A 72,089-nucleotide genomic window follows, 5' to 3' on the forward strand; every position below is an offset into this window, starting at 1 on the left:
ACACTAGGAAGCCAAGCATGATGAAGAGAAAGGTGATTGAGTGTCAAGAAAAGGAAGAATTCAAAACAAGAGTTCGAGAATTCCAGTTATAAAGCAGTTTTTAGCCTTTATTGATGCGTTGCACTTCTACTATATTTTTTCTATTTTTGATAAATGTTAGCAACACATTATAACAAAAATTTCAAAACTATAAAATAATGAGTGGAACTCATTAAATAAGATATGAGACCTACACAAATTTTGTGATTTTTAATAAATTTTAATTAATAAAAAGTTATATATTTAAAATAGTGTGTTTATAGCTCTCCACTTTATCTTTAACTGTTTGTAAAGAATTCTGAAATTAACTTGAAAGATGTTAAATAGTTTGTCTCACAAATTATGATGGTGAGTGTTTATTTGATCAATTCATCTGAATGTTTCTCTGAAGCTGGCTTTCAAGCATTAAATTGACAAAGCTCTTTGGATCACGGTGTTCAGTTAGAGTTTTCAAAAGATCTAGTGTAGTGGATGCGTTATTGGGGACAATCAATACACCTTTCTTTAATCCTATCTATATGTATATTCGAAGGTGCTTCTTTTTGCTGTTTAATTTTCAGCAAAGAAGGAAGGAATAGTCAGCCATATTATTGGAGGGTGATCAAGCAATCAGACTGGTCTTTAACTTTTGGTTACACATTTTCTTAGAAGATGCCTTCACATCAATTATTTATCTTTTGAGATTTTGCAATATTGTATAATAATCATATAAAACCCTTCCATGTACATGACTGCTTATTTTGAGTGTGTGTGGTAAAACACTCCGAAGCTTGTAAGCTCTCTTGACTAGTTATAAACTAGCTTGACCAAATTTATCAGATTCTTTTAAGCAAAGTGATCGCTTGAGATTTTCTATCTTAAAAACGAGTTTGTTCTTCCTGCTATTTCAATTTAATTCACATCAGATACACCACAGGTGGACCAGACTATTATCAGATGTTGCAAAGCAAGGAATATCAAATTGGTTAGTTCTAAATTGTATTTTATAAATTTAGTGCAGCTTAGTTTTCCAGATAAATAAAGCAAGATCGTCAATTAATTGACTTTAGTCTAAATCAATTCTACATGTTTTACCAAGGGAGCTTTAGAGTATGTTTGGAAAACGTTGAGATACATTTAAAATATCCATTCAATACCAATGACACGAAGTTTTCCTTCTCCGTTTGATGCTTTGAAACGTGTGAACGTCCATTTGCAGCATTTCACGACTTTGAAGGTTTTTTCACTTGATGTTGTTGTAAAGTATTGTTAGGCAAAAGGATTTTGTCTTTCAAGAATGAAGTTAAGAAACTGATACCTGACTGACTCTCCAGTAGTAGTGGTAACCTTGTGCCTTTGGATGCTGTTATTTATTCTTCTTCCCTAAACTTTGGTTGCTGCATATATGGCACTTGGAAGGGTTGTAATGGGGCCAACTATAAAGCACTCTGTTGTCATATTCCTCAGAAATCAGAATATTATGAAATTCGGGTCATATATTTTGAGATGCTGACATTAATTCATCTTGATTCTTAAATTTTGTCTTCAATCTTGAATGTTAAGATTAATAGTACCTTACATGCAATGCAATTGGTGGAACTTTATACGAATGTTAAACAGGAACAACTTCTTGTTTTCTGATAATAGTTTCCTCTATCTCTCTAATTTCATTGAATCAGCGTCTAGTTTCTGCATATACATGGAGTGCTATGCATTCCTAACCTTTATTTTTAAAAAATCAGCATGTAAGATATAGTGCTGCTTAGTTCTATAATTTTTTTTAGATTCAATTTTGTTTTTAGTTTCTAAACTAGTTAACTGGTCTGGTCTCCGAACTAATTTTCCTTTTGATTTTTGGTCCTAAGTTTTTTGTTAAATGATGCTGTGAGAGTGATTTGTGGAAAAAATTCTGGCGACTTATAACCGCCATAACTTGCCTGGTGGAAACATTAAAATGACAGAAGCTGCTTTGCTTTTGATTTCAAGCACACCCTCCTTAAACTCCAATTCGAAATCACAATATTTTACTTCATCAGACAAAACCATATCAGCATCAGAATAAAAACCAATATATGAATAAAAAAGAAAATTTGTTTGTAGAAAATGGAGAGATGAAAAAAGGAGGAACAACCGGACAACGTAGAGAAAAAGAGATCGTTGTTCTTCACACTCTTACATTTTGTAGATCAGATTCAAACATTCCGAATTCCTAGATCTATTCCCGCATTCCAATTTTTTATTTGCTATTTAAATTTCGAGTTTCCAAAGATTGATTGGCGCCGCCATCCTCTCTGAAGGTGGGTTTTGTGAGTTTGGTCCTAATTTAGGGTATGCATAATTACCCTAAATTTGAAGTTAGTCGGCGATATCAACACAGAGCAGCATGAATTGAAATAGTGAGAAATATAAACAGAGAGACAAGGCTGGGTAGTAGGTACTGATATGATTAGAGTTGTTGGGTATGTTTGATATGGGGCATGGGGAGAACAATGAAGATGGGAACTTGGACGATGTTGAAGAAGAAGGAATTGGTGGAGCGGAAACAGGAACAGAACGATTCCCAAAATGTTGCAGGCAAAACGATGTCGTAGATAACAAAAAACCGCAATGCCAAGAACAACATGCGCAGAGCTAAAAAGAGAAATAGGAGGAAGGGTTCAGGAACAATCGGTGCCGTCGACACAAGTTTTAACTTTTAAACCCTCTTCCTTATTTCAAAGCATTTTTTCTTTTCTTTTGTTTTGTTTTTTTTTTTATTTATTGTTTATCGTCTGGGCCTAGGGAGATAGAATAAAGGTTACATTATGTTCACGAGACTTCAACTACTCCTGTGAAATGAATGCGACATATGTTCAAATTGCAAGACGACATATGGCCATATGGGTAAATTTTAAAAAATAAGGTTGAGATATGACCATACGGGTACAATGATGTAAAATTTTAAAAAATAAGGTTAAATTATTTATTTGATGATTATAATTTTATGATTTTTTATGTTTTCAGTTTTTATAGTTTGAAAGTAATTTTTTTAATTTTTATTATTAAAATATGAATAATATTATCAATTATAATTATCTATAAAAATATTAACAAATGATTCATAGTTAATCTATCGTACAATAATTTGTAATAAAAAAATAATTGATCATTTATAATCAATTTATAATTAATTATTTTTATATTTTTTATAGTAAAGATTAAAAGGTAATTAAAATATAAATTATAAAAATTAAAAATATCATTTTCAAACTATAAAAATTAAAAGAGAATTAAAATACAAATTATAAGAATTAAAAAGATAAGAATACAAGGACCAAATTATTTAACCCAAATAGTTCAGTGCATTTTAATGTTTTCACCTAGCAATTTATGACTGTTACAGGCAGTCAGAATTGTTTTTCCACAAATTATCCTTTAACAGAAAAACTTAACCACAGGGATCAAAAGCCAAACGAAAAAATAATTTGGGGACCAAGACAGCGAGCTTTTTGTGGGTAAGGTGATGGATGAGCTTTTTTAATTTGGGCCTTCGTACAGCTTTGCAAAGGCAATTGATTCATGCACCTCCCAAGAGATTTGAACAAACACAAATACCCCTACCTCTCCCAAGCAAGTCCCAATCATGGAAAGCAAGGTACAAAACCTGACCCTATCATGAAAAGGTCATTTTAGATTACACTATTTTTTAACACTTCCGAAAAGGTTTTTCTAAAAATATATCTGTTTACTTCCAAACCAACCTTTTCGGAAGTAAAATATATCTAGAAAGGTTTTCCTATAATATTTTTTTTTTTACATTTTTGGAAAGATCTTTCCAAAAATAAAAAAACTACTTCTAGAACTTTTCTAGAAATATAAAAATATACTTTTAAAAAGATATTTATGGAATATACTCTTTTCTTTAACTTCTAGAAAGACTTTTCAAGTATAAAAATATACTCATGGAAAGATTTTTCTGGAATACATTATTTTTTTTTTGCATTTTCTGGAAAGGTTGTTCTGCAAAGATGTCTAAAAAAAATAAATGCTCAACCTCCTCCTTGCACGTTGCTTAGGACCTCACAGCAAACCCATCCTTGGCGCCGCATTGCAAGACTTTTCTTGACCTTGTGGAGGAGACAACATCATATGTGCTACGCTGCACTACTAGTCATCTGCAACGCGCCGCACTACCACTCATCATCTGCATTGCACTGCCCCCCTATCATTCGCGTTGCACCGTACTGCCACCCATCATAATAAGTGAAGAGAGCGAATCGACTTGCATGCTTCTGCGTGTAGATCTCCTCAGTGTGCTGCACCACCACCTTTTATGTTGTGGATGGTTTCTTTGTGTTAAATTTTTGTATGTCGATGACGGTGGTTTCACCGCGGACAAAGGCTTCATCGGAGGGAGTGTGTCAGTGGAGGGGGTTGGTGCAAGGGGGGAATTCTGGTGAGGGTATATATATATACATATATACATCGAGTCGATTTATGAGATGAACTATATATATTAATGAACTCAATTTTTAGTATAAATTGAGTTTTAAATTATTTTCAAGTTCGTTTGATTTATTGCTCATTCTTGTTCATTTATATCATTACATTAAAAAAATTGAAGGTGCTAATCTTATGTACAAACACTAATATATAAGTAATTTTTAAAAAAATTCATGTCTCCCCCTACTTCAAGTATGTTTCGTCACTATTTAAATATGTTTTTAATTTCTTTGAGTTGTTGTTTCTTTTATAGTTCTTTAAATTTGTAATTATTTTTTTAGTTCCTTAAAATCAAGTGTGTTTGGACACAGAATTTTAACTGAGGAAAGTAATTTATCAGAAAATTTGAATTTTTGTAATTTAGAATTTATTGTTTGAATGTTTTTTATGAAGAATTTAAAATTTTAGAATTTTAAAACAGAATTTTAAATAACTAAAAATCTGAAATTTCAATTTTCTTTTAAAATGTGAGAAATTAAAATTCTCTTTTTACAGTCTTTTTCAAGAAATACCGTCTTAGCTCCATAAATATCGATCGAGTGTGAGCATACAGAAACAAATATAACTAACACACCAACCATATCTTCTCTTTTTCTCATCTTGATAATTTTAATTTTTTTTATTCAAACACAAAATTTTGAAAATAAAAGAATTTCAATTGAAATATTTCAAATGCTTAGAATTTAAAATTTCTCAGAATTTAAAATTTCTTCATCCAAACACACTCAATGTTATTTTTAGTCATTCTACATATGGAGTCAAATATGAAATAAGATATTCGTAATTTGAGATAATTTTTTATTGTTAGAATTTGACTTTTTATTTTATAGTTTGAAGTACAATTTTTTTGACAGTTTAAAATTGTCATAATCAAATCAATAAAAAATTAAAATGATATTTAAAGTAGTTAATAAGTTTTTTTTTACTTAGTTGATTTGGTTAGTTTGTATTTTATTTTTATATATAATTACTTAATCAGGTCGGATCAAGTTTTGTTTTGGTTGAAACTCATAAACTTGTTATTTAATCCAATTAATAATTAAATTCTAAAAAAAAAAGTCAACTTAATGCAATGATCTAACCTAGCTTGTTGAAATGTAGTTGGATTGGGCGGAAAGGATTCACATGTTAATTTTGACTTGTTTATATCCTTACTCAAACTTATAATCAATTCCATGATGAATCCAATGGATTGAAGTTGGTGGTGATATTTCATGACCCCTTTAGAAAATCAAATGTGTTAATAACAATGTTACAAAACAAATTTAAATAAATGTTGTATTGTGTATTAAAATTAATTTATATTTTTTAAAAAAAAATTAATTTAAAAAGAGTTTATACTATGTATCCACCACATGCTCCGGGTGTTTAAGTAAGACTTGAATTTGAAACAATTGGTTAAATTAGAACAATCAATACTAATTAATTCACACACTTAATAATTAATTTGTAATTAAATTATAAAAAATATTTACATTATATCACCATTAAACTATTAATTTGTTAATGGTTGAAATCTAAAAGTCGTTTGATCGTCTGATTCTGTATATTCATCAATCATATCCACCACATGCTCCAGGTGTTTAAGTAAGACTTGAATTTGAAACAATTGGTTAAATTAGAACAATCAATACTAATTAATTCACACACTTAATAATTAATTTATAATTAAATTATAAAAAATATTTTACATTATACCACCATTAAACTCTTAATTTGTTAATGGTTGAAATCTAAAAATCGTTTGATCGTCTGATTCTGTATATTCATCAATCATATCCACCACATGCTCCAGATGTTTGAGTAAGACTTGAATTTGAAACAATTGGTTAAATTAGAACAATCAATACTAATTAATTCACACACTTAATAATTAATTTGTAATTAAATTATAAAAAATATTTTACATTATATCACCATTGAAATCTAAAAGTCGTTTGATGGTCATTCTGTATATTCATCAATCATACGTGTGTAAATGGTTGATTCAGTGGCAATTTGAATCGGTCATGTGAACACAGGAAACATCTCCGAGGATTCCACCTTGGTTCAACTTTCATTACATTTCATTTATATTTCCAGGTAGAAAAAGTCTACCGTTGAACTTTGACTTTGACCAGGAAAATATATTCAAGGAACAAGAGAAAAGTTATGAAAGCATAAATAAGATCAAATTAAAACTATATATGTGTAGTACGATAAAAATAAATTTAAATAATATTTTTTTATCTACTTGCATTGTTCATATGAAAGTGTTAAATTTATATATGTGCTTGAATTAATACACGAAAATATTATGATAATGAAATATGAATTCATACAATTTTTCAACTTTAAATAAGCTTATTTATATTTATATTTTGTATTTAAAAACTTTAAATGAAATATAAATTTTCAAATGACCATTACTAATCACAAGGTAAAGTGAGTTGTTATTGAGTAAAGCTAAAGAAAGAAGTTATCTTTTGTTATTTTTTCAAAGAAACATAAAAGGGGATAAAAAACTTGTTTTAAAACTTAAAATATGCTTAAAATTATATAATAAAAAATTTAATTAAAATATACTAATAAAATTAAAAATATTATTTTTTTAGTGTATAATAATAATAATGAAATTTGAACATGAGATTTCATACAAATTATCTCAACATTTCTCAACTAAATCGATCTTAATAGGTTAAATTCTTATTTAGCTATAAATTATTATATAATTCAAAGAATTTAATTGAAATGTATTAAATGTATGAGGGGTTTTTTATACTATTGTTTAGTTATCAATTGTAGTAAATTTATTATCTTTTGAAATAATTAATTACAAATTTATATTTAGAATAATTTTTAATTAATTGGTTATGTAAACTTTTTTATCTTAACAATAAATAAAAATTTAAATTTAATTAATAATAATTAAATAATATAATAGTAATTTTAAAAATCACATTTAAAGTAATTTTAAATTACTTGATAATATAAAAATCTTTGCAATAATAATATTAATATATTAAAATTAAAGTCTAATAAAAACACTAATTTAGTCAAACTCACATGATATTCTTTTCAGTCAATTTTATACTCAATATTTTGAAAAATAGTAATGAATTCATTATTCTGCACCCAAAAAAGAAAACCAATATATTAAAAAAGAGGAAGTATTAAAAACAAAAATACCCATATTCATAATTTTATCTTCAATTGTCCCCCAAAAACACTTCTGCCACACAACACAACACTGCATAAGATTCAAAGACCATGCCGTTTCATTCTGGATTTCCTTCCTCCTTCCCTTGTTTGCTTTGACTTTCTCCATCAAAGTTTGCAACTTTGCAAGCCACTGAAGCAACCTTGGTTCTCAATCCAAGACACAATCTTCACATCTAAATAGCACTTCTTCCTCTTCAAAATCAAAGCTTGAGTTGAAGCAATAAGTTTCTGAAGAGTATCACAATTTTTCCTCAATTGGGCATCAGTCTCTATTTCTGCTCTTGGGGGAAGGAATCAGAATGAGTGGCACCAACTTAGTCTTAAACTTCAGCTGAATCTCAGGTAACCAACCATAAAAATTGCAACTTTCATTTGGGTGTTCATAGTTTGTAGTCAATTCAACTGGATCTAACCTAAGTCAACGCATCTTTTTTTCTCATTCCTCTAGCTATCCATGAATCCAGTTGAGCACAATCTTGTTAAATTCTGAAATTTACTAATTTTGGGCACAGTTGCTGAGGCTTAGGACTAATTGTGATTGATTGGTGTGAAAAGGAGGAAAGGAAAGAGTGACTTTTTTTTTAATATTTTGGATCCTAAATTTTAGAAGCTGCATTTGATCTTTGTATTTCGGAGCTATCAAGATGGGAGGGCAATCCAGCAAGATGTTTAGTGTTGAATCCCCAACACCAATTAAAATGGGTACTCATTCTCTGTATGCTGCTGACTTGAGCTCCTATGAAGCTGCATGTGTTAAAGATCCAAACTTGCAATCCTTTGATGTGAGCATTCAGGAGCATACCAATAGGGTGATTAGTTCCCTAGCTCATGGGGTTGAGGTTAGATCCTTATCTTTTGATTCACTGAGAGAAATGACTGATAGTCTTCTTGAGATGAACCAGGAAGTAGTCAAAGTTATTTTGGATTGCAAGAAAGATATATGGGGCAACTCAGAATTGTTCTCCTTGGTGAATGATTACTTTAATAATAGCCTCCAAACATTGGAGTTCTGTAACTCACTTGAGAAATGCTTGAGGAGGGCACGCGAAAACCAGATGATAGTCAAGTCAGTGGTTACCTACTTTGAGGAAGAGGGGCAAAATGGGGCTGACGGGGTGACTTATGTGAAGACATTGCAAGAGCTTAAGAAGTTTAAGGATGCCAGGGACCCCTTTACTGAAGAGTTTTATTTGTTGTTTCAATCAGTTTACGCGCAGCAGGCATCAATGTTGCAGAAATTGCAAATCAGGAAGAGAAAGCTCGATAAGAAATTGAAATCCCTCAAGACATGGAAGAGAGTGTCAAATGTCATTTTTGTGGCTGCTTTTGTTTCTGTGTTGATTTTCTCAGTTGTGGCGGCTTCTGTTGCGGCGCCACCGGTTGTGACAGCCTTGGCTGCTGCATTGGCTGTTCCTATAGGGTCAGTAGGAAAATGGTGCAACTCTCTCTTCAAGCGCTATGAGAAAGCTCTAAAGGGACAGCGGGAAGTGATCAGCTCAATGCAGATTGGTACTTTCATTTCATTGAAGGACTTAGACAACATTCGAGTGCTTGTCAACAAATTGGAGGGAGTTCTAGAATCATTATTGCAGAATGCTGATTTTGCCATTAAAAATGAGGATGTTATGAAGTTTGCAATCGACGAGATTAAGAAAAAAATAGAAGCATTTTCAGAGACTATGGAGAATTTAAGTACTCATGCGGATAAATGCTGTCGACAGATAAGGAGAGCAAGGACTGTGGTTATACAAAATATAATTAAAAAACCTGAGTGAGATCCCTTTGGAATGTTTCATTGATTACTTACACTTTCTCTTGCTGGCATCTTCCTTTGCTTCAAATAGGTAGAATACTTCAGTAAGCTGCTTGCTTATAAAGATAAATGAATATAGAACTTGGGCAGAACATTGCTGTACTTTCTATGTATAGATATTTGGATTACAGATGATTACAAATATGTCTGTTGCTTAGTTGTTTCTGCTTACTCTTTTGCCTGATGCAATTGAACATCATTGGCTAAATAATAATAAAATCATGGCAAGCTCACAGAACAAAGTATAGGACTGTTGATTATGAACGAAGTGTAAGTGCAGCCTTACTTTAAGGTTGGGATAAATCTAACGGAGCAGCTTCATGATTAGGAGATGGATAAGCTGTGAAGTGCGAACACCTCTCTTGTTTGAAGTGTCGTTGTATTGGACATGTTTTTAATACCGACACTTATTCAACACTGCTTATTATATGTTTGTTTTAAAAATTATTTTTTACTAGATTAAACACTTAAGTTATCACCTTGACACAATTAATACACTTAAAAATACACAAAAGGTTGATTTAAAAATATGAATATACTATCAATTTAAATATTTTGTTATATGTTTCTGATATTTCATTTAATCATAATATATTTGTTTGTGTATATGTGGTGTTTCTATGTTCTATATTTTAAACATTAGTCGTGTCTATCTGATGTTCGTGTCAGAATCTATGCTTTATAGTGGACAAGTATCAATTTCAAAAAGTTAGAGTATGAGATGAGAACAAAATGAAAATTTACCCCATAATTTGTTGATATATAGCAAACTAGTTTTGATTGTTTGATATCTACATTATCAAGTGTAGCTGTGCAACATGTAAATACTGTTTAGAGCAACCATTTGATTTTCAGTTTCTATTTCGGAATACGGATGTGGAATAACTGCTTGCTTGTATGATTATGATATATACAATTCTAGGGGTAAACTCTTGCATTAAGAGGATAGTTGTTATGGCTGACGGTTGTCAACACCAAAATTTGTATCATTATATTAGAAAAAGCTTAACTATTAATTTGATCTCTAAATTATTTTAAATTCATTAATTTGGTTCTCATATTTTTAAAGCTCCAATTTGGTGTTTCAATTCTTAAAAGTGCATCAATTTAGTCCTTTTTTCATTCAATTCTGTTGACGTTGTCAGGATTGCAAAAGGAAGCACTATTCACCATCATCGGACTGTCACTCCTTCCTCCTTAAACATCACCATAGCTGCCAACACCACCATACCCACCCAGATTTGGCAAACCACTATTCACCATCACCACGCACGGCTCTAACATTTTTGGGCTTGGTGGAGGTGGATTTGGTCGTTGTAATGGTGTTTGGCTCGTTAATGGTGGATTTTGTGATGGCGGAGGGTGGAGACATTGCGACAACTCATAGTTCTAGTGGTGCCATGGTTGCATGCATGTAGGTGAGGGAGATAGAGCGACGAGCAACATGGGTGTTTGGAGTGGAGGTGGTGCGTGGTGCAGAGCTGGTGGCTTGGGGTGTGCGGTTGAGGCTTAATGAGGTCGGTGGCATGCCGGATCTAGGATTAAATTTTAAAAATTGGAGAATTAAATTAAACCTTTTAAAAATCTGAGAACTAAATTAACACATTTAAAATGATTAGGGAACAAAATTAATAATTAACTCTTAAAATAAAATAAAAATGAACAAAACGGAAAATAAAAAAACTGTAACAAAAATATACTTCAATAAAAGCCCCAAATTTGAAATCCACTATCAAGTTAGACCAATTTCTTTTTTAAATCCTTTCGAACCTAAAATCCAACATTCATTTTTTCTCGTCACCCTACTTCACCTTCGATCAAAGCTTCTTCTAGTTTCCCTCCTTTTTTAGAGATTTTCGTCGTGCCACCACATGAAGAAATATCGCTTTCTATAACAGGGCAGTGGCCAGAAACTTTGGAATCGAATAAAATTATTAAAATATTTAATAAACGAGAAGGATGAGAGACAAAAAGAATGACAGTACTAGAAACTTTTGAAGAGAAAATATTGAAAGTTGAAGTTTAATGAAATTATATATAAAAAAATGAACTGTTATCATACTATGCTTCCTTTGCAATTATGTCTTGTTAATTACTTATGTTAACTTTTTATTTATTTCTTTTTCGATGTGAGGGAAATAATAGACACCACGAAGAAAGAAAACAAACTACTCTCAAATGAACAACACCTATAGCATCTACAAAAACTAGTGGTGATAACTGAACCTCCCATTGCCAATTCTTATAGGATTGAATCTTCCTAATGAGAAGAGCATGAGGATGAAATGCATTGTCATTATGCTGTATGAGCTGCAAAGCCATTTTAGAGTCGGACTCACAAATCAAACTTCTAATGCCTTTGTCCTCAGCAACCTTTAACCCATGATAAAGTGCAAATTGTTCAGCAATCTGTATGAATTTGGTTTATAGTAAACCAAGATGTCCAAGGTTTATCATTAAGATGAGCCATGGGATCCGGTTTCCACTATTCCAACCAGGAACTTGGAGTTTAAACTTGGATGTTTGTGTAGCCGATGACATGTTAATAGAGAAGAGGTGGAAAAAGATTGCCACATCACCCATGGAGGTCCAAACCAATCAAAATTAGTTTTCATCTTAACTCCACCAGAGCCACCAGACTCAACCCAGAATGCAAGGGCATTAGGTCATTTCCAACTAAGCTACAATGGGCGCAATTGGACAAGACTTGAGGAAGTGTGTCATTTCAGTGTACAATTTCAGTTTTCAAATTTCAACCTTGAGCACAAGATTGATTTTTAGAAGGGGTGTATTGTTAGGATACAAGGAGAAGAAAAAATTAGTTAAGATGGTTAGACTATTAATGAGCTAGTAAGTTAGTTAAAGGGTTGATTATATATATGTGTGTGTGTGCGTGTATATGTATATATATGTAAGGGAAGAAGGATATGACAGAGGCAGATTTGTATAAATTAAGCATTAATTCTTTGTGAAGGGAGAAATTATTTGTGAAGAAATTCTTTTACAATCAAGAAATTTCATCTTTCTTCTTTTCTTCTATTTTCTAATTTGGGTTCCTAATAGGAGGTGTGATTTCAACTAGCTATTTGTCCTTAACCCATTTACCAGTAACACATTAGAAAAATATGTGCATATAAGTTTTTGTTCAAATTAATGGTAAATTGGTCACCAGGGATATTATGCAGTGTAGTTATGGTTGTTAGCTTTAGCTATTTTTTACTTTGTGTTATAAGTTGGTAGCAGTTAGTTTTCTATTGATTAGATTCTGTTGGAGTCAATTATGCAGCAACTATGTAGCAGATAATGTGTATAAATAGATGACAATATGATTCACACAATAAGAGAAAATTTATTTTTCAGTCTTCACATATTCTGGTTTGTTAGAAGGGTCATGAGGAAATAATGATTGAATGTCTATCATCATTATAAAATGCTAATATTGTACTGTCGAATTCAATTGCTAAGTTTAAGGGCTGTTATCTGAAACCTCAAATAAAGCATAGACATAAAGCTTTTTGCTAGACTTATTACTTGGCCTTAACTGTCCAACTCTGTTCATCGATAGAAGATTTCTTCTTAAAGTATACATTAGTCGTTGATGTACCAGATGTATTTTTTACTTTATTCTTAGTTAGTGATAGTTAGTCACTAGTCTATTCAGACTAACTTTAAGGTAGACTTAGTTAATCAGTGTAGTAACTATGGTTAGGTGCTACTGTGTAACTATGAAGTGTGAACACCTCTCTTATTTGAAGTGTTGCCGTATCAGACACATTTTTGATACTGACACTAACATTGCCACTCAAGATTATTAGAATTGAGATCCAATACAAAAATATCCATATTCACAGGTTTCGAGTTTCATGTACATTAACCCCTGTAATTGCAAGTGCACAAGCACTAAAATCAAAGTGTGAAGGTTCAAAACCACTCCAACAGCCAGTTTCCTCCAAGCTGCTGCTTGAAGAGTAGTTAACTCTCTTGCCAGCCGACCTTATCCAAGTGTACTTGCACCACACACAATCTCTACAAATAGAACCAATTGATGCAATATCTCTTGGAGTGAAGCACACAAGTATCTTGAGAGACAATACCTCATCAGTTAATTGCAACATCTTAGGAATATTATATTACATTTACCAGTGGAAGAAGCTATGCAGGTTGCAAGAGAGAAAAGCCATATGAAAAGGAACATCTTCAATATTTTGTTGGAACTTATTTAGGATTTACAAATAGAATATTTTTAATTATGTATTTGGATATTATGTTGTCATATAAATATGGAAAAGGGAGAATCAGAATACTAGTTTTCAAAATCATTTGCACAATTTTTGCCAAACATACCTTGTAACCTTTCAAATTCCTTAAACTTTTTTACTGATATGATTGTAAACTTTAGGATGCTTATACATAAATAACTATTTTTGTATTACATGTATCAATGACCTTGCTATTATTAAAAAGGAAATGAAAAAAAAAATCAATTTTGTATTTAGAGGTTCATCGTATATATTTTCAATTAAAATTAAGATGGTCATATGCTTTACTATTTTATTAGAGATACAAAATATATGGTTATCTTTGGATTTCAACATGGTTAATTCAATAATCGCTTTTGGTGAAATTCCTTACTATTCTCCCAATGAAAAACTACTATTATTGTTTGTCTTAAGTATATAAAAGTGAAATCACTACTACAAAAAAACCTTCAACATCGGTTCTCGAGGATGTAACAATCCGCCTTGTCTCTACGATATCACCACTTTAAACCATGAAAAATTTCAAGTTTTAAAAGAAAACTCCATTAATTTGCTCATAAAAAAATGAAAGTAAGTTTTCCTTCTTTCCTCGATATACATCCGTTAAACATCGCACAAATACTCAAGTAAATACATATATATTAGTATAGTAACTCAGTACACAACATTCGTATAATGAAAATTAAACTTGTTCATACATATAATTCAAATATGTGATTTACATCTTTAATTCAACAAAAGAATCATGGAACCAACTATGGAGGAGTTGATTAACAAAACACAACTCTCTCCCAAAATAATCCCAACGTCATCACATCGGTTTGGCGACTGCTCAACAGAATCTCACTTCCTGCACCCTACTGCTGTCATTCTGCTCACACGAGCAAGGTTCGCGATCATCACAGGTATCAACCACACAATACAAAATTGCAAGAGTGAGTTCATTATAAAAGAACCAATGCTAAAACCAAATAATCACATTTAGCAAGAAAACATAAGCAAACATCATGAGCTTACACAACATTCATTATTCAACACTCACATTCAACAATTATTCATTAGACACATTCAACAATTATTCATTATCCATCCATGGATCCAATCAAGACTGCTTAGAATGATGCATGCACCTGACCTCAACTCTCAGATACAATGCGGTACGTACCGTATCCAATACCAAGGAAATAACCCTAAGCGTGTCTACACGACACCTCACTTAGGAAACCATGCAGTATTTGTCGAGGCCACCCAGTCGTGCACTGTAACTCTACCCCTAGTTGATCAACCTGGGGCCATAAGAAGTTCCCTACTAGGTGACACACCCCCTAGTACAAAGTATATACTGCCACAGTTTATACTATTTCCCATGTCATATGAGGTATGAAACATGGACACCATCAAGTATAATGACCATGGATGAATTAAAGCTCTTAAGCATCCCCTCAGAAATGCTTAGATTCTTTAACCACTTTAGTTTCCCACACAAGGGACGTCCGACAAGGTCAATGCACCCCCCATGGACATACACAACATACGACGTATGAATGTGGACACCATCAAGTACAATGACCATGGATGAATTAAAGCTCCTAAGCATTCCCTCGGAAATGCTTAGACTCTTTAACCACTCTATTTTCCCACACAAGGGACATCCAACAAGGCCAATGCACCTCCCCATGAACATACACAACATACACCTATCAATGCATTTCCAACATCATCAACATTCCATTTCAATGACATCACCAATAACCACAACAACCTCATTCCATATTGACATAACCATCAATAATAACATCAATTCATGTTGACACGATCACCATTAACAACATCATCTTAAATCAATATCATCGTAAATATCAACATCACCACATATCAATTAAAGTCACCAATAACAACATCAACAATAAGTCGCATTCCGCATATAAATATATTTTCCATGCCTGAGGTTCACACTCCCCAGGTCTTCAAACAACACAAGTTTAATAAACAATAATGTTATTCATCAACGATAGATATATCGCATCCCATTCGTTAAAAACGTAGTTTTCTTGAAAGAAAATCAGCATGCAACAGGGACAGACAGATATTCTTATAGCTAGGTTCCCTGACCCTAATTATGATGTCAAAACGGTAAATTTTATAATAACTCCCCTCACCTATCGTGAGCTCTCCGTCGGTTCCTCTTTGCGTTACTTAGAGGTCTCTCTCGTTCACGCTCGTTCGTCCAAACACAAGTCTCTATATGCCAAAACGAAGGAATTTTAGTATAGGTTTCAAAAACAAGGTCAAAGGCAACATTTGGGGTCAAATACCACTGTTAAAACATAAAAGGCTGAGGGGTATTTCGGGTTCTACAGAAAAGAAACATCTTTTTGAAATTTCGATCACGCCAATGCGACCAGGGTTCAGTGAATGCCGCAAAAATAACCTTCATGTTATAAAAAGATAACTTTTACATTGTCTCATTCTCTAGGGTTTTTCAAAGTAAGTGTAAAAACACCCTATTATAGTACCCAACACATAAGCAACACTAAGAGGAACTCAAACTAACTAGGAGAAGGTTTAGAAGTCAAGATTACCTCAGAGAAACTATGAAATGGAGGATTGAAGGATTTTCTCCACCGAATCCTCTTGGAGGATTCTGAGGATTCCGCTCCGATTATAGTATTCCTCTTGGTGTGGGGGTTCAACGGCAAGTAACGGCGGCTCATGGCGGCCACCGGTGGTCTTGGGTGGTGAAAAATGAGGTTTTAGGGTTTGGGTGGCGTTTTTGGAGAAGATGAGAGTGAAAATCATATTTTTCATGTTATGGACGTATTTATAACTTGCAAATTTTCCTTAGTGGGCCTATCACGCTAAGCCGAAGTCCACTTCTTGTGCTTAGCACAAGAATTTAGGCTTAGTGCAGCCCCATCTACACTAGGGCTCGCTTAGCGCAGCTTTGGACCGCTCAGCGCAATTCCCCTCGGTTGGAATTGCACTTAGCAGGAGACCAAATGTCGTTATTTGCAAAATCCCAACGGTTAGACTATTGAAACATATCTTAGAGAGATCCAGACAAAATTTGAAGATGATCCGACGGTTAACGAATCCAAGATCACGATTTTACTGAACTAGGTTTAGGCAAAAATCTAAAATCTCATAATTTCAACTTTGCTCAACAAAACTTCACATAACTGAACATTCACATCAATAAATTCACACATGACTAATTCAAGTTATATTTCAAATCATTCAAGTCAAACATATATTCAAACAACAAGCTAAACACAATCAAACATTGATTTATAATTAATAACATTCCAGGGTGTTACAGAGGACTTTTGACATCGATTCTAGCATCGGTTTAGAACCGATGTTAAATTGATAGTCGTTGAAAGTAGACAACTTTTGACGATAACTCAAAAACTGATGTTGAAAACATCTTTCTACATCGGTTGTAACCACAATTGATGTAAAAATTAAGTATATTTTTTTAATATTTATTTTGTTTCACAATGAACCCAACCTATATGTTCAAAACAAACTTAGACACTTTCTACAAAAATAAGTATTCCAAGAAAGCAAGCATATTTTTTTATTAGGAGTTTAAGTTTGTGATGATAAACTCCTTAAGTAGTTCGAAACATCGAGACAAGACAAATAAATAAGAACACTAAGACCTGAACTAAATTTCACATAAGTGTTATGACTAAGTGTATAAAAACACGCTTTCTACATATTAGTGTTATATACATAAATTAGAACAAGAAAACTAGGTAATGGGCCTACTAAGTGTATAAAGATGCTTAATTTTGAAGTTAAATGCAAAAAGAGGAATATATATATATACATATATATATATATATATACATATATATATATATATATATATATATATATATATATATATATATAAATGAGGTCAAGTAGGCGGTTCTGCCTTTGGCACCAAAGTCAAACAACGAAGATTGTCACCATTTATCCACACATCATGAAAATTTATCCCCAACCTCTTCAAAAATGGTTTTCCTAATACCCAAGAAGGTTCATGTTGCATGATGATGAACTTTCTCTAAAATTGAAGAAATTACATCACAAGGAATTAAGGCATAGACAATGTGTTGAAAATACAATAATTCAATCAACTATATATAGAAGATAGCACAAAGAAAGTGATAATGAGGTTACATAAATTTTCCTAATTAAACAAGAAAAACAAATGGAAAAGGACTGTTCTATCTCACATTAAAATTATATAGGAAGGTTCAATCATTCTTATGTTGACAACAAGGAATATAGCATCAAATAATGCTAAAAATAACATGTTTGAAGCACTTACGGAGTTAGAAGCTCTGTACAGAAAAGAGAACATAACATCGGTGACAATAGTGTACACCAAAGTTCCAAGCATGAGAACACTGAAAAATGCTGAAAATTATTCTCAAAGGCATGATAGATGAATTCTCTCTTCGTAGTGTTGTGTAAAGGGCCTCTCAGAGTCAATCAGAAGTCCATAACTAATTATGAAAGTCTAAAGATTATGTATAAAATCACACAACAAAGTAGACCATGAAATTGGATTCTATACATATCATCCATCGCCTTTTATTCATATATATATATATATATATATATATATATATATATATATATATATATATGTATGTATGTATGTATTGAAGTATTCAATACAGTAGAAATAGTTTAGACTTTGCACAAAATGGATAAACAATAATTTATAACACAATTAGCAATAGGAAGGAAAAATCTTGTATCATTTTTTTGACTTCTCAAATTGTCAATCAAACTCAAGAAATCTAACTATCCTCATACTAAATAAAGGAATAAAATCAATATATTCATTTTAGAATCAACAATAAGAAAAATGGTCAATATTTATAATAACTAATGAAAAATAAGATTTATTTAGAAGAATGACAACTAGAGTCTACAGTGACACCATTATCCACTGATCAATAAAATATATTAAATTTTAAAAAGAATGGAAAATATTGAGAAACATTGACTATATAGTAGTGCTTTTGTAGACATACTTGTTTGGATGTCGCAACAGAACATAATACATAGGATCCTGTGAAGATTCTTAAGATGACAACTTTAGAAATTGCACAATAATATAGACAAATATAGTGATGTTGAAGCAATTAAAAACTTACCAAAATGTGATAGACACTACTACAATTAAGCGTTTTAAAGACATTTACTGGACATTTTCCATGATGGTTTTGAACCGTCTTTGAAACCGTTGTCGTGTAAAGTTAACACTTTTCACGACGATTTGTAAACCATCTTAGAAGGTCGGATTCTACATTGATTTTATGAAAAATGATCTCATAATCTTTGATTTTTTCTTTAACTAACGTTAAAAAAACCACCATTCAAAGACGATTTTTGTTAGAAAACCGATGTTTATTTTTTAAAATGTTTATTTTGTTTTACAGTTAAAATTGACGCATTTTTTTCTTTCTAGTGCACAACATTGGACTTTAATACTAACCCTTCTATCTTAGTTGTTAGCTATGGAATGAGTATTTTAATACAAATCAATTTTTTCAAAGAAGTGTGTACAAAATTAAACAGATCCATTCAGAAATTATGCATATTACAATTTTATAAATATTCAAAAAAATATTTATAGCAAAACACAAGACCTTTACCATACAACAATTTATGCCTAAAACATAGTGCCTAAAATATTCATAAATTGATGTTTTAAAACATTAATTACAGTAATAATTAAATTGGTTGTTTTGGTATTTCACAATTAATAACAAGCTAAATTATTATGATAAAAAAATGATAGCATAATAATTAAACAAAAACATAAACATGATTAACCAAATGGGTTGGTGCAATGGTGTAAGACTCTGTTGCGTTCACATATATGAAAACGATCTATTTAGTAGGAGAATCCGTGTTTAATCTCTATTGTATGCAAATTCCCTTAGGCAACATAGATTTGTCTTTAACGGGGTGGTCTAATTGACCCCAAGTATAAATTAGGTTAAATAACCTCATCCTAAGTGGCCTAATAAAATTAGAACAACTATTTTATGAGTTTGATCCACTTTTTAATTTTTTTTATACACAAATCTTTGACTAATTATATACTCTTCCTATTATTTTTTACAAAGTACATATTTTTTTCAATTTATATACCTTTGGATTAGTTTTTTTTTCATTTGATTCTTTAAACAAAATAATCCAATTAAATTCAGATTAGTTAAATTAAAGGATAAAAATGCAATACAGTGAGGAACCCTATGTGTTACCAATCTAATAATTTGCCGCTACACCACTCATATAAGCAAGTTGTCATGATTTGGTTTGTTGAGAAAATGAGAAAAGGGAAAAATCTCATAACATAATGAGATTTTTTTTAATTAGACAAAGCCAAAGACACTTATAAGATAACTGGAATTGATATGAAGGTATAAAGGGGGAGAACTTCTCCCGACATTGGTCTAGTACAGGTTGAGGGTTTAGTTAGTTAAGGTAAATAATGTGTTTTAATGAATTAAAAAAGACTAAATCTAAAAGGTGGACATAAATTAAAATTAGCAAAAGACAATGAGAAGAATATATAATTACTCAAAGTTTTGTGTTGAAAAAAAACAAGTGGATCCAATCTTTAATACAAATGTTTTAATTTTATTGGGCCACATAGGATAGGGTTGTGTATCCCCATTTTTAGTTGGGGTTACTTAGACAAAGCCTCTTTATTATTAAAAAAGAAAAAAATATTAATATTCTTAACTTTCCTGCTAAATTTTGATTAATTTCGAAAGGACACATTCTTCAAGTGATTTATTCATTTTGAACTTTATATTGATTTCTTCACACCTTGATCCCTTTTTAGCCCATGCTTGTATCACACGTCTACGTCATAATCTCCTTCGTCGAAAAGATTCATCCTCGAATCTATAGTCGTGCATGGGTGAAAATACCAGTGTGATGCAAACCATCTTATGGAGAATAAGGGCTAATAAAGGCACAATGAAGCATTAACATCGAACTCCCATTAACCCGTATAGGTTCTTCATTAACATCCATAACAATGTCATCATTAGTGGCAATAATAAGTCCAATATCGACATCAAAACCAAGCATATCGACCTTGAATCCCACTTCCCAACAATGATCATCGAGTTATTTATTAACATCATCAACCTCAACATCAATGTTGTAAATAGGTTCAATGTTGATATCAAAGCCCGAAATATCAACCTCAAATTCGACTTCCCAATAACAATCTGATTGAGGGAGAACGTCAAAGGGATATTTGTCAATGTCAAAATCATTATCATCCATGACTAGATGATTGTCGTCATCCTAGATTGGAGGATCATTGTCCAAGACTAGACAAACATGGTGTAGTGGTTGTGGTTGAAGAGCACCCAATTGTTGTGTCAAGTGGGCCACCTTCAATTGCAACCGTGTGATCTCGATCCATTGAATTATGTTCTCCAAGTTAGCATGAGTAGCACATCTCCTTGGTGACATTGTGCCCAAAGATATTAATTCATAAGAATACCAAGGTTAACTGGTTGATTTGTAAGAATGCCAAGAGATTGAGATAAGATTCAATTATTTGTTGATTCAATAGAATATCAAGGGTTGAGAAAATGATAAAACCTCAGCTTTATTTCAATAATAATCTTCTTCTACATAGGTCTATTATATGAATCTATAAGAAAAGAAAAGATAAATCCTAATATCACTAATTAATATATTTTTATATATTCCTAAATTAATGCTATAAATATGATAAAGATATATATGATATCTTTATTAAAAAGGAAAAACATAATATATTAATATTCTTAATTTTTTTACTAAATCTTAATTAATTCAAAAAGGATACATTCTTCAAGTGATTTTTTATTTTGAGCTCTACATCAATCTCTTAGGACATTGAATTTAGATATTAGAGCCTGACATCTTTCACACCTTAATCCTTTTATAGCACATGGTTGTGTCATACTTCTATATGGGTATTTTCTATTCAATACCAATTTATTTCATATTCAAACTTAGGATTTAAATTTTAAATTGATTAAGAGATATAAATGACTATCACTTATACCAACCATTGTGGTGCATAGATTAGAACCATTACTCCTTGGGAATTTCTTTCGTACCTTCCTAAATTCCTCTTCCTCTTTCTCTCAACTATATATGTGAATATGTCTGAACCCGTCGATTATGTACGTGGTGAAGTTAACACCAAATGGAGCTGCATGGAGTGCAAAGCAATTGACATAACAAAGGCATGCATGTCAGCGTGTGTTATTTTAACGATTTATTTAGAGAATAAATTTTAAAATCGTAGTTATTGATTGACAAATACGCGTTCCGTAACGCTAACAGACTATTATAACAAATTATTTAATTAATGATTTTAAGTCCTTATAGTATTCTGTAACGCTAATAGTCAAATACGCGTTCATAATCCTATATTAAAATGTTATAGGAGGGAGGGGGACCAATCTTATTTTGGTTGAAAATGGATTTGCTGCGAGAAAAACGTAAGACACATGGAACGAATGTAAAAAATTAATCAATTTGCATGTTGACAAGTACGTTTTATCCTCCATCCCCATATTTCATTTCATTACACGTGAAAAATGAATGTGTGGAAGTATTGATAAGCTGCTTCGTTCTTTGGGAAAAACATTCACTATTATTTTTTTTCTTTAACACTTCCGTTTATCATGAAAAAAATCCTAAGTTCGACGGAAGACAAATAAAATATAATACAAAATTATGAAGAATTAAACTCCGATACTACCACAAATTAACTTTAAGTTTAACATATTAATCACTTTTGTTTAATCAATTAACTTATTTAATATTACATTTTGATTGTACTAATTAATATTATTTATTTTTCCAACTGGGACTTCATATATTGTTTTTCTTTTAGAAACAACCTCATTTATTGTTTTACCTTGGAATCAATTCCTCTCACCGTAAATAAGTTCTACTGAAAAAATTGTGATTAAAATCAGAGAGATATTATGGTGTCGCTAATAATTTTAGGGATTTTGATACTATTAGTTTTTTAACATGTCATTTCTTCATTAATTATTTTTTGTTTTTTCAAATTAGTCCATGATTATTATTTTTAAAATTTTAAAATTTTATTTTTTTAAATTAAAAAATATGATTAAAGATAATTTTAGAAGCCTGAACCCTAAAATCTTCTTAATTACTTTTAACACTTTTTATAAAAAAAATATTTTGGGATTTAAGTTTTAGGGTTTAAATTTTTTTATTGTTGTTTTTTTAAGCATATGTTTTATAAAAAATGTTGAAAATAATTAAAAAATTAGTATTTAGACTTCTAAAGTTATCTTTAATCATATTTTCTAATTAAAAAAAGTTACAATTTTAAAAATTTTAAAAATAATAATCAAGGACTAATTTAAAAAAAAAAACTATTAATGAGAATATGATATATAATTTGATTGGTTTAAAAATTAAGAATATCAATACTTTTCAAATTATTGGGACACTAAATATAAGTATACATCTTAGTTACGTTCAATAATTAAAATAGATAAACACAAAATAGATGAAATGACGAATGCCATTACGTAATTTTATCAAAATCATTTGTACTTAACTTTAAAATAGATGAACACTTAATAGATGAAATGACGAATGCCATTAAGATAACCACTAATGAATTATATTATTCATATAACATATTAACATTATCTCAGTTTTTTTCGGAAGACATATAACATTGTCTCATCTCTCTCTCTTAATCCTATCTCTCTTTCTCTTGTACAAAAACAAATGTAATTTCTTCTTACAGATATATTATACATCTATAATAACCTAACCTAATGTTTCACGTTATGCAGCCCGTCTAAAAGAGAGGCTTCATCATTCAGATCTGGCTGATTGATCTACAACTCCTATTTTGAATGTGTCGAAGGAAAATAACTAAAAATAATTCTTATTATGAAGAAAATGAATTAACAAATTCTTGCATATACAACACTTTTTTATTTTTTTTTTCGTTGTCTATGTATAGATTTTCTTAAATTTTTTAATTTTAGTGCGTGTGTTGGAGATTTACGTGTTTTCTGCTAATTAAAAAAAAGTATCATTTCCTGCATTAATCAATAGCTTAAGATCATTTGTTTAAATCAGATCATGCATGTAGTACAATACCTTGTTTTCAATATTTCCTTGTATAATTAATGCATGTACTCACGTCACGTCATTACCTAACACCTGGCAAAGCTATCTCCCAAGGATGTCAAACTATAAACTAGAAAAGAAATTAGAACAAGTAGAACATCTTAATTAGGAGACCAAACATACATTTCAACAATAAAAAGGAATGAATTATATATTCCTTTATATCTTGATACGTATTTAAATTACATTTTATGTCTTCGTATTTAAATATCTGCCACATTTACATTTATTTTAATAAAAAAATATTTTTGTAGGTAGTTTTTCTTATTATGTTCAGCTTATCCTGTTTAGTTAGTCTAGTGTATCCTGAAAAGGGACTTGAGTTACTCTAGTGTAAATTTGAAATATATTATTAATAAAAAAACAAATATTATTCAAACATTGTTTTAAAATATTTATTAAAAGTAATAGAATTTATAAATATTATATTTTGATAAAAAAATATCAAGTTTAAAATATGTTATAATTATATTATAATCTTTTATAAAATATTTAATGTTAATTGTGTGTCATTAATCTTTGATTTGATTTTTATATAAATTTTAAAATTTAAAAATGAAATAATGTATATAATTCAAGAAGGAATATTGAAGATAATTTTTCATATTATTTTAAAAGATAAAAGTTTGGAAACATATTATGAATTAATTTAAAAATATATATTTCTAATCTTTTATCTGTTAGAAACATATTGTCACACACATATATTATCGCATATTCTGATGTTATTTAATCCATAGGAAAACATGTATTATTTAAGAGAGTATTTAGCACACATCAAATATTTAGTAATATGAAAATTTATCACATATTATATATATATATATATATATATATATATATATATATATATATATATATATATATATATATATATCATACCTTACTCTATTTTTATCTTAATTTTCAATCCAATGATCAATAGGAAATGATAATGTAATTTAAATACAAGGACGACTATGATTTACTGAAAAAACAATTATTTAAAAAAAATCAACTTTTGTGATGGCTATGGCTGCATAGAGTCGCCCAATGCCTCTTATTTTAAGAACAAATAACACATGGATGAAGGTGAATTACTAGCGATAAGTTCCTGCATCAATGTCAACGCCCTACTGATTGCAAGCCAACTGGTTGGTCTCTCTTTCCCTACTGGCAAAGCATCTATTATTACATGTACAAAAAGCATTTATTATTGCCAACATTTATCATGGTCTTGTTTCACTGTGTAAATAAATGTAATTGAGGTGCCATTGCATGTATATAACTTGAATTTTATTAAAAGGAACTGTTCAAAGTTTTAAGCCACAATCTTCAATAGAAGTAAAATACATGGGACAATGCAACTAGCTAGGAGTCAAGTACAACACTCTTCCCCTTGCCTAGCACAGGCCCAATAAATAATTCATATTTGAGAGAATATTACAAACAAACCTTGAATGACAGCGGATAATTAAATCCCTCAACAACCGTAGAGATGATAAAACTAATATTCCAACATGCTGTAATCAGAGGACGATAATGATACAGAATATATGCTATAGAACTATAGTGTATTAGTTATCAAAAAAGAAGAAAAAAAAATGTACGGTCACAAATATTGGTGCAGCATTTTAAGATATGCATGGCAAGTTCCTGTTCTATCTTTAATTTCCCTATAGGTTCCTTACGTTCCCATATCGGCTTCACTTTTTTCAGTTTTTTGGTGTTGATCATGGTCCCATAGAAACTAATAACCCATCATGTGATGCAAGCAAGGTTTCGATTCCATGAACTTTTCTTTCAATATCTGTCTTGAAATATGATGAAACAATCGTGTGTATCAACTTATGTTGAATTATGCCAACTTAATCTATTTAAATTTTAAATATACAATTACATTAAATATTTAAAAAAATAATTTCATTGGTTATAATAATCTAATCCGAGTGGAATAAAATTATTTTCAATAAATAATACTTGTTATCTAGAAAAAAGAAACAAAATTACAAAACAGTACACTTGTACTTCATCTGCTTCATTATTTTGACAAATTTCATCAACCCAACAATTAGATTCTGGTCTTCCTCAATAGTCACAGGGTACATATATCAATCTTACAAATTAAACTTTCTTCCCGCCCATAATGAAACACTAAATTCGCTAATCTAACTTTCTGATGACTAAATCGACCTTCGTACAAATTTAATTTGTCCGATTGCTAATCAACGAAATCTTTATTTTCCTTCCATACATAAAACTGATAAAAGCTACTAAGTGTTTTCTCTTTATGGCAATGATTGGGGAGTGAACAATATGCATTAGTTATGAGAATAGTCACCACTAAGGTCTGTGTCCGCTGTTATTGATAGACTCGTTCGGTTCATTGTCTTTGCATTAGTTTTATTTTTGCCTTTTAAAAAAAATTAAAATTAGAAGAAGACTCGTGCAGCAAAAAATATCACCAACTTCAACAAGAATTAATAGTAGAATTTTTCCATTCTTTTTTTCATTTAGTAAAACATAAAGGTGTCGTATATATTTTTGACATTTTGTTTTCGTACCGTCCTATTTTTTACTTTCGCCGCGCATGTGTTACACGGTGAATTGTACATGATAGAAAGAAAAATTATCTTTTATTTTTCTTTTTAGGGTGTATCCAGTCACCCTTCGGGAAGAGAAGATTAAAGGGAAAGATAAGAAAAGGAAAAAAAACGCAATCAATATTAGAAATGGTTGGAAAACATGCAATAGGAGGAATAAAAATGTGTAAAGTAAAAATAAACGAGTATTTCATATATTATTAATGTAATTTTGGAAAGAGTTTATCAGCTGTCATCCAATTATAATTTATAATTGGTATGATTTTTCAGTAATTATTTATAAGAGTAAATAAACTTACTATAATGATTGATAATTTACTAATAATATAAAATTATTTTACACGATTAATTAATACGCAATTTTTTAAATTATAATACCATTAAATAATGTGAAATTAATCATTTTAAATGTCATTTAAAATAGATTCTATTTAAAATAAAATTTTTCATACAATAATTATGATTTTATAATTTGCTTTGGTTAGGTCTCTACTTTTGACTTACCTTTGCTAATTTTAATACATATGTTTTGCTTTAAAAAAATATTCTATAACAGCATAAATAACATTTAAAATATAACAATTATGATTGAAATAGTTAATATAAACTATATTTATACTGTTAGTAACTAAATTTAATTGAAATAATTTTGTAGTGTAAAAACATTTTATATTATTATTTAATTATGAATTGTTATATATTATACTTAATTATTATTATTTTTATAATAATAATTTTAAAATAATTTTTAATTAGTTAATAGTATGAAATTAATAATCTTAATTATGTCTTTAGTATCTCAAATTAGGAATATGCTATTTTTAGTCCTTCAACTAAAATTTGTATTTTTTAATTTTTAAATTAATAAAATGTTGTTTTAGTCCTTTGGCAATTGACTGGATTTGAGCAACTGACAAATACAAAAATTTATTTAAAGAGAAGGACTAAAAGATAAATTTTTGTATTTGAGGAACTAAAAGATATAAAAAAAATGGAGACAAAAATCTTTGCATAGGTCAGAATATTGAACTTTAAATATTTTAAAAGAAACAAACCCCTAATTTAAGAGACAAAAACATAATTAAGCCAAATTAATAATATCAAAATTAAATTATTTCATTAAACTTGTGGGTGGAAAATAATTGATCCATTTTGTTGCTGAAAACTCCAACATCAATACTCGAACTGATTTAATTTCTACACTCATCGGTTGTCATACCTGCATACATTTCTCATCTTTGAGATACTTTCTTACAAGTTACAAGCTTCTTCTTCTTCTTTTTTACAGAAACAAGTTACAAGCTTAACATGTTAATTTAACACAAGTTATTTTTATTTTCTTAAATTCTGAATTATTTGAGAATTTAAGAAAATAAAAATAACTTGTGTTAAATTAACATGGCGAGTTTGAATTATGCAGTTGATGATTTTCTATGTATTATACGTAGCTAATATGCATGCAATTTCGTGGGTTTTTCATTTTTATGCATAATTACTTTGTCAAGTCACTTTCATGTATGCTTCTTACCTGATTTTGTTTATTGAAATATGATGAAGGAAAGAGACATATATACTCAATAAACAAGGTCGATCATTCACATGAATTCCCTACCCTGCGGAGATTGTCGATCTGTTTATTTTATTGGCTATAATCATAACTAGCAATATCAAGGTGAATTCTCCATCCGATAATTTTCTCTATTCGAACATATGCCAAGAGTTTTAGCCATTCATATCACCTTTATTGCTTCTCAAATATGTGAAAGATTTTAATGCGAGTGATGAGCTCAACATATATCCCGATGAAGATATATTTTGAGTTACTGAAAGGCAATCAATATTACTATCGTAAGGAAGAATGAAATAAATAAATTTCTTTTGAAATGTTACTGAATGCAGTTTTTGGCAAATAGCTTGACAGATTTTGATCTTATTCAGTAGTAGGATCATGTCAAAGAGCTAAGAGGTTAAGATGTTATACATATCAAAATAGTATAGTTTTTTTTCTAGATTTTGTGGAAGTGATCAAATAGCTAGATTATTGTTAGCCATTACCTTTCATCTTAAATAACTTGTTTCAAGATTTTATCTTCTAGATCTACTACTATCTAGATCATTTCTATTGTTATATTTCTAAAGGAGTCTTTACGTCTATCCAATTAATTTTGTACTCTATATATTTCACTCTACCTATTACACATGGATGTCTGTAACATAATTTAAAATATCAACACTTAAAAAAATGCGGTAAGAGTAAGAACCACACTAAGATTTTGTAGTTATAAATTATTACGCGAAGATTTAATATTTTAATATAAAAATTCTCATTATTATAATGAACAAAAATCTTATTGTCATAGTTATAAACTCACAAGTTAACTCATTTACTCATTTAAGTTTATAAGTCTAGATGTCAGGTGCGGGTTAATTTGGAATCAAATTCGGATTGAGTCAAGCAAACTCAAACTGACTCATGAGTTTGGGATCGAATTGATGGGTTTACTCATTCAATTTTTTTATCCAAAGAGTACATCATTTGGGTTGTATTTTGTACATTTATGGTTATGCCTCCTTCGATATATTTTGCACTCGTGCCTCTTTTTATTTTAACCTTTGATCTAAATTGCTTATTTCTTCAATCTGATAGGGGTTTTTTGATACCTCAACTGCAAACTACATTCCTTATCTACATTGTGGATCCATTTGAAGGGGACGTCATTTCTTTTTATGAGAGAAGAAGGAGGAGGAGGAAGGTGATTGAAGACTAATGCATGAAAGAGAAACAAAATTTAGGGTTGTTCAAGTCAATGGGTATGGGATTATTGGACTTTATTCAAAATTGGCTCACTATTTATAAGTAAAAAGTGTATAATTAAATAGAATTAGTACATGATAAGAATAAAATAAATAATTATAAATGATAAATATTACTTCATAGATAAAATATATAACACATAATACTGTATAAATATACAAAAATATAGTAATTAAATAGAATAGTATATTAATAATATTAAAATGAAATAACTAAATAAAATAATAATAAACAAAATTAAAGCATAATATATGATATAATATATTAAAAATAATAGCAATAAAAATATAATAAACTAAATAATAATAATAATTAAATAAAACAGAATATATAATATAACTATTTAAACAAATAGGTAGAATTATTATGTTTTTATAGGTATTTTAATATTTTTGAATATAAAGTAAACTCTTATGAGTTTACAAGTCAAGTTTATGAGACTCCTACGAGTCTCCGTACACTTAATTTGATAACCTTACCTATTGTAACAAAATAACTCACCATATATTAAATTCATCAACAAATTACCAACAATTACTTATCCCTCTATAAAAACTTTGTTGATAAATTTTATCAACAATCCCAAAAAACCCTCAATAATATAGTGGACTAAATCCATAGTCATTCGAGTATAATAGGATGGATTCTATCATTAGTAATTTGACATTTGATAATACCAAAGAAAAAGTCATTGGTAATTTATGAATAAAAGTACATTATGGAAGAATCTATAAATTTTAGTGAGTTAAATCATTTATATTAAAGTCGGTTTTATCCCCTATAAGAAATTCACTATAATATAGAGGTTTGGTGCTAAGCATGGGAGAATCAATGCTAAGTGCTACACATTCTTGATCTTTAACATGTGAATTGAGCTTAGCTTTATGCTAGTTTCAACGAGGGTTTCAATTCTTCTTTGTAGTCTAGACAAAACATAATTAAAATTAGTAAAATTTTAAAGGATCAATAACATTAAACCTAAAATGATTAATTACTTGCATTGTTAACCTAAAAAGGATTAAATCAAAGCCTTAAATGAGAAGATAAGTGATTACATATGTACCAAAAAGGTAGGCATACATGACACTTATCAAAACCCCCCAAATTCAGAGTTGCGCTGATCCTCAAACAAAAATAAATCTAAACTAACTAAACCTAAAACTTAAAAGAACACTAAACACTTACAACTAGTGATAGTTTTGAAATCATTCACACCTTAGGGATGATGCAATCCAACATTTCATTCACTACTTTTCTTTTTCTCACATCTTTAGATAAATTGAACACAATGGATTTCTAATTTTGTACAGCATAACTAAACATCATTTTTTTACAAAAATGCTATACCTACCTTTGCTTCATTTTTCATTTTTGTTTTCATGATCATTTTTTGTATACATTGATGATAAAAACAAGCATTGACCACAAAGGTAACAAAATATGGAAATAGTCACAACTCAAGTACCCACAATTTCATTCTTTACAGGATTGAAACCAAAAAAATAAGCAATCAACAGAGAGATCACAACCCACGTATTCAAATATGTTTTGTCTATTAAGTTTTTCCTTTAGAGTTTTGTTTCCTTAGGCGTGATTCAACTTCATTTCGACCCTCCAAGTGTTATGTGGATGGTTTTGGAGCATTCATTGATTATTTCCTAGCTAAGTGCAAATCTAACCATAACTTTAAGGAGAAATTAGGCTATATTCAACCCATACCAAGGCAAAAGATACAAATAAAGGGACATAGATTGTAAGGTTGATTCATGGTCGATCTTGTATTGAACAACACAGTGGAATACCTTGCTCGAAGAGTACACAAACCTCTGACATCAAGCTGAAGATGTGTAAAAATACTTAAATAAACGAATGATGTAATCACATATTAAGCTCAAAGGATATCGATCATGTATCAAATAATGTGGTCAAATAGCAAACTTAAAGAATAAAGAGTCCTTAAACCCAAAAAACCAGAAGAGGTTTACAAAGATTAATAATCGGGATGTTGAGCTTGTTGGGTAGAAATTTTATTAATTTTCAAAACAAATTAAAAATATAAAATTTAACATTTACGAAACATGCTAAAACTACATGATTTTCAATTGACGCAACACTCTACAACTCCAACTCCAGATATCTGAAGTCCGAATTCTGCAATATAATTAATAATAATCAGCTACACGTACAAGTGAACAAATACCAACTAATTAGCATGGCCTAAGCTAAGTAAGACCCCAACACGTTTGCGTGGACGCAACCGCTAATTGTTTACGGGTCTCTCCTTCTCACCCTCCACCCTCCACCCTCCCATGTAAACCATGCCTAGCTATTGCCTCTTTATCTTTCCCATTCTATTGGATCAGATGAAGATGCCATCCTCTCTCTCTCTTTCTTTTTTCTTTACCAAAAATAAAATAGAGTAATAATACATAAATTTTTATTTATTTTAAATATTTCACTAACTTCTATGAAACATTTTTTAATAATATATCCCTTGTCTCGTTAATTTGCTCGCGCATCATGTCCAAACCTATAAAACACTGACACGAACATCGGACACAACACGGATATGTAGACATTTGTAATGTTCAAAATATAGAACGTAATACGAATGTCATGTCAGTATTGGATATTGACACGGACACATGTCGAACACAACAAGAAATAAGAGACTGGAATGTCCATGCTTTATAGTTCCAGACTCAAACCCAGTCAGCATCCTCATTCCTCACCCAGCCACCACGAACCAACCCATAAGGCATAAGCTAACCCATTTCATATTATTATTATTATAATTCAAAAAACGATCTCACGGTTGAAATTCGCAATCGACCTAGTCTTCACTCCTCATCCTAACACGTGTACACCACTCACTGCTCGTGTTCAATTTCAATTTATCGCCCCCGAATACTCGCGTCCCATTCCTAACTCAACCACATGATGATGTCACAAATACTACTAGTAAGTTCCAGGTTCTGACATTATTCTTCTTCTCTTGTTCAAAATCTCACCGACGATATCGCGTCCAATTTATCGCGTCTTTTTTTTCACCAACGTTATATCTTTTGATCAGTCATTTCCAACATGCCAAATAATACACAAAAACAGAAAAAAAAAAAAAAAAAAAAAAATGAGTTCCTTCCGTTCTTATGGGGCACCTATAAATAAACTTCCCCCAGCACCTCTTTCACTTCAATTCATCAAAAAAAGACACCATTTTCTCCTCTCTCTCTCTATATTCAATTCAATTATGGCGTTTAAGAAAACCCTAGCCCAGCGGCTTCTCAACATCACCAAAATCTCCAATTACCGCATTTCCTCCTCCGAAGTTCGTTCTCCGAACCCGACAAAAGCCGACATTGCTCCGGACCCCGGAGACAACCGCAGGTTCCTCCACAAGAGGACCGCCGTGTTCCCGCCGGAGCTCCGTCCGCCACCACCGGCCGGCAGCCTCCTCCAGAGGCTCCGGGAAATGGACATTTCGAAGAGCAGGATCCGGCTCGACGGCCTCGCTCCGCCGGAGACAGATCAACTAGTGGCGCCGGAACACGTGAGGAAGGTGATCAGAGCGGTGCAAATCGAAACGGTGAAATCGAAGCTGAGAAAAGTTCCGCAGAGTTGCGTAAGTTATTCAGAGTTCATTCGAATGTGCAGCGAGAATTGCTCCGATCAGGAGCAAGCGATGAGCGTTGCGAAGATCCTCGACGATTCCGCGTCGGTTATCATCATCGGAGACGTCGTGTTCCTCAGACCCGAACAGGTTAATTTCTTTTCCTCTTTTTTTATTTATTTAAAAATTTAATTTCTTTTACTAGTTTTTTTTTTTTTTTTACAATATTATAGGAACGACATATTCATGGGGAACGATAATGACCAATCTTTATGGAAATGTCTGGGTTGGTGATATTTTTAATAGGATTCTTTTTTTCATCTCTCGAATCTAAGACTTTAGTGGACTAAGATTAGTGACATTCGGACCAATAACATTGGGTTTCTGTCTGGTCTGGCTTTCTAGGGAACGGCGTATATATTTTAATTAAATTTAATTTAAGTTTAGGGAGCGTTTGTTTTGGAGAAGGCCAAGGACTGATAAGGTTTTGTGATGATTTGTTTGTTTTGTGTTTTTTCAGACAGGAAAATGAAAGTTTGTTGTTTGCAAACGTGAAAAGGATTCTCTACGTTTGAGATGGTAAATTTCGGGGCTTTTTAACCGACCCGCAACCAAAAAGCCCTTCTTGTGCTTTCATCCCACACCCTTTTTATCCTCCTGGGGATTTTTTTATTTATTTAAAAACAATTGCCCTTTTATTCTGTGATACAGAGAACACGGTTTTGGTTTTCTATTTGGATTCTCTAAAATTTATAATTTGGATACAAATTACTCAAATAATTTTATATCTAAACTATGATTTGAAGATTTTCTAATTGGCCTAATTGATCTTATTGGCATCCAATCCCTTTCAAAGAGAGGATTTTTAGCTTATTGATTGAGAACTCCTTAGTAAAAAATCATTTTTATACAAAAAAAATATTTAGTATTATTATTACTATTATTATTGAATATTTAATATTTATTATTAAAGTTAATTATGCATTATATTTTTAAAAGTATTTTGTAGATGCCCGTTTTTATTTAAATAAATTACAGCACCTCTTATTTAAATATTTTCCTGAGATATATTTTTCTTTTCTATTTTATATTTTTTAAATTAAAATTTGGTGGAAGAGATGACAGACTGGCAGGATAAAATGAAGTCAGAACAATAATTTAATTTTATGATTAAAGTAATTAAATATTTTGTCTTTCCTATTGTCATCTTAAAAATGTTAAATAATTATAAGAATAAATGCAATAATAATTGCTGGACAGGAAATAAAAAAATAATTGTTGAACACCAAAACAAAATATTTATTAGTAGGTTATATAATAATATGGTATAGGTTCCCTGAATATCAATAATGATAATAAATATTGATAAAAAAATTCATAATAATAAATTATTTAATAACTCATTTTCAGTACCTTCATATATGATAAGGATGAATACTAGAGTAATTTCCTTTGCACAGCTTGAGGTTTTGTTCTGAGATGTGCTTTATGTTATTAACCTTAATTTGGACTTTCTTTTGAAAACATATTAAAAATATTATTTTTTAAAGCGTGTTTTAAAACATTTGATTTCATTGTAAATTTTTCAAACACAAAATAGTTTGTTAATATAAAAACTAAATACTTACAGAAGATTAAGTATTAACTGTGTGATAAAAATGCTATTAAGTATTATCTGAGTTTGTATAGTTCTAAGTCTCTGTAAAAAAGAAAAAAGAAAAGAAGTCCCTATTAATCATAATATTTGGAGGAACGGTGGATTATGGGGATTGGAAAGCAATGCTTTGGCGGTGCAAGTGGGTAGGCAGCTATTTTCATAGCTTTAGGAAATTTGGGATGTTTACAGTGATACAAATCAATTTATTCCATAAAAAATAGTATAACATAAAAATCAAACTTATGGTTACATTAGGATAAAAAATAATATGCATTATGCTATTAAGTATTTAAGTATAAGATTTGTGTTGTCATGGTTCATTGTCTTTTGTGTCAATAAGTACGTGAACAGAGGATTGTGGAGAAAGAAAGTCCGGCTTATTTCACGGTGCAAGTGGGTAGGCAGCGTTTCATAGAAATCTGGGAAGTTGACAAACAAATCAACCTATCATCAGGAAAAAAGGACAATACAAAAGTAACACTTTAAATTATTAAATAATACTTTAATTAAAATGTTATTAGATATTTTTTAACAAGTTGATAAAAGTTTTTGAGATAGGACAAACTTTAGACGTCATGATCTTCAACCCATTTTTCCTGAGATCGCAAATCTTACATTTGTCTTTGAAAAACTGATTTAATCATATTAATGCTTATCATAACCTTTTTTTTTTGTACAATACTAATCTCATTGGTAATTTTCATATTAGTGAGATAAAATTTAATTACAACTCTAGCATAAATTCTGCCCTTTAGATATATCATTGAGCAACACGTAATATTCTCATTAAATATTTTAATTTTTACTCTAACTTTCTAATTATTATCACAAGTCTTGTTCTCTATTAAAATAAGAAAAAAAAAGTCATATATTAAGTGTAAAATAATCTATTATCAAAATTAAGTTTATTACAGTCATTTTTTATTATAGGATAGTACAAACTAATATATAATGATTAAACTCTTAAAAGAATTATTAAAATATTATTAAAATTTAGGACAACTATATATGATTTAATGGTTATAAATATGGTTTTTTTGTTCAGAAGTTGTAAATATTGTTTTATGTTCATCAAGTATCGTCCTTGTAGCGTAAAGACAAATTACTTTTGGGTTAGTTAGTGGTTAATCAGCGTGAGTTGGGTTTAGCAAAATGCTAATTCCTCACAATAAATCACGGTTAGGATCTTTGTTAGAATTTAGTCTCGAACATAATTATCTTACAAGAGAGGATACATATGAGAACTAAACAAAAAGGTTGGGTAGTGGCTATTATCTTTTGGGTGACAAGGAATATGCCACTTCAATTATTAGTTATCGTATCTTTCGGAACACTTCAATCGAATATGCCCTGGTCCATTTCCTAGAGTATTGAAACTCGTAAAAGAATTCTCTACATTTACTACACCGTTTCGGGTCAAAAACCTATTTTCTCCACATTTCTCCCGTGAAATTCATGTTCATAAAAAATAGGCCTTGTTGAAAGAGTAATGTTAAGTTTTTTTTTTCCTCTATTAATTTTGATCCTAAACATGTTCACTTATTGAGCAAATTTTTACCCAAACTCTCAAATTTGTGACACAGGTAGCACAAACCATTCAATCTCTTCTCACTGTGCCAGAACCCAAGATGCATGAATCAGTAAGAAAAGAACTAGAAGAATTGGAGAAGGAAAAAGCAACAATCGACAACAAAGCAAACACAATGGTTCGACGTGAGCTTTGGGCTGGGTTGGGCTTCCTCGTGGTGCAAACAGCAGCATTCATGAGGCTCACATTTTGGGAACTATCTTGGGACGTGATGGAACCAATTTGCTTCTACGTGACCTCAATGTACTTCATGGCTGGCTACGCGTTCTTCCTTAGGACCTCCAAAGAGCCTTGCTTTGAAGGCTTCTACCAAAGCCGCTTCAGCAGCAAGCAAAAACGCCTAATGAAACTTCACAATTTTGACATTGAAAGGTATAATGAACTCTGGGCTAAGGCACCACCACCATCGGCTCCCTCTTCATCCATTATTGATCCCTACCAATTGGACCAATTCCACAAAAAATTGTAGTGATTATAGAATACTATAATTGCACAAATATCACCCACCAAATTATGGGCAACCATCATCCACCTTTTTTTTAACATCATAGTCATCACCAAAATCCATAGAGAGAAAAAAAAATTATATAAAAAAAAGAGAGATAGAGACAAAAAAAAAACGTTATGATTAAAGTGAGTGTTAGCATTAGGCGCGGCTTGGTGTCCAATATATGCAGAGTGATATATCAATTTTTTCTTTACCCTCCTTAATTTCACCCTTTTAAAACAAAATAATATTACATAAACATTTTCAACGTAATGGACGTCAATTTTAATGTGTCGTGGAAGAAAAAAGAAGATCGATTTTCAAGAAAATGAACGCCAAATCGTATGCCTTGCTCAACTACTTTGATTTAACCATAAAGCATGGTCAAACTTTACTGTTCAAGCCTACTTTGATGAACAAGATGTTGGAGCAAGGAAGAGAGAAAGGTGAAGAGAGAAAATGAGAAAGTTGTTGCACTAAGTTGTACACAGGTGCATGAGAGAACATAAGAATAATAGAGCCTTTTTCTTTAATGGAAAATTAATTCTCTTTGTTTATTCAACCACCCACTCTGTATTTATACAATATAAGAGTACTTATTTATATGTACTCAACAATCCACAATTTCATTAACCCCTAATTACATTTATGAATTATTCCTAACACCCCCGATGATTCAAAATGTAATACTCCAACAACAAACAATAACAGAGCTGGAATTACTTAATCAATCCTAAAGCTCTAGAATATTCATCATCATTCTCAGCTCCTTGAATTTGTCTATCTTCAAGGCTTTTGTGAAGATATTTGCCAACTGAATTTTTGTCTTGTAGAGAACCAACTTGATTTTTCTTTTAGTTACTTGATCTCTTAGGAAATGAAACTTAGTTTCAATGTGCTTAGAGTGACCAGGAGAGACTGGATTTTTAGCAAGGTCAATTGCTGACTTGTTGTCAACCAGTAACTTTATAGCATCAGTAGTAACTACTCCCAATTCTTCTAGTAATGAGGACAACCAACAAGCTTGACATGCTGCTGAACAAGCAGCTATATACTCTGCTTCACAAGTAGAGAGTGCAACAACATCCTATTTTTTAGAGCACCAGGAGATGGGAGCACCTCCAAACAAGAAAACATGCCTCATTATGCTTTTTTTGACAAGAACATCTCCACCTCAGTCTGAGTCTGAATAATCCACAAGTTGTGGCTCAACCTTCTCTTTATGATGTGGAAATAGAACACCAAAGTCTAGTGTGCCTCTCCACACTAAAAGTGATTTGTAGTCTGGAATGACAAATGAATCTGAGACTCCCAACAATTTGCCTATACAAGGTACAATCCATTGCAGGTTCAGCTTCACATTTACCCAATTTGCAACTCATTTCAGCTGGTGTTTTAGAGGGGTTACAATCTAGCATCTTGAATTTCTTTAGTACTTCCAACAAGTACTTCCTATGATGCATAAACAGACCACAATCATGCTTATGAAATTCTAAGCCTAGGAAATATGACAAGACACCAAGGTCAGTCATCTCAAACTCTCCCTTAAGGCTTTCCTTCAATGCTTCAATTTCTAATGCACTACTCCCTGTGATGAGTAGGTCATCAACATATAGACAAATGTAGAGATCCCCAGCTTTCTGACTCAATTGCTTTACATACATACCATGCTCAACACTGCATTTATGAAATCCTGTCTTGGCTAAGAAGGAATCAATCCTCCTATTCCAAGCCCTAGGAGCCTATTTTAGGCCATACAAGGCTTTCTTCAATCTCAGTACCTTATCCTCACTCCCTTTATTTATGAAACCAGGGGGTTGTGTAACAAAAACTTCTTCTTCTAAGGGGCCATTAAGGAATGTTGATTTTACATCAAGTTGCCACAATATTCATCCTTTCCAACTAGCTAAGGCAACTAGTAATTTGACTGTTTCAAGTCTAGCAACTGGGGCAAAGACCTCTGAGTAATCCAGTCCTTCCTTCTGCATGAAGCCCTTGGCGACAAGTCTGGCCTTATGCTTAGCTATAGTACCATCAAGCTTCAATTTTAATTTGAAAATCCATTTGACAACTATTGGAGTTTTCTCTGCTGGGAGTGACACCAACTCCCAGGTATTATTTTTCTCTATTGACTTGATTTCTTCTAACATAGCATCCCTCCAAACACTGCTTGTGATAGCTTCTTCAAAGCTCACTGGTTCTGTATCAGCTAGTAATGCCATGTGTTGAACCAAATCTCCATCCTTTGAGATTGCATTATCTGGATATACTTCAAAATCTCTTAGTCTAGCTGGTAGATTCCTTTGTCTTTGAGGTCTGGCTTCATCAATCTGGAATTCCTCAGTACCATTGATTATATCACAAACATTCTCAATTGTGTTTTCATCTTCCCATTCAAACTGTAAACTACTGAAAGAGGTGAGCCTTTCTTAAGATTTTTCCCAGTTCCATGCTTGTGTCTCATCAAAGTGAACATCTCTGTTGAACACTACTTCACTCTTCTTAGGATTATATAATTTGTAGGATCCAGTAGAATTATACCCTATAAATATCATAGCTTCACTTTTGTCATCCAATTTCTTTCTCTTCTGATCTGGTATGTGCCTATAACACAATGATCCAAAGATCCTAAAGTGCCTCACAGAGGGTTTTACTCTAGACCATGCTTCCTCAGGTACCTTTCCATCAAGTTTTTTTGTAGGACACCTATTTAAAACATACACTGCAGTTGTGGCTGCTTCAACCTAGAAACTGTCTGATAACTTCTTACTTTTGAGCATGCTTCTTATCATGTTTAAAATGGTTATGTTCATTCTTTCTGCAATTCCATTGTGTTGTGGTGTGTATGGGGCAGTGACCTCATGCACAATGCCTTGGTCCTTGCAAAAATCCTCAATCTCTTTTGAGGTAAATTCTCCACCCCCATCAGTTCTGAATATCTTGATGCATTTACCAGACTGTTTTTCTACCAGTGCTTTGAAGTTTTTGAACACTAAAAATACCTCACTTTTGAGTTGTATTGAATAGATCCATATCTTTCTACTTAGATCATCAATGAATGTCACAAAGTATTTGCTCCCTCCCAGTGATGGGGCATCAAAGGGGCCACATACATCAGAGTATACAATGTGGAGTAAGTCATTAGCTCTAGATAGTGTGAAATTACTGAAAGAGTTTCTAGGTTGCTTACTGATTAAGCAACTATCACAGACTTTACTAGGAATCTGGATTGCAGGTAACCCTAGAACCATCTCCTTATCTAAGCATGCTAAAATCCCTGAAATTTAAATGCCCTAGCCTCAAATGCCATAGCCAAGTATCTTCAGCTAGGATTTCAGCAGTCATACACTGAGATTCTAGATTTCTGAGGCTTACCTGGAATGTTCTGTTAGATGCCATTTTTGTTCTTATCACCAGTTTCTCAGTTACTGGCTCAAAAATTGCAAGGTATCCATTGTGTATGTCAATTTGACCTAAGCTGATGAGGTTGCTCTTCATGTTGGGCACATAGAGACATTCTGATAGTATAGCACTATTTCCATCATCTCTTTTAATCAGAACTTCACCAATTCCCTCTGCTTAGATTACCTTGTAGTCAGCAAACCTCACAGTGCTCTTCTTGGTTTCATCAAGATTCACAAACCAATTCTTGTGTCCTGTCATGTGACTCGAGCTTCCTGAGTCAATGTACCATCTTTCATCATCTCTGGGATTATGATTTGTGACCATCATGAGCATAAAAGGTTTTTCCTTTAAATTTGTCTCAATACCTTCCTTAGCTAGGTGTGTTTCCTTATGATGCTTCCCACGATTGTCATTTTGAGCTGGGGGTGTTGTGCATTCAGTGGAGAAATGTCCTATCTTGTTGCAATTGAAACATTTGAGATTCTTGCTATTAACCATTTTCCTTCCTCCACGCCATTTACTGGAAGTTCCCCTTTTATTTGAGCTTTCTGGTCAATCTTGATCACTTCTTTCTTGATCTTGAGAGAAATTCTGGGAATTTTTTAAGCCACCACCTTTCTGGTCTTTTCCCCTACCTTGATTCCTGAAACTGGATCTTCCTCCATAACCACCTTTCTTGGAGACCGTAGCTTGTAGAACCTGGTCACCAGACCTTGCCATTGATCTCTCCATGAGTCTTTGCTCATGAGCCTCGAGTGAGCCTTGCAACTCTTCAACCTTCAAGGTTTCTACCTTCTTGGACTCTTCGATTGTCGCGACAATGTGGTCAAAATTTGGGGTTAGGGTTCTCAAGATTTTCTCTACAATTGATTAATCAGTGATCGTTTCTCCACAAACCTTCATTGCATTTGTGTGACTTATGATCCTATTGAGGTAGATAGTGATTCTCTCGTTTTCCTCCATCTGCATCAACTCATATTGACAACGAAGGGTTTGCAATTCACCTTATTCAGTTGTTCCGCTCCTATGTTACACCTTTCAAGAATCTTCCACGCCTCTCGCGAACTGGTAGCCGTTGAGATTTTCTGGAAGTGTGCTTCATCGACGCACTGGTGGAACAACACCATCGCCTTGCAATCTTTCATCTTGTTTTCCTTGTGCGCTGCCTTCTGCTCCTCCGTAGCTCCATCGGGAAGCGCCGACAACCCTTGTTCAACGATATCACTTACATCTTGACTCCCCAAGATCGCCTTCATCTGAATTCGCCAGCGATCCCAATTCTTTTCGTCCAGGATTGGTAGGTTTCCTTTCATGCTTCCAATGATTGTTGCAGCGGAGTTGAACCAGTGGCTCTGGATACTATGTTGGAGCAAGGAAGAGAGAAAGGGGGAAAGTTGTTGCAATAAGTTGGAGGTGCACGAGAGAACAAAAGAATAGAGCCTTTTTCTTTAATGGAAAATTAATTCTCTCTTTTTATTCAACCACCCACTCTGTATTTATACAATATAAGAGTACTTATATGTACTCAACAATCCAAAATTTCATTAACCCCTAATTACATTTCTGAATTATTCCTAACACAAGAAACAAGGTCAAATGAATAAAAAAAGTAAATAAAAGATGAATAATAAAAAAAAGAAGCAAGGTCAAATTTTACTGTTCAAGCCTAACAACATATATATAACAACAAAACATTGGAAGACATAGGTATAAATTTAGACACAACAAATTATTTTTGAAAAAATTAAAGTAATTATCTATTTGGGTAAGTTTATCTAGAAGTATTTCTATGATAAAAAAGAAATAAGAAGAAAAAAAAATAAAGCAAGTTTTTTTATAAACTAAAGTTAACTTATGCGATAGCTAATTTATAAAAACTCATAATTTCTCTAAAAATGGAGAGCTTATATAAATTAACTAATACAAAAGCTAGTTTTGGTTTATAAAATAATTCATTTCATTTTTTCTTCAGGTTAAAGGATTGTTAATGAGTAAAAATACTATCCCTAAATTTACTGTAGGTTGATTAAATTAGCGTAAAATTAGAAATAAAATATTAAAATGGGGTTATTTAAAAGAAATATTAAAATAAAGTTATTTTTTTTATGTCATTAAAATGGTTAGGACATGTGAGATTTTTTTTTTGTCACATATATAGCCTGATAAGTAAGAATCATTATCCACTTGATACATTTTGTAAGAGCTAAATGGACTAGAGATTCTCATGTAGGATGTCAAATGAAACGTGGTGTAGTCTTTTTTCTCTTTTGAAAAAGAGTTTGCCACATGAATGTCATTAGTCTATATGATAATCTTTCAAAAGTTAAAAATAATAGTATAATATAATTTTATATTTGTTTACGTATAATCAAAATAATAATGAAAGATCCTAATTCATTTTAAAATATAAATATATAAATCTCTTTCAACTTAACATCAATAAAAATAATCAATCAAAAAAATAACATGTCCAATTTAAAAACATCTCCAACTTTAACAACACCACCATATCTTGAATGTGCAGGAAAATTCATTTTTTTTTGTTTAAGATATATTACCATCGGCAGTAAATATAAGACTTTTTTTAAGAAACATTTTATGTGTATTTTTTTTATAAGATTCTTTTTAAGTTTTTTTTGTATTAATTATTTTTTTTTCCAAATATTCTTAGTTATTTTACAAGTATTAAAAATTTAAATGCATTATCTATCTTATAAGGATAAGATAAAAAGTTTAACACACATTAATTAATTAAGTAAAAAGAGAGGGATTATAAATCCTAATAATTTCAAGGATAATTTTCACAAAATAATACAAGTTGTTAACAAATTTAATGCTATGTATTAAAAAAATGAATGCATTATTTCTCTTATAATTGATAAGATAAAAAGTCTAATACATATTAATTAATTAGGTAAAAAAGTAGTTAAGTGGAAAGAAAAGGATTATAAATTTTAATAATTTTGATAAAATAATACGAGTTGTTAATAAATTTAATAATATTAATTATATTAATTAATTTTTTTAAAGAATGTGAATTACTTTTAAAAAAATTATATTTAAATACGTAGATAATAAAGTAAAACAAATATTATAATGTTTACTTTTGTACCATGGATCCCACGAAAACTGAAGAGCAACGAGTGCTTTGTGCAGCAACCCTAAGCAAGACGTGGGTCTCGCACAGTTTCTCTCCAACGGTCATAATTTCTTTGTTCTGTTGTTTTTAATGTAACATCAGAAGAGAATCCATTGTTGAAGATGTTCGATCTTAATTCATAAATCTATTGGCCTGTTTAAGAATAGATCTATAGGCGTATTTAACACTTTAATATGAAGATGAAATAAACTTATAAATTGACTAACAAGTTAATCTAGACTTATATAAAATACAATGCCAAAGTTTGTAATAAACTAAAAGGTTAGACTTGAACTATGAAATTATAAAATAGGTTAAGTCAAGGATAAATCTTACCTATTTCTACCTCAATACGGACTAGGATTAAGTTAATTTTTTTCTATTTAATTATTTATTTTATAATTAGTAACAACTATGAGGTCCAAAGCTGCAAAGTGCAAGATGGTCATGGTATACTAAACTAAATTTTCTACTTCTTGTACAGAGTATACGCTGTATATCTTTTGTGGGAACATTTTGTATTCTTAATTTATACAAGGAATTCACGCACACGAAACCACTAAATGCCTATCAAGTATCAACGTATGCATATTAAGGATTTACATAAATGATAAATTGCATAACGGGGGATGGGTGGGAATAGGTCAGGTCGGCCTACAAAGGGCCTATCACTTGGCCTACATAAAATCTGGCCTGAATTAATCTATTTAATTAAAATGTTAAGTTCTTTTTTTTAAAAAACATATTAAATTAAATAGACCATGCTTAGACGGGTTAAAAAACCTTATAAACCTGATAGGTCGACCTATATATATATATTTATATTATTTTTTGGATACCAATTTATATTTATATTATTTTTTGGGTATAATTAATTTTTTTTTAATCTAGAAGACTTTGATTACACATTACTGTTCCAAAACTTTCGTCCCTATAATCAAGTAAGATTTTAATTACAATTTAAGTGTGAATCACGTGCTTTTTTATATTACTTATTATTTTTATTGGCTTTTTTATTCTTGTCAATGTTTCATTTTTCATTAACTTATTATGTTCCTACTCAGAGCAAAAAAATATTAAAGATTTAATGTGAAGAAAGCTTTTAAAAAGACTATCAGGTTAGGCTAGACTTTTAAAAAAATTAAATTGAACCAAAATAAAATTAATAGACTATAGACTAGACTCAAACCATCTCAAAAATCTATCGTAAACTAGGCTGAAACCTTTTTAAGCCTCACCTGATCAATTTCTCAACCACCGGGAAGACAGATTCTAGACAGGCCTCGTTTTTAATTAATTGTCCTCTCGAAGAGACGCGGTTTGTTGCAAGGCACTTAGCACTATACCATCTCAAATGTGTGGTCCAAAATGCGAGCGAGCATTTTATACTTAAAACTAATGCAGTTCCATGATCATTGATCAATCACAATGGAATAAAAATTAAATGTTGCATCACGATATATATATATATATATATATATATATATATATATATATATATATATATATATATTTGCCGTTCTTCAATCCCTTTCAGCAAGTACATTATTGGGAGGATTTTTTTCTATATTAGGTATATAGATTAATACTATGTTCGCAAAAGTAACTGAGAACGTAGCCGGAAATATAAATATTAGTCAAAAATTAAAAAAGTAACTTATAGTTAAAAGTTAAAAAATTAATTTATCAAATTTGATAAAATTATTTATTAAAATAATAAAAATATATAATAATAAAATCATGATTTATTTAAAAAATATAATAAAAAAATTGAATAAATAAATTGAGAATAAAAATAAAAAAAAATTAGAAACTAACGATTTTAAGTAACAATCCAAAAATACAAACTATTAAAAAATTACTAAAATAAGTTTGTTTATAGAATAATTAAATAAATGTTTTGAACTAGTAAAAAAACTCTGTGGTACTCAACACGGAGTTCATCCTAGTCCTCCCAGGATGTATCATCAGGAGACAACCCATCCCATTGTGTCAATACCTCCCATTTTGGTGAAGAGGAGCCCAACACCCGTCTAGAGTCCACGATAGCCAGTGGGGTCACGAGAGGATGATTATCGACGACGGTTTCCAGCAGAGGTAGTTGGGTATCTTTGTCCGGAGCTCCATGGAATGGTTTCAGTAAAGAACAGTGGAAGACATGATGAATATGGGCTCCCTCTGTTAAATGAAGCTTATATGCTACAAGCCCAATTTTCTCTATGATTTCAAATGGACCATAAAATTTCTTAGCCAACTTAGAGTGAGTGCCCTTTATCCCCGTGATCATGGATTACCGAGAGGGACACAATCAAACCATAACTTGATCACCAACGTTGAACATGACATACCTGCGTTTGGAATCTGTAACTAATTTCATCTTTTCTTGGGCTATGAGAAGTTTCTTGCGAAAATTGGTGAAGGTCTCCGGCCTGTGATACAGGAGTTCATCCACCGCATCAATTTTGGAGGTTCCAGCGAGATACTCTGGAAAATTAAAAGGTTTCCTTCCAAAAGTGTTTTCGAAAGGAGTGGTGCCAACCTTCATGTTCCAGGATGTGTTATGCGACCATTCAACCCAGGGAAGGAACTTTCCCCATGTCACCGACTTCTTGTGCATGAACTCACGAAGACATTGTCCAATGACGCGGTTCAGTACTTCAGTCTAGTCGTCGCTTTGGGGGTGATATGTAGAGATCATCCTCAGGTGAGTACCACTCAAGAGGAATAGCTTCTGCCAGAAGTGGCTCAGGAACACGGATCCCTATCGGACACCAAACTCCAAGGCATTCCATGTAGTTTTCCAACGATGTCGATGAATAATAATGCGATAGTAAGGGCAGAATGAGACGTAGGCAACATGCCCAAATGGATGCCTTTTGAAAAATGATCCACCACTAACAGAATCACAGTATTTCCTCGAAATGAAGGTAAGTCGATGATGAAATCCAGCAAGAGATCCTCCTAAGGGCGGTGAGGTGCTGGTAACGGGCAGAGTAGGCCGGTGACCCTTTTCGTTTCATACTTGGCATGTTGAAAATTTATACATGCCTTGACGAATTCCTCGACATCCCTTCGAAGCCCCTACCAGGTGAAATTTTCCATTAACCGTGCCATCATTTTGGAAACCCCCATATGACCGCCAGAGGGTGTCGAGTGATACTCAACTAATAGCGTAGGGATGAACTAGAACCCTCGAGGTGACCATATACTCCCCCCCTTCATGATCAAGTTCTGGGCAACGGAATAATCTGAGTACGCATCTAGTTGAGCACGAATGTCTCGTCGGAGTTGGATGAACCGGGGGTTGCAGAGAAGATGTTTCTTAAGCTCATCTAGAAATGTCAAGCATGGCACCGACAAAACTAATAGTGTCGCTGATGACGAATGAGGTGCACGAGAGAGAGCATCAGCAACGATGTTGGTGCTTCCGGAACGATATTTGATACAATAATCGTATCCCATCAAACGAGCTAAATACCTCTGTTGCTCTGGTGTCTGAATCACCTGAGTATGCAACTCCTTAAGGCTTCTGTGATCAATCAATATTGTGAAACAGTGACCCAAAAGATATTGTTGTCATTTCTTCACTGCAGCGGTGATAGCAAATAATTCTCGGACATATGTAGAGGCTCGAAGAAGCTTGGGAGTGAACGACTTACTGAAGAAGGCAACGGGATGCCCATTCTGCAACAAAACCGCTCCCATGCCAATGCCTGAAGCATCTATTTCGACAGTGAAAGGAACTACAAAGTCAGGTAGCGATAACACAAGAGTCGTCATTAGTGTTGCCTTCAACTGACAAAAAGCATCATAGGTGTTCGGGGACCATTAAAACGTATCCAGAGTGGTGGATTTGACAAGAGGTGCCGCAATTGAAGCATAACCACGAATAAAACGACGATAAAAACTTGTAAAACCCAAGAAACTATGAATAGCTCTGATAGATTGTGGAACTGGCCAATCTTGGATGGCCTAAACTTTCGCAGACACTAGCGCCACCCCCATGGCCGAAACCACATGGCCCAAATACTCCACCTGAGTTTGAGCAAAAGAACACTTGGCGTGTTTAAGAATAAATTGCTCTTCCACAAGAATCTGAAATACTGTCGCCAAATGGGACAAGTGAGCCTCGAAGGTGCGACTGTAAATTAAGATGTCGTCGAAGAAGATGATAACAAAGTGGCAAAGATGTGGCCAGAAAATGGAATTCATGGTTGCTTGGAAAGAAGATGGGGCATTGCAAAGCCCAAAGGGCATCACTCGAAATTCAAAATGACCGTGATGGGTGCGAAAGGCGGTCTTACAGATATCCTCTTCATTCATGCATATCTGGTGGGACCCCTGGAAAAGGTCCAACTTTGAAAACCAACTAGTGCCACCCAATTCATCTAGTAGTTCATATATGGTGGGTATCAGAAAATGATCCTTGATCGTTATGGCGTTTAAAGCGCAATAGTCTATGCAAAAGCACCAAGATCCATCATGCTTCCTCACCAAAAGGATCGGAGATGAGAACGGGCTTGTGCTGGGTCTAATGATCCCGTTCTGTAGGAGGTCACCTGCGTCTCAATTTCCTGCTTCTGATAGTGGGGGTAACGATATGGGCGTACATTGACAGGGGTGGAGTTGGTTTGTAGATGGATGTGATGATCAGTTGGACGGAAAGGAGGCAAGGACTGCGGTTCTTGGAAAATGAGGTTGAATTGGTCTAAGAGGTGTTGAACTAGTGGTGGAACAGGAGGTTTGTCACTTTGGTTCGAAGGGAACTTAGAAGGAGTGATTGCAATATGAAAATACGCACTCGCTCCCTGTTTTTGGGCTAATCAGCGAAGCTGTGGTGGGGTGAGGAGAACAGAGACAAGATCAGTATCCCCTTGAAACTCGACTAAGTGGCCTTCATGAAAAAATTTCATGCTTAGAGTGTTGTAGTCAGTCATGATGGGTCCAAGTGTCTTGAGCCACTGCACGCCTAAGACCACGCTGGCACCACACAGGGGCAACACATGGAGGTCCACGACAAAAGGAATGTGTTGGATGATGATGGTAACCGCCTTGTAGATGTGGTCACAGTGAAGGTGGTAGCCATTTCCAAGCATGATGCGTAGTGGAGGTGTGGTCTGAGTAGCGAGGCCCAATTGTCGCACCAATGGTTCCTGGATAAAATTATGGGTGCTGCCCCCATCAACCAGGATCACGAGTTGGTGATTAGCAACATGGCCTAACAGATGCAGGGTCTAAGGCGCTAAATGACCCGAAAGAGAGTGGATCGTGATTTGGGCCTGCATCGGGTTAGTGGCATCAGGTGGGTCGTGCGGCTGCTCCAATTGGGTAGGGTCATCTTGGGTTGCATCTTCCTCATCCGCTATTAAAAGGAACATACGATCCCTTGATGAAATTGTTCATCAAAATTGAAACGCAAACCACGTTCCCTACGCGAAGCCAATTCATCCGGGGTGAGTCTCTTCAAAGGTACTAGGGTTGGGGTTTTCACTGGGGCTGGAAGCAATGGGGTCACGATTGACGACAAGGGCCGCGGGGGAGGCGCGACGAGTGTGTGTGGACACGCTCGGCTCAGGGAACGTGCATCCAAAAGCTTCTCCTCCTAAAGCCTAGCTAAGCCCGGTGCCTGCACCAGAGTTAAAGGTGTAGAAGCAAGCTTCATGATGAATTAAGATTGATTCAAAGAGTTTTGATGATAACAAAGATGATGATAAAAAGCTCAAAAGTCAAGAACACTTCATGATAACAAAGATGATGATCTCAAGAATCAAAGAATAAGTTCAAGATTGAATCAAGAACACTTCAAGGTTCAAGAGGAAATTTGATTTCAAGAATCAAGAATCAAGTTTCAAGATTCAAGTTCCAAGAATCAAGATCAAGATTCAAGACTAAAGATTCAAGAATCAAGAGAAGACTCAATCAAGATAAGTATTAAAAAGTTTTTACAAAAACTGAGTAGCACATGAATTTTTCTCAAAAACCTTTTACCAAAGAGTTTTTACTCTCTGGTAATCAATTACCAAATTGTTGTAATCGATTACCAGTAGCAAAATGTTTTTCAAAAAGCCTTCAACTGAATTTACAACGTTCCAATTGATTTCAAAATGTTGTAATCGATTACAATGATTTAGTAATCGATTACCAGTGTATTTGAATGCTGGAATTCAAATTTAATTATGAAAAGTCACATCCTTTCACAAAAAAACTTTGTGTGATCGATTACACTGATTTGGTAATCGATTACCAGTGATAGTTTCTGAACAAAATCAAAAGATGTAACTCTTCCAATAGTTTTCAAGTTTTTCTAAAAGTTATAACTTTTCCAAATGGTTTTAAAGTTTTTTTAAAGGTTATAACTCTTCTAATGGTTCTCTTGACCAGACATGAAGAGTCTATAAAAGTAAGACTTTGATTTGCATTTCAAAATCAATTCAATTCATTCTTTAGACAACAAACTTTTGCCAATTGATTTCTGAATCTTTTTGAACTCATTCTTCTTCTTCTTTTATCAAAAGCCTTTAAAAGTTTTCTGGTTTTCCAAACCTTGAAAACTTGTGCTATTCATCTTTTTCATTCTCTTCTTCCCTACTCTTTTAATTTCCGTTGTGCACTTTAATTTCCCCTTTTACTTTTGGTTAAGTTTCTTTTCTATTCTTCATTTACTTAACAACATAGTAAAAGCCTTAGAAGAGTAAATTTTTAATTAGTAAAGGTTTAGGAATAATTAATTCAACCCCCCCTTCTTAATTATTCTGAGGGCACTTGATCCAACAAGAGGTTGATGGGCTTGGACCTCCCGGCATATCTCCGGAGTCAATCCCGAGATAAAGCAACTCAAGAGGAACGGCGAAGGCAGTCCAACAATACGATTCGCAAGATCTTCGAACTCCGAAAGGTATGTGCTGACTGTGGAGCACCGTGTATGTTTGCAAAGGGCACCGGTGGGATCCTCGTATTGCGACGGGGCGAATCGTGTCTGCAGCGCTTGGAGGAAACCTGACCAAGAGGTGAACTGACCATTACTGGTCATCCACTAAAACCAGGCCAGGGCGTGCCCATCCATGTAGAAGGAGGCGATGGTCAGTCAATCGTGCTCGGGCGTGGCATGGTAATTGAAGAATTGGTTGATCTTATAGATCTAACCAAAGGGTTCGATCCCATCAAAGCGGGGAACATCGAGTTTCGAGCAATGAGGGGTGGAGGTGGCCATGGTTGGTGGGTTATTGGACGTAGAAAGGGATGGAGATGAAGTCTCAGGTTAGGCTAACTTGTGGATTAATTTGTCGAGTTTCAGGGTCATAGTTTGTACTGTTTCTGTCATGGATAGGTGATGGGTAGTGAGTTTGGCTATGGCATCTTCCAGCCTGTCTGAAGAAGCTTTAGACCTGGTGGATTCCGCCATTGAAGAACGAGAGCACTAAAATTGATAGAAGAACCTGCTTTAGAGGACCAGTAACCTCCCAAGAAGAAGAGAAGAGAAGGAAAACTCAGAGTAATTTTCATTGCCTTGCCTTATTACAATGATTATCTATTTATAATGCAAAAGATAACTGATTTTGTCATTTTGTGCTAGCATAATCCTAACGGAACTACACAATTATGAGGGAAATGGCATACAAGCTAAGGTGTTGAAGATTGTGATGCCGGGAGAGAATATTTGAACACCTACTCAACAAATCTCAGATGAAATCTTTCAGGTAAGCTGGCGTAGTGCTATTCCTCTTGGGCCTGCTCCTAGCTACTTGTACCCCCTGTTTGCTAACATCTAATTGCACCCCCTGATTGCTAACATTATGCATTGTGTAATAAGGTGGTGGAAATGGCAGAAGAGGTTGAGTTGGTTAGTTGTGGCCATGTGCTCAGAAAAGCAAATCAAGTTGTTGATGCCTGGCAAAACGAGGGTTGGATATAGATGAAGGGCTCCAAGTTTTCAATTCTCCTCTTACGTGGATTCATATACGTTTGCTTGCGGATGCTTTTGTTGTTTGCTTTTTTTAGAGGCTTTTAGTTTTGGGCATTAAGCCCCTTGGAGCCCCAAGAAAAAAAAAAAAAAAACAATACTTCATATGGTGATCCTAACTATGCTTGCATACTTGAGATCGAACTCATAAGAACCAAAACCTCTCCAATTTGAGTAATGATATGTGAGCACTATTTCACATTAAACACTCCATTACTACTTATTATTTCTATTTTTTTTTTTTGTATTACGTCACATATATCGCATATCATTGTTACGCTTCTTTTTGGTTTTCTCACTAGTTGTTATCCAGCATTTAGGTGTTCATATATATATATATATATATATATATATATATATATATATATATATATATATATATATATATATCATTTTCTTTTTATTTATTTCTTTCTTTTTTATTACATCACATAGTTGTTGTCTTTTTCTTTTTCATTCCACCCAAATACACTAAAAAATGAAATGAACATTTATCATTTTCCTTAAAAAAAATTAAAAATGATAAACATACACCAATTTATCTTCTATCTCATTTTTATTTCATTTTCTTATTTCTTTATTTCTTTTCATCATATTGCTTATTATATATTTTTTCTCCCTTCCTATCTTTCTTTTTTTTATTATTATTATTAATCAGAAAGCTATCTTTCATCTATTTCTACCTCAGACGTTTACCATAATCCAAAAAACAATTAACCATAGGAGGTGAATATTCTCATTTGATAATATGCCATCTTTGATTCAACAGCCAGTTTGTCAGATGGGTCGTTAACTTATTATTACGATGACATATTTGTATTCAAAGATTAGATATTCTATATTCCAAATCATCTTGTGAGACTATGATACGTGACATCGACGGCGTGCAATTACTAATGACTCCGTCTTTGCGTGCTTGGACGCTTACTAAAATACATTCTTACCTTCAACCCTTTCTTCTTCTTCATTTTTCGAGTTTAATAGATATAAAGGGAAAAAGTGAATAAAACAAGGTGAGAATACTAAACTTTTATTATTTATTTAAGAGGAGATATGAAAAACTGAAATTAAAAAAAATAAAATAAAGAGAGGTTAAAGAGGGGTTGATTACTATTTCCACTATCACTCTTTACTAATACACTTTTCTTTGTAATTTTATTTTACCGAAATTTCAGAAACAAATACACTCCCCTTTTACCAAACGGTGATTGTGTAAACAGGGGTTGGCCAGGTGAGAGGACTATTGGAAACTATTATGCCTTCAAACCTTTATAGACAAAGTGTGGGAACATGAATTGATCAATGTGCTTTATTTAAAACAATTATTAGAAGTAAAACGCGGAAAGGGGGAGAAGTCAAAATAGGTTTTTGTGATTACGCATACAGATTGCACCGTGACCATCCCTGAAGAGAACAAATGTAATTCTAATATTGCTCTCTAGTCATGACATAATTATTCAGTGCAGTTTATCACTTCATCTCTTATTCGCTTTTTCAATTTCCATCCACACCTTTGGGTTATTGGATCTACGATATTCGTTGTCAATGCTTAAAGGTTTTTTCAATCACTTCGGTTATTGGATCGATGAGGGTGTTGAGCAATTGTGCAAATTAAGGAATAGGAAGAAGATCATTAAAGAACGGAAAGCATGGAAAAGTGTTTGTGATTAGACTTCCAGAATCTGGTACCCAGAGGGAGGGAGGGAGCGTAAGGGGAGTGTATTATTAGTTTCCAGAATTCAGGATATTTTTGAAAAAAAAAATTGAAAGGAGAGTGTATTAATAATAAAGAGAGTGAAAATAGCAACTCCCAATCACCAATTTCATCAGATTTTGTTTCTTTTAATGCATAATATTCTCACTTTATTTGACCATGCCATAATAATTTTCCTTCTTTGTTTCCCTCATCACTTGAATGGGCCATCATAATTATTTCAAAGGCATATTCGTCTTCAAATTGGTCAGATACTCTATGCTTAGCAGTGAATCAATTTGGTCAGATACGTGACAACGACACCGTGCTTTTTACGAAATGAATGCGTCTTCGTCTACTTGGATGCTTTCTAATGTAACGTTGTCACCTAAAAATAAAGGTTAGAGCTCAATAGAGCAATAGAGACAACATGTCAAACCACCAGAAACGTGACCACGCGAACTACCAAACTAGACAATTTTTGTTTTTCATGTGTAGACCTAGAGTTTTTTCCCCAAATGAAAGAAACCTTGCTTGCTAGCTGTAATTGATTCAGGTAAATGGACTCCGAAGGGATGCTCGATTGGTACACCTCCAAAAAGATAACCCTACGAAAATGATATATATTATATCGTATATTAATTTGGAGCCACATTGAGTGGATGTTATTCTCTTTCTATTTGGTACATCGTCGATGATAACTAGCTAGCACTAAAAAACTACCAAGATTTCGTCCACCCATTATTCAATTGAAGCGTAATTGGGATCATATACATAGTCAGTGTTTGGTATGAACATCGGTAGCTGAAGAAAAGCTTTCTTTCCTACCAAAAACAATTAAAAAATAGTGAGTAATCAAGACTCTCACAAATAAAATTATTCGCATCTATAAAGGATTATGAGAACACACACAAAGATTATAGTGTAAAGAAAAATAATATCAGACACAAGAATTTACCTATTGTCTGCGTCCACCAAACCTCTCAAAAATATTTTTACTATTACAAGAATGATTATAATATTGTAACTCACCTCACCCCAAATAGTGTATCGCTTTAATCCAAGTACCTCATTTAATGGTTACAAAAAATGATAATACTTTCACATAAAGATATTTTTCTCTCACCAAAGTGACTTTGTTTTATAATATCTCTTCTCACACACTCTCTTCATGTATTATTTCTCCACTAAAACTCTTCTTTATTTATAGTAAAAATTATTACCAACTATAATAAATCAACTATATTAGAAGTTGAAACCAAAATAACATTCATTCAACTAAAATTTATCTAATAAAATATAATTTTTCACTTTACATTTAAATCACATAAACTTTAGTGATAAAAATCTAATTCTCAATATACATACATCTTATCTCCTTATCTTTTGGTTTGAAATTTTACAAAAACTCCTGTGTGATTAGAATCCATTCTCAATTAAGTAATGTAGGAATGAATTAACTTTTTTTCCTTCTAAAAACAAGATATCTTAACCAAGTTTTGTTTCTTCCAATTTTTTTTTATTTACCGCTAAAAATCAAACTAATACTTAATAAATACTACATATAGATATCTATTAACTGTGTTAGATCCTAGTATAGAAATGAACTAACTAATCATGATTCATATATACTACAACATATTCACAAAATCATAATCCGTACCACAAAAATATTACTACTATAATATTTGCTTTCCAACAACACTATACTATAATATCTTGTTCACCTGTTCCATGCTAAAAATGATGAACATTAAAAAGGGAACACACTTGGGACCCCAAATTGCAACAACCAACTCGTGTCTAATATATATTTCCACAATTAAACTTCAATATTTGTTGCACTCACGCGCTCGTTAAGACAGTGCAGTAGCAACAGTAACAGTAACATCCCTAACTTTCCTCCTCCTCTTGTGAACGTGCATTCTCACGTAGAAGTTAAGAGAGAGCATAAGAAGAGCGAGGTTGAGGATTGAGTTGAAGACCCACGCGCCGATCCCATTGCACCCGCCCTTGAGGAAGAAGTGGAGGAAGAAGACGGCGACGTGGCAGGCAACATTGCAGGCGAGGAGCACGATCTGGCAGCTGAGGACGAAGGGGAAGCACGCGCCGCGGAGGCCGATGGCGGTCCAGAAGCGGTAGCCGTAGACGGCTGCGTACACGAGCGTGGCGAAGAGAATTGCGAGGACCTAATAATGAGTAAAAACATTTACAAAAATTAAATACTTTCAAGCAAAATACAAATTCAACTTTCAGAGATATCATTATTATTGCGTAACCGAACTCTTCTAAATGTTTCTACTCATTACTTGAAAGGACTGCGAGAACTCGAGCCAGAGGAAGGAGGCGAGTGCGGAGATTGAGTTACTCAACAGATGAAAAAATGATAGCCTGCGGTGGCGTAGGATTCTGAGGAGGGTGCGGAGCATGTGGAGGAAGCGGGAGAGGTAGTAGACGTAGGACCAGAAGAAGACGCGCCCCGAGGGGCGCGTGCCCAAGGGGAAGCAGAGGAGCCACTGTAGGGGGGTTTTGGAGCGCCGCCAGAACCACCGCGTGTCGCTGATCTCGGCGGCGGCAGAGAGGAGGATGCCGGCGAAGATCGTGGCGGAGATGAGGGACATGGAGAGGCTGTGGACGGCGGGAAGGGGGCCGAGAGGGATTTGACGGCGGCGGAAGAGGAGAGAAAGAGAGAAGTATAGGAAGACTGAGAGGAAGAGGTAGGAGGCAATTGAGGAGAAGAGGAAGGACCACGTGGCGCCCCATGATTGGGCGTGGCTCCACCGGAACCCCACGATAGCCGGGTGCTCCGAGAGGTAGTAGATTACTGCACGCGGTGCCGCCTTCAGCATCATGGTGTTTTTTTTGTTTCTTTCACTGTTCACATTTCGTTGGAACTTGGACTCAGAGAAAGGTAATGACACTCAATTTTGAGGAGTTGGGAAAGTGCGAAGGGAAGAGAGATTAAAGTGAGGGGAAAAACACGATTGGGGATGACGTGGCGCGTTCTCGTTGGAGACACGAGTGTGGAAGATACGGAAAGGGTTTGCCGAATGCAATTGAAAATTTTATTATTTTCGGGTTACGTAATTTTGCAGGTGCATTCGTCCTATTACTTTGGGCCCCCAGTTGGTTTTTCAACATCCCTTTGGGTTTTTTTTTTTTTTTTAAATTGATAATGGAGAGTGATTTGAAGTGTTCTAGGACAACCACAACTATATATTTTTGTTACCTAAAATATATTTAAAAATGAGGATTCTTAGGAAAAAGAAAAGGGGTTAAATTTACATGTTTCTTAAGAGTTTGGGAATTGATATGAAGTTAGGAATGCATTTAATTTTATCTATAATACTAACTAATGGAAACACAGATGATGGCACACTTCTCTGCTCATATTTTTATTTTGTGTTTTTTTTATTGAAAGAGAAATATTTTTAAATTTATTTCACAATGCATTAGTGTGTATATATTAATATTAGTTTAATATGATTTTGTATATTATATGCATGTTATACCGAAGTGTGATTATTATACACACAAACATAAAAAAAATATGTTAGTAATATATTATCAAAAGAAAAAAAATATTATTTATCTAAAACAATAAGATAAATTATAGTCATACATCTTCTTTTATTGACAAATTATATTTGTATTGTGTTATCATCTTTTTATTGTGTTAAATTTGATGTATCAAAAACTTGTAATTTTTAATGTAAGAAGACATGAGAGTTTAAGAGATACAAAACTATGAAATCTAGATAGATACCAAAGTTTAAAAATAAAAATATAGTAAAAAAAGAAGAAATAAAACAATATTAAAAAGCCTTGGGAGTTTAATTAAAAAACTGGTAGGATATTAAATTTTTAAAATAATTAATTTTTGCTAATAAATAGTAGATTTCTAAAATTAAAAAAATTGACATTTTTATTTAATAATTTGGTAGATTGTTAAAATTCTTAAAAATGAGTAGTTTCCGTTGCTTTTTTTCTTTATGAAAGTAGTTTTAATTAACAAATTGACATTTTTTATGTACAGATAAAAAAGTCATATGCACAAAAAATGGATGGTTTTAATTAACAAATTGTTATGTTTTTAAATTTTAAAAAATAAGCCATCTTAATTAACAGATTTGGTATATTTTAAAATTCAAATAAATGAACAGTTTTTAATAAAAAAATTAGGTGATGGTTAAAATTAAAAAGGTAGTAATTTCAATTAAAAAATATAAATTTAAAATTCATAAGAATTTTCAGTTTAAATTAGCAAATTGTTTAATTTTTAAAATTTAAAGAAAGGAACCATTAATTAACAAACTACTGAAATTAGTATATTTTAAAAATTCAAATTATTATTTGTTTTGTCTCCTTGACCCATTTAACTGCATCCCCAATCATGGCATAAGAATTCAAATTCAAGGGAAGAAAAAAAACATAAGAATTCAAGTAAAATAAAATATTATACTTTGCTTAAAACACGGATTAAATTAATTTTAAAAGAGTTACTCCTAATCTCATTAATTAATATTCTAAATTAATATCAATTTAAAGATAAGTCATAATAGGAATTATAACTTTTTATTACTTTTTTTTTTCAATATTAAAGTCATTAAATTTCATGCGATTTTCATTTTTTTAGTACAACCAAAGTCTTAATAGTTTTTTTTTTGTTTTAAAGTTATAATATTTTTTTTACGACTTTAAAGTCGTAAAGTAAATTAATTTTTTGATATATAAATTGAAAATAATTTTTTATTTCAATTATTTAAAGAATTAATATATGTTTTATTTTTTTTGTTTTATTTAATATTTTTTATGGTTTTATTCTATATTTTTTTAAAAAAACTTATTTAATATATTTATTATATTTAATATTTTTATATATCTTTTTAACATTTTCTATATTTTTTACTATTGTTTAAAAAATGAGTACATAAAATTACCCAAATGTGATGATGTAATTAGTAAAATTAACAAGGCAATGCCAATTGGTTAAAAAAAAGTTTAACTATATTTTTTATTTAGTGTTTTTTTTCGTTTTCTGTAATTTTTTTAATACTTACAAAATATGTTTGTTTTATTTTTTGTTCTTAAAGTACTTTAGATAATACTTTTGAATAATAAAAAAGTACTTTGAACAGTTAAAAAATACTATCTAAAATATTTTAAAGAAAAAAAAAACACATTTTATAAGGATTAAAATTATTTTTTTCAGGGATAAAAATAAAAAAAATACTAAATTGCATGAACAAAAAATGTATTTAAACCTTAAAAAAAAAATTCAAACATGCAATTGGCTTATGCATCATCTACCCATGTGGGACGAGTCTCTTTGATGATGGAAGTTGGAGTTGGAGGTGGAGCTGGGGAAATTCTGCGTTTCAAGTGGAGGAGGAGGGGGTCAGGGACGGGTTGGTGTTGCAATTGCATTCCATATAGTAATGGAGTAAAATAGCTACTTGAAAGTGACGGAATAAAAGAAAAATCAACAATATAAAAGTAATGGAAAATTACTATAGGTTAGAAGAAAATTTAAAAGTTTAAGAAATAATTTAAAATTAAAATTATGTAATGAAATGTGAACGTATTCCCTTTATTATCTACTAGGGAACTACTAGGAAAAATCATACACTCTATGTCTAATTAATTTTTTTCATGTTTTTTTAAATAAAAGAAAGATAATAGAAGTTAGTAGATAATTTGTGAATATAATTATAAGAATAAAATGACATAAAAATGTGTACATCAAAACACTCTATTCCGTACACATTTACTTGGATATTTTTACCCTTCATTTATTGTGCAATATTGTGCAATCCCTTGGTGCAATTGTAATACATGAATGGAAATATCCATCTCAACAAAAGATAAAGAGAATACCCATCTCAACTAATATTTTTGGCCTCTAATCTTGCTTAGCTGATTTTACCCTGAATTAATCAAAATATTACCGGCTGGTATTTGTGTATTATTTTTAAAATTTACCATTCAACTGATAGATGGAACCACACAAAGCCACCAAGGCACCAAGAGTAACTACACCTAGCTTTTATCCAGATTTCTATAGAGTATTTGCATGTTCACTACTAGAAAATAGGTTTTCTACATTGATTTTGAGGGTCTTTCTACATCGGTTACGACGTGTGGTTGTAGCCAGTGTCGTTGAAAACCCGAGGCCCTACATCATCGGTTCAATGACCGGCTTAGAAAGGCATGGGTACGAAGACGGGCATAATGTCAGACCCATCTTAGAATTGTGGACATTCTACATCGGTTTTGGAGGTGCAAACGATGTAGAATGTTTTTTTTTATAATTATTTTCGCGAAATTTTTGTGGCATTCTACCTAGGTAATGTCTCATATGAGACTTGGTCAAATTTCAGCTATTAAAATAGTTAATGAATAAGTACAAGAAGCTACCTTGCTTGTATATATGTTTTAGTAGCTAGTAGTACAATAGAAAAAAAACTTATAATTAAATAACAATTTGTCATTTCACACATACAAGGTATATATACAAAAATGTAGTTATGATCTAATAGCTACATTCAATAATTTTATTACCATCTATATATACACTTAGATTGGCCTCACTTGTGTGGTGATGGTGGCGGTGGAGCACCATATATAGAGTAGCCAGAAGATGGAGGAGGTGGTTGTGATGGTGGTGGTGGAGCTTCATAAAAAGGATAACCAGAAGGTGGTGGAGTAACCTGACAGTTCTCACAGGAAGTTGGGGTTGGGATCACATCACCTGCTGCAGAATGTTTGTTTTTATTTTTAGTTTAGTTAATAAAAAAGTGAAATTCTCCGAAAAGAATTATTTCATAGAAACAGTATCATCACATATAAGTTAGTATAGCATATTTGGATTCACATTAAATGATCCAATATGACACTCAATGTACCATAAGCCTCATGCCTGCTAAGTGCTAATATTCCCTAAATTACAGAAAATTGAGAATGAAGTACCGGCTAAGAAGCAAACTAAGCCCAGTGTTCTCATCGTCTTCCTTCCCACCCTTCTCATTTTTCTGGATCAATTTCTTGACAAAGTACAAAATGATTGCAAAAAAATTGTATACTCGGGCAGTTTTCAGTTAAAATACTTTTGCTTCCAATCCTAATTACTGCATCATAAAGACGTAAACCTTCAAATACATCAATCTTGCTAAAACATAGGAGAATAAAATCTGAATTATTGCCTTTCCAAGTCATGATCATATATGACAGAGTTATCGCCACCGGTATGATATTACTAGAATAGCTTCATTATGAGAAAAGGCTTTTTTTTATTACTAAATTTTGGAAATTTTACATCAAGTTGGACTCTTAGAAGCTTTAAATCTCGTATGCAATTGTAATGGAATTTAAGGGGGGAAATCCACTAAGTTGCAGTTTACACTTTTAGCAAACTTTGTATGCATTGTTTCATTATGGATAAATGTTTTTCTATGTGGACCAACTATGTAGACATGAGACTTTAAAATAGGAAATAAGAGGAAGGTGTCATGATATTTTAATCTCACAAAGTCATATCTGAAAATTGAAATAGAAAAACTTTCCTTTTTTATACAATGTTGTTTTGCTAAACATCTTTTAGAATAGTAAATAAATAATTAATGTTGAGAAGTGTGTGTGAGTCACTGGAAACCCCCTTGTACCAATGTTAACTCCTCCCTATGAACAAAAAAAATTGATCTAACCCAATCCTTTGAATATCAAAGCATGAGTGGCCTACCAACAAGTTTAACAAGATTAAATTCCTTATGCTTTATGTGGTGGTGGGCATAACCCTGCTTCTTAAAAAATGGTACAACTAGTGATGGCTAGTTAGAAGATGTTAATCTTTTATTAATAAATTAGTGTGTTAGCAAAAAAACAATTATAGTAAAACAAGTAGAACTTACCGTTATTATCAAATATTAAAACATTATTTCTTTTCTAAATGTTTCAAATTTATACAATATTATTGATAATGCCTATCGTCCACTAACAATGAGTACATAATATTATAAAATTTAATATTTTTATATATCTTTTTAACATTTTCTATATTTTTTACTATTGTTTAAAAAATGAGTACATAAAATTAATGTCACCAATATCCTATAGGTATGGATTAATACAAAATGAGTACATAAAATTACCCAAATGTGATGCATGTAATTACGTAAAATTAACAAGGCAACGACAATTGTTTAAAAAAAAGTTTAAATATATTTTTCATTTAGTGTTTTTTTTTTGTTTTGTATAATTTTTTTAATACTTACAAAATATGTTTGTTTTATTTTTTGTTCTTAAAGTACTTTAGATAATACTTTTGAATAATAAAAAAGTACTTTGAACAGTTAAAAAATATTATCTAAAATATTTTAAAGAAAAAAAAACGCATTTTACAAAGATTAAAATGATTTTTTTCAGGGATAAAAATAAAAAAATACTAAATTGCATGAACGAAAAATGAATTTAAACCTTAATAAAAAAGAAAAATTCAAACATGCAATTAGCTTATCCATCATCTACCTGTGTGGTGCGTTTCAAGTGGAGGAGGAGGGGGCCAGGGGCGGGTTGGTTGGTGTTGCAATTGCATTCCATATAGTAATGGAGTAAAATAGCTACTTGAAAGTGACGAAATAAAAGAAAAACCAATAATATAAAAGTAATGGAAAATTACTATAGGTTAGAAGAAAATTTAAAATTTTAAGAAATAATTTAAAATTAAAATTATCTAATAAAATGTGAACACTAAATGAAAAGTATTCCCTTTATTATCTACTAGGGAACTACTAGGAAAAATCATACATTCTATGTCTAATTAATTTTTTTCATGTTTTTTTTAAATAAAAGAAAGATAATAGAAGTTAGTAGATAATTTGTGAATATAATTATAAGAATAAAATGGACATAAAAATGTGTACATCAAAACACTCTATTATGTACACATTTACTTGGATATTTTTACCCTTCATTTATTGTGCAATCCCTTGGTGCAATTGTAATACATGAATGGAAATACCCATCTCAATAAAAGATAAAGGGAATACTCATCTGAACAACTATTTTTGGTCTCTAATCTTGCTTAGCTGATTTTACCCTGAATTAATCAAAATATTACCGACTTGGTATATGGGTATTATTTTTAAAATTTACCATTCAACTGATAGAAGGAACTACACCAAGGCACCAAGAGTAACTGCACTCAGTTTCTATCCAGATTTCAATAAAGTATTTGCACGTTGTTTTCTGTAATTGCACATTGTTTTTCTCTATTCTTTTTTCTCTCTAACTTCCACACAAAGGAATTGGACATCCAATTGCTTCATGTAGTAACTCCAACTGTTGTTCCTTTATATTCTCTCTATTCCTTTTTCTCTCCAAACTAATCACATATTTAACACTCATATTCTTTCTTTCTTTCTTCTTCCACCCATTCAGTGTCACACTCACTCTCTTTTAACATGTATGTTTCAAACTTAAACTAGACTTGCATAATGCATCTTCCCAATTTGTCATAATTTATGTGTTTTTCTTTTAATTGTTTGTGTATGTGTTTTAATTTTTTCTAATATTTTATGTGCATTTCAGGTTTATCAAAATTTCATAACTTCAAAAAGGTTATTTAAGAAATTGATTAACAATTAAATTCAAAGGAATTTATTAGATTTTGGGGTAAGTTTGATTTTAAAGAAATTCATTTATTTTTTATTTTATTCTCTTTCCATCTTATTCTTCCCCCACTACAAAATCCTCTTATATATTGTCAACTTTCTTTTTATTTATCATTTACTAAATTTTTCTTTCTTTAGTAGGCAATATAAATATTATGAAAAATTTAAATACTCAACAATCAAGAGAATAACAACAAAGAGAAACAGGGAGACAAAGTACAAGAAATAAAAGACAAAGAATAACCATAAGATAAAAACAAAATGAATTATCTAGAAGACAAACAAGTTTTAAAGAAAACAGAAACCACACAACTAACATGACAAATAAGACCGATATCTTGATCTTTAAAATATAAATTATATTTTTTTTTACTTTCAGATGTCCATTTCAAATATATATAACTTTCTTTTTAAAATAAGCAAATTTAGATGTATAATACATGAATGGATCTATCTTTTATATATTAATACATAATAATATACAATTATTATAAAGTAACAAGAAGTAAAAAAAAGTATACATTAATGTGTATTCAAAAATAAAATACTAAACTAAAATTAATATGTACATTAGGATACATGATATATTATATTTAGTGCAATAAAAATACTATAATGTAATATAAATGATATAACACTATGAGATTTTTCATGAATTACACTGGGATTTTATTGCTTATTTCAAGACTTGAATTAAATATATAAAGATGAATGTAGAATAATTTGATTAATTTCTACTTAGCTTGCAAAATGAAATAGTATTTGCAAAATAAAATAATGTGATTCAATTTTATCACTAGTGTTTGAGCCTATTTTGAATTTGTAGGTTGGGTTCATTATGAAACAAAATAAATATTATAAAAATGCACTTAATTTCTGCATTGATAGCAGTCACAACCAATGTAAAAATATGCTTTCAACATCGGTTTGAACCATCATATCAAGTATCTCACTTTCAATGACGACTGATTCAACATCGGTTTTGAACCGTCATATAAAGTATCTTACTTTCAATGACTACTGATTCAACATCATTTCTAAATTGATATTAAAAGTCCTCCATAATTGATGTTGAAGGCTTTTTATGTAATAGTGAGGAGTCTTTTGATGTCTAATCTCTTACTCTCTTAAATAAACATCAAATGGTCTTGAGTATTCACCTCCATTTTTTGTGCTTATACATTTCAATTTCTTCCCAATTTTCATGCTCAATTGAGGCCTAAAGTTTCTTAAAAACATTTTAAACAATATCTTCACTCTAGCTTTAAGATGTATATCAAAGTCTTGAATGGTCATCAATGTACATTACAATATGAATTGCTACCTAGAGTTTTTGTTTACATAGGGTTGCATTGGTAAGAATGAACCAAATCAAGAATTGATGGTCTCCAAATAGGTGAATGACCCTTGAAAGAAATTTTATTATGCTTATGCAAATACTGGTTTCTTATTCCAAACAATACATGCTTTTTAGCTAGCTTAACCACGCCTTTCTCGCTTATGTGACATAATCTTTGATTTCATAACTCAACTTCTTTAGTTGGTTCCATGGCATAAATGTTTTTTGCAGCAAAAACTTGTTCGAAAATAATGATCCGCAAATGCTAATCAGCAAGTGTACTGAGTTGCACAAGTAATATAAAATGGTAAGAATCGAGTATCGAATCACAGGGAAATTGTTTCATTCAGAAAATGTGCATTCAATAAGTAAACATTTGTGTAAAACAAGTAAATAATCAAAAGGGGGTTTTTGTCTACAATTCTAATTAACTACAAATTTAAAATATCTAAAAGCGAGAGGTAAAAACAGTCAAGTAAAAGTGTTTGGTCATTCTACTGAACCTACCTTGATGTTACTAAGTATTTTTCTCTATTTAACGTTATTTTAGTGTTCTTATGCTGAAAACAACTACCTAAACCAAGATCCCTCAAGTGAATAGGCCTAACTCTATTTAAACTTTGTCCTTGATCCCTCAACAAACTTGGTTTAAACGACTTGCATTAAGATTATAACATAATATAAACTAAATCACTGCACTCCATCCCAGACATACAATTTTCTAGCCTGCTCTATCAAGTTCTAAGGTTTTAAAGCACTTCCCAGTACTAAAAATCCTAACTTTACATACAAATGGGTGATCAAGCCACAAGCATGCAAGAAATAAGCACAGATAAAAGCAATGAACACATAAAAATAACTTTAAATAGATAGTAAGAAGATATTACATCAAGTGTTCAACAGAAATCCCCAACAAGAGGTCTAGCCTTCCATGACAAGTTAGCAACTTTCAGCACAAAGGATGGGAATTAGAAGAGAAACTAAGATTACAAGTGATGAGGATGTCTCCTCCACCCCTAGAACCCTAAAATCACTTATAAAACCTAAACTCTCTTGTAGGCTGGAACTTTGCTCTGTTTTTCGTCTCTCTGTGTGTTTCTTTGTTTCCTCCCTCTGTGTATCTCCTATTTTTACGCCAACTTCAGTGTTTTAAAGACTCATTGACGTTTCAAATTCTGAAGGCTTGCTTAGTGTCATTTTCTCGCTAAGCGCGAGTTAGTGAATTTTCGCTTAGGGAGCTGGGCGTGCCGAGCGCGAGAAGGGACAAACGACTACCTAAGCGAGCTTGCGGAACGTTGGGTGCGAGCATCTATGACTGATCCTCTTCTAGGGTTTCTCCACGCGCTAAGCAGGCCGAGTGCCTCGCTTAGCGGATGTAACTTGCTAAGTGCATATGCCTCGCTTAGCGAGACACCAGCTGCTTCACCTTTTTCTACTCTTAGCCTGAAACTGAAGTTGATTCACATTAATTCACAAAAATGGAAGTATCTACTGAGCAAAATCAAACTAACCATGAAAATCTGTACAAATCCTACAAAAAGAACCACAAATTTGGGGAAAGATGCTAATTTAATAAAACTATTCAATACAAAAGTTAGTCATAAATAACGACTAACAATAAACAACTTATTTAATTATTTTTTCTTCTGATAGGTAAATGTTAGAATATTTCATACCTTTAACAATAATCATAATCTTTGTTGTGTTTCCAAGTATTCCTTAAGTCCAAATACAATTTGGGAACTCAAAATTAACTTATCCAATGTCGACAAACTTTAATGCACCTTAATAAGCTAGCCACACATCATCAAATTACTTAGAATATAGGAAATGAATATATGCTTCCTCAATATAACATGTCACAAAAGCAACATTATCAATGATGCACCCAACTAGATACACTATTAACAAATATTAAGTTGTTAAAAAAATATTAACAATATTAACAACATCATTTTCTTCAATAAGAAGTAAATCATCATATGTCACATTAGCTTTATCTTCACCAACTTCTTCTTTGTTATTCCTTTGTCTTCTTTAGTCTTTTTCAAAAGTCGACAATAGTTTTGAATATGGCACTTCTTACCACAACGGTAACGGTCAACAATTTCATGTCTATTTCTTCATTTCTTTTGGTTTGGTCTCTATTGCCTAAATTTTGTTTCTTGTTTCTCCCCCTTGAGTCAATAACCAAGTTTGACTATACATGGAAACCCCTAGGGCTTTCTTTTCATCTCGTTGAAGACATTTATCTTAATGTTCATTAACAATACACCATTAAAGACATAATTAACATTACATTCTAAAAGTTGTTGAATCCATATCCCCGATTTTAATTATGACAAACCATTAACAATACAAATTGAAAGAAAAATGCATTTTAAGTGAAGACTAACATTTTTCTCAAGTGTTTCAGTGCTAAACTTATTACGAAGCAAACATGGTCATGCATTTTGAGGTGCTCATAATGATGCTTAGAAAGATTGTCTAAGAACATCTGCTAAGAGTAAACAACTTAGAAGATCCCTTGAAACCCCTTTGCATGATGAAGAATGCTTCCTTATGAGTACTTTTTTTTTGGCAAAGTACAAGACATCAAGGTCTTACATAGAAGATACATCAAAGGCTATAAATAGAACATCTGACATCAGAATGAAGCTATATTAGAGCCTACATTAGAATGATGAAGAATTTAACATTGAAGACTGAAGTTCATAATGTAGTTCAAAATGCACCTCAAGGACATCATCATGTCTTCCATATGATGCCACACATATAGAAGGCAACCTCAGAAGACTAAATTTGACAACATCTCACTTTCCCTATGTTGCCACACACAATAAGGACACATCAAAAAGTGAATGCTAATTGCAATGGAAGATGCAACCAAGTTGAAAGATAAAGTTGTCCATGAGAATATCTGATTAACAACATTAGAATGGGAAACTAAAGATACTATATAGTCTAACCTTGGATAGAACATTGACACACCAACAATTATACCTTCACTTTGTTTTCATGAAGCAATCTACTTCAGAATGTTTTGCAATGTTAAGATGTGTTAAAATTGATGAAGTTGCACTACTTTAGAAAGACATCAATTGAACTTCATCAAATGGATCCACTTTCAGGATGGATCATTTCTCAGCTAACATAAAAAATATTTTGATGTATCTTCAGAATGTTCATCAGAAAGGTTCCTCAAAATGGGAAACTTAGAATGACCCTACTAGCTTGTCATGACATTGTTGAATTCACATCCCTGATTTTAATTATAAAAAACCATTAACAATGCAAATTGAAAGGATGATGGAATTAAGTGATGACTAACATTTCTGCTTAAGTATTTTAGTGTTTATTCCCTTAAGAAGAAGTGTGTTCTTTCATTGAGGTACTTAGAATGATGCTCAGAAAGGTTCAGAGAACTACTGTCATAGTTGAGAACTCAGAAGATCTTTTGAAGCCCATCAAAATGATGAAGTTTGCTTACCTCTGAGTACTTGGTTCTTGGCAAGATACTGAACAACAAGTCCTTAAATAGAAGATTCATTAGAGGCTACATGAAGAGCATCATGATTCTAAATTAAGTTATGTAGAGTTTGCACATTATAATGATGAAGACTTTGACTTTGAGTTTCTACACATCAGAATGATTCAGGAAGAATCAAAATGCATCACTTGAACAATATCATAAGACTTAAGCTTAAAAATTATTCAACTTCCATATGTTGTCAAACATTGTAGGCACATTAGAAAGGAATAACCAACTACATAAAAATATGCAAGATTGTTGAATGATGAAGTTGTCCTTAAGAAACACTAATGTGAACTATCAGATTTGAAAGACTGAAGAGAACTACTCAGTCTAAACCTGGACAATGCACTAAGACATCAACAACTCATTTTATTATTAAGTCTTTCTGAAGTAATCAACTTAAAAATGCTTTAAAGCTGTGAAGAAGTGTTAAGAGTGATGAAGCTGCACTACATCAGAATTAGATATCAATCTGAACTTCATCAAGGGAATTCATCAAAGTATGAATGCATTCTCAACAAACATCATAATGAATATTCTAATGATAATTCAGAATGCCCATCTGAAAGGTTCCTCGGAATGGTTATTTATGCTATCACATCCTAACAACTAGAAAGTGACCCTACTCACTCCAGAAGCTTGTCAGCTATGTGGAGCCAACTCCAACGGTCTTCTTGATGATTTTATGAGGCATTTTCGAAGGCTATGAAGAGTAAGTTAAAGTTCCAAATCTACAAACATGGTGAGAAATTTATGTTTAGGTTTAACCCTCCCTGTGAGAGTGACCTACTTTTGTATTGTACTTTCAAAGCTTGTAATAACTTTAGATACAAGTGTGAAATTATGTTTCTAAGTGGAATCCTTCTAGTGAGGAGAAAATCTATAATTTGTGATGTTGAATCACACACTCATTTTTCTATAAAGACCGGCAGTGGTTGGTAGTGGAGAAATCTAGTGGTGTAGCTGATCTAAAACAGGCTAAGTTTAAAGTCCAGTGAAGAACTAGCAACTTGTTGAAATCCAGTGGTTTGATGGTCTAGTTGTGAACTAGTTGTGTTAATGAAATTTCATCTGTATGGGTGAGATTGGATGTAGCCTAAGGTTGGGATAAACTAGTATAAAAATCTTTTGTGCACTTTTTCCTTTCCTTTTCCTTTACTTTGCTTTACACATATCTAAAAACTATTTTTGGCCAAATATTAAATTTTTCATCTTACCAAACTTAACAAAAAAAACCAAACATTTTATTTTTTTTTTACCAAAAGGTTTAATTAAGCAACTATCTTTGAAACAATAGTTTATTACAAAAGAATTCTTTTTTCAAAAACTGTTGCATTTTCATTCTGAGCAACTTGAATTTCCATTCTAAGCTCAAAACAACCTTTCATTCCAAACTCATTTATTCATAACTATCTTTGAAAACCTTTATTTTAAAAGAAACATCAAAATTTATTTAAAACTCCAATTCAACCGCCCTTCTTACGGTATTTTTGTCACTTCAAAGATGACAACTGTCATTTGTGTTTGCTTCCTCCAGAAGTTTATTAGTTTAGTGGACTCCACTTCAATAGTCTTTTTTGAAGCTTTAAGAGGTCAAGAAGGAGCATCGCGAAGACAAGTTGAAGCCTTCCAAGTGAGAAAAACTTGAGCAAAGATCTCTGTGTGAGAAATCTGTCACTATTTCTTCAACCCTTTCGATAGAGAGTGACACACTTTTGTAAAAGCTTGTAAACTAAGATAGATCTAAGATATAAGTGAGAAAATGTAATTTATTGAGTGGAAGCCCTCTTGTGAGGAAAAATCTGTATCTGCGATCAAAACACAAAACTCGTTTGTTGTTGAAAGTCTAACAAGTGGCTAACAAAGGTTGTAACTAGTAGTGTAGTTGGTCTAGCTATATCTAGGTGTGAAGTACAGTGGGGTTGCAAGAAGATTGTTGAAATCTAGTGATTTGCTGATCTAGCAGTGGATGAGTGCGTTAGTGAAATCTCATCTTGAAGGGTGAAGACTGGATATAGTCTAAGGTTGGGGTGAACTGGTATAAAAATCATTGTGCATCATTTTGTTCCTCTCTTTGCAATGATTTTTAACTATGATCTATTAACTAGCTTTTATAAATCTTTAAGTCGAGTTAACTCCTTTATAAAGAAACTTAGAACTAAATCTTTTCATCAAAGTATTTCCAACTAAAAATATCTTTTCAAATAAAGCTCTAAACAATCAAAACCTCTTTTCAAAAATTGTTTGCATTTTAGTTTTGAGCTCAAAATAACTCTCCATTCTAAATTGTCTCTTTTTGCACTTATATAAGATTGTTTATTTTCAAAAAAGAATTAAAGTTTGTAAAACACAATTCAACTCACTTGTGATATTTTTTCACTTCAAAAGTTTCCCATGACTTTGGCAAGAAATCAATAAAACCCTAAACCTCTTCAAAAGTTTCCATGACTTTTGCAAGAAATCAATAAAACCTTAAACCTCTTCATGAAATTTAATACTCATAGTAGAAAGTCAATTCATAATCCCTAGAAACTGTTCAAATGATTTGATAATGTAGACCGATAACTTCCAAGCGCGTGTCTCATCACTAAAATGGTTCAACACTTTATCATCAACCCTCTAATAATTGTACCTATATACTTATCTATGCGTTAAAGTTTATTCTTTATCAATTTTATCCTTGGGCTTTTCTTTAGCGAACACAAATTAGTGAAAATTATGTACATAAAGCATACCTTTGACTTTGCTTTCTAGATGACATAATTCAAACCCTTCAAATTCACCATTCAACTTCTGTTGGCTTCCATTGTTCACCACAAAAGAAACAAAGTTGTTTATACCGGTAGTTGGGATCAGAGTACATAATGGAAGAAGCAACTCACTTTATGGCATAATTGATTATATGGCACAACAAAACGCAAATAATTTTTAACATAGGCATGTGTGTGTTTTGCACTCATCTCCATGTGATTCAATGCTCCTACTTCCAAGATTCTTTTATAATGATGACATTTTTTTCTTTTTATTTTTTGCTACTCATTTTTTTTTATCTTTTATTAAGTGACATTATTATGCAAGTCTGTCACAAATAGAGAAGAGAACGTCGCAAACAAAGTTGATACATATATTCTACACGAGAAAGAGGACAACTTATGAGTTGTGTGTATTTCTTCTTATTTCCATTCAGTTTAGAGTGAAATTTGTATATTGTGACCCACCTAAAATTTTTAAAATATCCTTCCCTTTTCACTCAACCTTTATAATTGTGATTTTCCCTTTCTTCTCCCCTTCTTTCTTCTTTTTTCACCTATTTGTTACATACCAAACAAAATGTTAAGGAGAGAAAATCAAATAATAGTTCATTTTACCTTTTGCTGCCCTCTTTATATAATGAAAGTTTTGATGAAGCACATAAGAAATATAGCATAGTTCAGACATTATTTTTCATTTTTCAGTCATATTTTTGAAATCGAAGTGGATACTCATTACATCACTTGTATGCATGTGTACACCTGTGGTCTATAGATTTTTTTTATAGAAATGTTACTCCTCCTTCCTATTACTTATCCAAAATTAAAAAGAAAATAGTAATTATCAATCACGGAACAAGTCAATAAACTTGATTGAATGGTTTGCTAGAGTAGTGATCAGGATCTATTAAAAGACAATTTTCACACATTTTTCTTGTCAAAGTGAACCAAAGTGACAATATTTCTATCACTCTATTGTTTAGCCAAAGCAAAATATTACTTTGGGAGATCTGACCAGATTTATCATGATTGTTCTAACTTTGTTACGGGAATAAAAAAAAATTGAAATTGAAATTAACATATTTGGCTCTTCGCTTAGTAATTTAAACGAGAATCAATTGCTGACAACAAATAAAGGAATCACTTCTTTTTTTTCGATAATCAAATAAAGGAATCACTGAAGCGCTACCACTTTAATCAATCATATTTTTGTACTAGTGTTGAGATAAAAGCATGCACTAATTATTGAAGGTGGGAAAAAAAACCTACACGTATGCTTATTACTAATGTGCGTTAACTTATTAAGTAGTTGACGATAATGACTTTAGGATTTTGGTTTTTGGATCCTTCTGATTTTCTTGTCCCCTAATTTTTCTGTTTCCTTTCTTAGTTATTGCATGTTATACACGAAACTTTCTCCTTCCTTCATTTGATTATGAAGAACAATGAAATATGGGAGTTTATACAAAAACTGCAAGAAAATGAAAGTGCGTCTAATAATTAGCTTTGATATATTTTACAGTTTTTAAGTCAAATCTAACTTTAGAGAAACGTTAAATATGTTTTATCAGCGTGTTTTGGTAAACAACCCTTCAAACACACTACTTTCGTACAAGACAATTAAATTTTTGTGTGTTCGGCGTTGTCATGAGTCAAATAAAAATCTCTTAAATTAATTCTCTCTCCATATTTTATTTCTACTTTAAATTTGAACATAAAATTATATATTGTTTGTACTGTTCTCCCATTAGAATTGGAATTTCATATCACTAATCCACAAAATAAACTAATTAGTTAGAATTTCATATCACTAATCCACAGGGTTGCGTTAAAATTTTATGTAGATTATTGATGTGAAACTTCATTT

At 32.0% G+C, this 72,089-nt stretch overlaps 3 protein-coding genes across 4 annotated transcripts; 2 read left to right on the forward strand and 1 right to left on the reverse strand.

Annotated features, from left to right (window-relative positions):
• The first annotated feature begins 7,671 nt into the window (after nucleotides 1-7,671).
• LOC114390901 (UPF0496 protein At2g18630-like) lies at nucleotides 7,672-9,756 on the forward strand. 2 transcript variants are annotated; one of them, XM_028351828.1, is made up of 2 exons: nucleotides 7,672-8,043; nucleotides 8,150-9,756. In XM_028351828.1, the coding sequence occupies exon 2, from the start codon at nucleotides 8,346-8,348 to the stop codon at nucleotides 9,474-9,476; it is 1,131 nt and encodes a 376-aa protein (XP_028207629.1). In that variant the 5' UTR covers nucleotides 7,672-8,043; nucleotides 8,150-8,345; the 3' UTR covers nucleotides 9,477-9,756. The 2 variants fall into 2 exon arrangements, with proteins under 2 accessions (XP_028207629.1, XP_028207630.1); XM_028351829.1 differs by having other exon boundaries at nucleotides 8,214-9,756.
• Nucleotides 9,757-32,507: 22,751 nt separating this feature from the next.
• Nucleotides 32,508-37,292, forward strand: LOC114389381 (calcium uniporter protein 2, mitochondrial-like). Its single transcript, XM_028350044.1, has 2 exons — nucleotides 32,508-33,151; nucleotides 36,242-37,292. The coding sequence occupies exons 1-2, from the start codon at nucleotides 32,522-32,524 to the stop codon at nucleotides 36,713-36,715; spliced, it is 1,104 nt and encodes a 367-aa protein (XP_028205845.1). The 5' UTR covers nucleotides 32,508-32,521; the 3' UTR covers nucleotides 36,716-37,292.
• A 17,279-nt stretch (nucleotides 37,293-54,571) lies between these two features.
• On the reverse strand, nucleotides 54,572-55,883 carry LOC114389466 (elongation of fatty acids protein 3-like). Its single transcript, XM_028350157.1, has 2 exons — nucleotides 55,240-55,883; nucleotides 54,572-55,119 (listed from the first exon to the last, which is right to left on the reverse strand). The coding sequence occupies exons 1-2, from the start codon at nucleotides 55,780-55,782 to the stop codon at nucleotides 54,787-54,789; spliced, it is 876 nt and encodes a 291-aa protein (XP_028205958.1). The 5' UTR covers nucleotides 55,783-55,883; the 3' UTR covers nucleotides 54,572-54,786.
• Nucleotides 55,884-72,089: the final 16,206 nt, after the last annotated feature.

This window comes from Glycine soja, chromosome 16 (genome assembly GCF_004193775.1).
Source record: "Glycine soja cultivar W05 chromosome 16, ASM419377v2, whole genome shotgun sequence".
NCBI classification, from domain to species: Eukaryota; Viridiplantae; Streptophyta; class Magnoliopsida; order Fabales; family Fabaceae; genus Glycine; species Glycine soja.

Excerpts from the sequence above, each read along its gene's own strand:
- LOC114389466 (XM_028350157.1), bottom strand. The coding sequence starts at position 55,782 with ATGATGCTGAAGGCGGCACCGCGTGCAGTAATCTACTACCTCTCGGAG. Across the intron at positions 55,120-55,239 it reads AGTTCTCGCAGTCCTTTCAA|GTCCTCGCAATTCTCTTCGC; the intron begins GTAATGAGTAGA and ends ACTCATTATTAG.
- LOC114390901 (XM_028351828.1), top strand. The coding sequence starts at position 8,346 with ATGGGAGGGCAATCCAGCAAGATGTTTAGTGTTGAATCCCCAACACCA.
- LOC114389381 (XM_028350044.1), top strand. The coding sequence starts at position 32,522 with ATGAGTTCCTTCCGTTCTTATGGGGCACCTATAAATAAACTTCCCCCA. Across the intron at positions 33,152-36,241 it reads TGTTCCTCAGACCCGAACAG|GTAGCACAAACCATTCAATC; the intron begins GTTAATTTCTTT and ends TTTGTGACACAG.